This window comes from Tenrec ecaudatus, chromosome 8, assembly GCF_050624435.1.
Source record: "Tenrec ecaudatus isolate mTenEca1 chromosome 8, mTenEca1.hap1, whole genome shotgun sequence".
Lineage (NCBI taxonomy): Eukaryota > Metazoa > Chordata > Mammalia > Afrosoricida > Tenrecidae > Tenrec > Tenrec ecaudatus.
The window spans coordinates 117072214-117144302 of NC_134537.1; the positions used below are offsets into that span (position 1 = coordinate 117072214).

The 72089-nt window shown below is 38.5% G+C and overlaps 2 pseudogenes; both read left to right on the forward strand.

Moving 5' to 3' along the window:
• The window catches only part of LOC142454460 (bifunctional purine biosynthesis protein ATIC pseudogene), a 1699-nt pseudogene extending 1461 nt beyond the window's left edge, over positions 1 to 238 (forward strand).
• Positions 239 to 3151: 2913 nt separating this feature from the next.
• Positions 3152 to 57778, forward strand: LOC142455513 (mRNA turnover protein 4 homolog pseudogene; annotated as a pseudogene).
• The last annotated feature ends 14311 nt before the right edge of the window (positions 57779 to 72089 follow it).

A 72089-nucleotide genomic window follows, 5' to 3' on the forward strand; every position in this document is an offset into this window, starting at 1 on the left:
GAAGTCCCCAAATCATTAACCGAGGCGAGAAGAAGCAGTGGGTGGACACACTTCGTGAAGTTTCTATCAGTTCTGATGCCTTCTTTCCTTTCAGGGACAATGTAGACAGAGCTACTGGGGTGGTGTGGCGTACATTGCTCTTCCTTCCGGTTCTGCCGCTGACCAAGTTATGATTGAGGCCTGCAATGAACTGGGGGTCATTCTGCCTCATACCAGTCTCCGACTCTTTCACCACTGACTCATCTCGTGCTGTTCTTTTGTAGTTTGTTAATATGGCTGTGAAAAAGCATTATAGAAATTTTCAGGTGTTGTGGATTTTACCACTCCCCCACCAAAAAATAAAACACGAAATCTTACTGTTAGGATCCATAAAAGAAAAAAGAAAAAGATCACAACTATGGAATAGGACAGAGAACTTTGTCCTAGCTGGACCAGAGATTATATAATGTTCTGGGGCTTCTGTTCTCTCAACTGTGAAATGAGTTTTTGGAGCTATATTACTGTGGTGACTTCCAACTTTACAAGTGCAAGAGCTTGTGGTAACTTAGAGGACTGACACAGAAAGATCAAGGTCATCAAAGAAGTTAAGCATGATCAGAAAATAATCTAATACATAGTGCTGGGCCTCAAAAATGGGTTGAATTTAAATAGGTTGGTATAAATAATGCCAAAGAAATTATGTGAATAAGGGGTCAGAGCATAAATCAAGTAAGACTTGACCATAAAGAAAAGGAAATGTTGCCAAGGAAAGCATTGGACCATGCTTCAGCTACTCAGGATAGGTATGCATTACTCAATGTTTATTAGGACAACATTGATCCTATGATGATTTTTGTTTTGTTTTTCCAAAAAGATAGATGCTTTCCTTTTACTTATTATTTCACCCTACAGGGTCTGTCTGTCAGTTTTTCATACTGTGATGGCTCATACTTTGCCGTGATGCTGGGGGGGGGGGTGGGGGGGTGGGAGGGAATGTCATTGGTATTTCAAATGCCAGCAGGGTCACTTGAAGTGAACAGCTTTCAACAGAACATCCAGACTAAGAATAGACTACAAAGAAGGAATGGGCGGCCCACTTCAAAGGAAATAGCCACTGAAAACCTTATGCATACCATGGAAACATTGTCCCATACTAAACGCCTAATGAATGGAAGCAGAGAGAGCGTTGTCAGAGATAGGACCGGCGGATGGGTCCCTGCAGCTGCAAGGCACTTGAAACATGACTGGTGGGGCGCTGCCTTCTCAAAGTAGAGTTGACCAGGGTGACTGAACTGGTGGAAAGCCTGTGGGGGCAAAGCCTGCAAGATCTTAATTTGCTGATGAGGCACAATTCAAAATGAGAAGAAACCACTGTAAAACCGTCCTGACAATTGGAACCTGCATTGTACAGAGTCTGAATTTAGGAGAACTGGAAGTTGTCAGAAATGAAATGGAACGCATAGTGGTATTGGCCATTTGGAATCGGAAAAATCAAATGGTTAACCATGCCGGTACTGAAGCCATCAAGAATAGCTGTGCATTCCTTTTTGAAAAAGCCATTTCAAGATCTATCTTGAAGTACAATGCTGTCTGTGATAAAGTTATATATAATCACAATCAAGAAAATGCAATCAACACAACTGTTCTTAAAATTTATGCAGTAACTACTAAAGCAAGTGATGATGGAACTGAAGAATTTTACCAACAGCTTCACTCTGAAACGGATTAGATCGTTATTAAATGCAATTAAGCTACAATTGTAATTATTAGGGATTGGAATGCAAAAGTTAGGAATGCAAAAGTTAGGAATGCAAAAGTTAGTTATTTGAATGCAAAAGTTAGTTATTAAATGCAATTAAGCTACAATCATAATTATTAGGGATTGGAAGCAAAGAGGAAAGAACAGTAATTGGGGAAAAGTGGTCTTGGTGATAGAAAGGAAGCTGGAGACATCATGGTAGAATTTTGCAAGCCCAGTGGCTTGTTCATCCCAAATATCTTTTTTCAACAAAACAAAAGGTGACTATACACATGGACTTCTCCAGATGGAGCACAAATAAACCAAATTGACTACATCTGTGGGGAGATACAGTGGAGAAATTCAACATCAACTAAAACCAGGCCAGGGATTGACCATGGAACAAACCATCAATTGCTCATATGTAAGTCCAGGTTGAGGCTAAAGAGAAAAATTTTAAGTCCACGAGATCCAAAATATACATCCCAAAAATATATCCCACCTGAATTACAAGAACAGATTTGAAGCAACATAATTACAGAATACCTGATGATTATTCCAAGAAAGAAAAGATCAAAGTGGATGTCAGAAGAGACTCTGAAACTTACTATACTCTTAATCATGGAGCAGCTAAGGCAAATGGAATAAACGATGAAGTCAAAGAGCTAAACAGAAAATTTCAAAGGGCAGCTCAAAAAGACAAAGTCAAATATTATAATGAAACATAATACCATGAGTTAGAAAACCAACAAGAAAGAACACTCTCAGCAGATCTTAAACTGAAAGAACTCAAGAAAAAAGTCAAGCCCTCGAGTTGCAATATTGAAAGATTCTATATGCCAAGTATTAAATGATAAAGCATCAAAAAAGATGGAATGAATACACAGTCACTGTACCAAATAAAACTACTAGACATTCCATTATTTCAGGAGGTAGCATGTCAGCAAGAACCAACGGTACTGAAGAAAGTTCAAGCTGCACGGAATGCATTATCCATCCCCACCCCCTAAAAAAGGATCTGTGAATTGATGGAATACCAATTGAAATGCGTCAATAAGCTGATGCAGCAATGAAAACACTGACTTTTCTACTTGGCCAACTGACTGGAAGAGATCCATATTTGTAGCCATTCCCAAGAAAAGTGACCCAAGGGAATGCTCAAATTATAGACCGATATCTTTAATATCACATGCAAGTAAAATTTTGATAAGGATTATCCAACAACAGTTGCAAGAGTACACTGACAGTGAGCTTCCAGAGGTTCAGACCACATTCAGAAGAGGTATGTGGAATAGGGATATCATGATTGGTATCAGATGGATCTTGGCTGAAAGCAGAGACTATAAGAAAGCTGCTTATTGTGTTTTACGGCTTCTGCCAATGCATTCAACTGTGTGGGTCATAAAAGCTATGGATACCTTGAGCAGAACAGGAATGCCGGAGTACTTCAGCGTGCTCCCGTGCAACGCTTACATGGATCTCGAGGCAGTTGTGCCAACAGAACAGCAGAGTGCTGCCTGGTGTAAAATCAGGAAAGGTATGCCTCAGGGTGTGTCCTCTCATCATGCTTGTTCAATCTGTGTGCTATGCAAATAATCAAGAAGCTGGATTATATGAAGAAGAATGCAGCCTCAGCATTGGAGGAAAACGTATGAACAACCTGTGATCTGCAGATGACACAGCCTTGTTTGCTGAATCTAAGAAGGACTTGAAACACCTGCTGAAGATCAAGGATTGCAACCTTCAGAATGGATGACAACTCAGTGTAAAGACCAAAGTCCTTACAACTGGACCAGTAGGCAACATTGTAATCAAATGGAGAAAAAGTTGTCTTGCTTGGATCCACAATCAGTGCTCATGGAAGCAGCAGTCGAGAGATCTAACAATCTTTTGTTGTGCTGGGTACATCTACTGCACAGGCTTCTTTAAGTGTTGACAAGCAAGGGTGGGAAGTAAGGGAACGTCCTTACTTTAAGGACTAAGGCACGTCAAACCCAAGCCATGGCATTTTTATTTTTTATTTTTGTGTATTATTCTTTTTTTTAATCATTTTATTGGGGCTCGTACAATTCTTATCACAATCCACACATACATCCATGTGTCAAGCACATTTGTACATGTTGCCATCCTCATTCTCAAAACATTTGCTTTCTACTTGAGCCCTTGATGTCAGCTCTTCATTTCCCCCCTCCCTCCCTACTCACTCCCTTCATAAACCCTACATAATTCATAAATTATTATTATATTCTCAAATGTTACACTGTCCGACGTCTCCCCTCACCCAGTTCTCTGTTGTCCATCCCCCAGGGAGGAGGATATACATAGATTCTTGCAATCAGTTCCCCTTTCCACCCCACATTCCCTCCACCCTCTGGGTATCGCCACTCTCACCATTGGTCCTGAAGGGGTTATCTTTCCTGGATTCCCTATGTTTCCAGTTGCTATCTGTACCAATGTACATCCACCCGTCTCGCCAGATTTGTAAGGTAGAATTGGGATCATGATAGTGGGCTGGGGGGAGGGGGGCAAGCATTTAAAACTAGAGGAAAGTTATATGTTTCGTTGTTGCTACTGTGCACCCTGACTGGCTCATCTCCTCCCTACAACCCTTCAGTAAGGGGGTGTCCAGTTGCCTACAGATGGGCTTTGAGTCTCCACTCTGCACTCACCCTCATTTACAATGATATGATTTTTTGTTCTTTGATGCTTGATACCTGATCCCTTCAACAGCTCGTGGTCACATAGGCTGGTGCCATGGCATTTAAAATTGTCTCATGAACATGTGAAAGATGGGTATTGAATAAGGAAGACTGAGGAAGAGTCAATGCATTTGAATTGTGGTGCCAGAGAAGAATATGGAATGAACCATAGCTTGCCAAAGAGACAAACAAATCTGTCTTGAAGAAGTATGGCGAGCGTACTCTTTATTGGCAAGAATGGGGAAACTTCATCTTACATACTTGGGACATGTTGTCAGGACAGTCCAGTCACTTGAGAAGGACGTTATCCTTGGTAAATAGGGGGATGGGTAGAGTAAAAGAGGAAGGCTCTTGACAAGACGTATTGATGTAGTAACAGTCACCGTGAGCTCAAACATAGAAACAATTGTGTGTCGGGCAGGACTGGCCAGTGTTTTGTTCTCTTGTGCAGAGGGCTACTGTGGGTCAGAATCAAATCAATGGCACCTAATAACAACAACAACAACCGTGGTTCTAATCTAACCTATAGGATTGCTATGATTCAGAATCAATGTAATAGCAGTGGGTTGGGTTGGGTTGGTTTTGTTCTGTTCTGGTCTGCGTGTGGCAGGGGGTATATTAATGGCTTCAAAGCCTCCAACATCCCCGGCTCCTGCAATACTGGACTACAGATGTTGCAGCGGCCATGGCTCCAGAAGCAGTGTTGGGGATTTACTGGTATATAAGGGAAGAGTGATGGTGACAAGCTGTGGGTCCAGGCTGCTCCTGCTACTCAGATGAGTGGAACAGGCAGGGCTGGGTGCACTTTTTCCCCTCTCCACTTGTGTCTTCTCACTCTCTCTGTCTTTTCCTTCTGAGCCCTGTTGTTACTGCCTGTTACTCTGGCCTCTGCCAGAAGCTCCAGTAGTCACACCAGTAGCAACAGTAGCAACGGCAACTAGGAGTGGGCTCCCGTGTTTTAATATGGTGTTCACACAGCGTCTAAATCACATAACATCCTACTTCATAGCCTGGATCATGAATGCTAAATGACACATCCCCATACTTACTACTCTTGAAAACACTTTCTTTTAAAGCATACTATTATTTTATGAGATTTAAAAAGCATTCAGTATTTAGGACTACCTTTTCTCATGACTCATTTTAGATTCTGAGAGTGTAAAGTATAAAACCTCTTCTACCACACATTATTTAAGTATCGCAGCCCTCAAAAAGGCTCAAAAAATAAGTTTTGACTTCATGACTAATATACCCAGTACAATTACAAGCCACCTTGCCTTTACCTCAAGGAACAACCTATTCATTTGAAAAAAACAATATATCCATACACACAAATTTAAGAATCACTAGATATGGCAAAGAAAGATATGATGAAACGATGAGCTGATTTCTCACTATGGGGTGGCACCATCTGAAGAGTCCTGAGGTTGTTATTAGCTGCTATTGCTCGGTGCCCATGTCAGGGTGACTACATGCCCAACAGAAGGAAATGCTGCCTCGTCCTTGTAATCAGTTGTGGATCAGACCATTGTGATCAATAGAGTTTTCACTGTCTGAGTTTTGGAGTTAGATCACTAGGACTTTCTTCCTACTGTGCCTTAATCAGATTGCTCTAATTTGTCTCTAGGGCCTATTTAATATAATTAGATTTTATGTTAACTTGGGTAGGTCAGGATCTTCCATAGTTTGGTAGTAAGGCATCTCCCATAAAGTGAGGTCACAGTTTGATGATATAAGTAACATATATCAGTAACATGATCCCACATACCTTAGGGATGTAGTCTATTTAATATCTATAAATAGAGAATGAGTTCCCCCTGTTCTTCCTCTTACTGGTCTGGATCCTGAATCAAGTTCCTTGGGTCTTACTCCTGTCAGCCTACCATGCTGTTTGTCAGCCCTAGGAACTGTTGATGAACTACCATATTGCTTACCATGGATCCACACAATTCTGCATCCATCAGCCATCAACCTCTTCCTCCTTTATCCTCTTTCATCCTGGTATATCTTCCAGCTTCTTGGCTTCCTTGTTTCACAACCCCAGAAGCCAGCAAAATCAGGAAAAACCTCTTACTTTAACACCTGAATGAATCTACTGTCTCCTGGAGCATCGTATTAAAGATTGAACTCAATCTCTGAGGGACCAAATGAGCATGTATTTCTTGTTATTATGTTTTTTGCCTTTGGACATTTATTTGGGCTGAGTTGTGTTTGAAATATTACGAAGGGCTCCAGAGAGTTCCCTAGAAGGTTGATTTTGTGGAGTACTGGTCCCCACCTGTAGAGTCTCCTTTCCAATGCCTACAATGTACAGAGTCAGTAGGAATGATATGGCATGGAGAAGTCATTTAAAGAGGTCTCACCGAATATACTAAGACAAATGTCATTATTATAACAGAAATATGTCACTTCTTAAAGTTTCTATCTTAAGTGACAAATTGTTAACGTGCAGTTTTCTAAACTTATCAAGCAAAACATTTTTTTGGTAATTGTACAGAGAGAAAAAAATAGTTTCCTTTTTTTAGATACTATTTGACATTGGATCTTCAAAGGGGACTCCTGGTAGTACTTGCAAAAGCACACTGTGAAGGGGGAGGGGTGTGGTGGATATGTATAAACACACCTCTGTGCTTTTAAATTATACTTGTAAGTTATTATACAGGAAATCCCCTGTGGATGACTCATCCTTAAAACTGAATAACCGTCTCTCACACCAGAGGAACCCTAGGTGCAACACTCCTGAGACAACGAGAGGTGTTCCTTAGTCATTCCCACTGAACATGATGGATGACTGTATGGCTTCTTGATGAGAAAATGAGGAACCAGCACTCCCAGCAAGTCCTCCTTCCTGTACGATACCAGATCCTGTACATGTGACACGAGTTAGGGAACGAGGTTCTGCTGATTTTACTGTATCACCATAGCAGCTAAATTATTAGGTCTCAATATTATCATGGATTGCTACACAAATTGCTTCTTTGTTCACATAGTCACATGTTTTATAAGGGACTAATTAAAGAGTGTAATTATATTGTTACAATTATTTTACTTTGGGGATATGGAAATCCCTGGTGTCTAGGATTTTTAAGGCTGTGATTTTTTAGAAACAGATGATGAGACCTATATTCCAAAGCACTGTAGGTTTGAACTACCAACCTTTTGTCTAGTAGTCAACTGTTTAATTATGTACATCACCCAGGGACCTGTGGGTATGTGTGGAAGCATATTAATGCAGGAGATAGAGCAAGAAATAGCCATTTAAAAACTTGATAATTAGGTATACTCAGAAGTCTAATCAAGGTTATATTTCAGAATTTGATTACATATCCATAAGCCAATAGATGCCAGGCACCATAAAGGAAGGTTGGTTAATAGAACAGAAGCTACATTTGAAATCAAGTACCACAAAGAGATGTCAGTAATGAAAATAAACATAAAACCAGTACAGCTCAAAATTAAATGTGCATACATTTACCCGGAAATCTTAATAAAATCCAAATTCTGATTGAATAGCTCTGGGGCAAGACCAGAAATTTTGCATTTTAACAAGTTCTCCAGTGATGTTAACGCTAGGAGTCCATGACCAACTATGAGGGTCAAGAATTTCAATCCACCCAAAAGCAAAGATGTCCAGAACCTGAGAAATCCATCTAAGATCTGTGGGATTGTAACTCTAGTCACAATAGACTAGGGATGTCTTAGACCTCAATCATAATGTTTTATATCACTACTTCTTACCAACACAGGAATTCATCTCAAGACATTGAGAGCCAAAAGCCCATAGATGAGAAAAGATTGGCCATCCCATAGTAAGGAAATTTATAAACCACACTGGAGAAGTGTTTGCAGGAGAAACAAATATAAGTGAAATACAATGAGGAAGCCAAACAGTTTCATTTCCCTGATGTAAATTCTAATCTTAATGGAGCCATAGAAACTCAATGTATATTTGATAAATGTACAAAAAAAACTTTGGATAACTTTGAACACTTGTTCGCTCTGTCCAGTGAAGAACCTCTCCATAGATACCATAAGGCAGTTAGTGGAGGGGTTAAGACTCTAAAGATTCTGAAACCAGACCAGAAGGATTGTAATTTGAACACTAATATTTATCTGCTATATAACACAAGTCAACTTACATTTTTCACTTGAGAAATATAAGGCTAAACTATTGATCAATGAATGGAGCTCCTACCCCATATAATTGTTGTACTGACCAAGTGAAAGCATAAAATGTTCTCCTTTTTTTCCCTTCAACATTCCCAGAGTAGAGAAACATTCAGTAGGTGTGTGCCATGACAGCTACTTATTGAAAGTATCGTGGGCTTCCAGAAATACAAAGGACTCTGTCTTGGAAGTATAGCCAGAATGATCCTTGGAAGTGAGGACAATAAAACTTTGTCTCTCAGACTTTCAACTTGCTATCAAGAGAGCCCCAACCCTGGAGAAGGATATCGTGCTTGGTAAAGTGGAGAGGAATTGAAAAAGATGAAGCCCCTCAACATGTTGGATTGACATGTTGACTGCAGCAATGGGCTCAAACTTAACTCTGAGGATGACCCACAACCAGCAGTGTTTCACTCTATTGGCATAGGGTCGCTATGAGTTAGAACCTAATGACAACAAAATGAGTTATGTCTTGCCATACTGTTTCTCCAATCTGCTCTAAAGCAATGCAGGATTACTAAATGTTAGAACTAACAGGTTAACCCGTTAAACTATGCTTACCTGTCACAGATGTGCAATAGCTCGTCTCCCACACTTGAAACCCGCACATTTTATTTATCTATATATCCCAAGATTATTTTGCGACAAAAATCAATTCCTCCTCTTCAATCATTCTATTTCCTTTTGCTATTTTTAAGTCAAATTATTTCCCCCCGTCTACAATTATTGATATATGTTCTATAACTTTCTAGCTGTTAGAGCTCTGGATCAAGAGGCATATGTTAGAATAGTTTACTATTTTATCAATGTATCCTTTCAGGAGAAAGATTTAGAAATATGCATTCCAATATGCCTAATTTGTGAACTACTTACACTATCTCTTCATTTAGTCAATTACTTCGCAAATTCAATTATAACATTTCATAGTTCAAGAAGACCTCGCCTTCTCTCTTACATGGTGTCTTTCTTTTGTAATTAGCTGCCTTTCATCCATACATGTCGGAGTGGTACCAGTGGTCAAGCACTACCTTCAACCCTCCGACAGGTGCCTTGGAAGGTAGCCTGGTGATTTACTTCCTAAAAGGCACAGCCTTGAAAACCCTCTGAAGTCGCCATACTCAGCACACATTAATTGAAATGATTTGAAATTAAATTGATAGTAACTAACAAGAAGAACATTTCGTGACTGGTAGGTTAATGCAGCTAAAGTCACCCATCTTCAATCACCCATTATTCCAGACCTTCCTATGGCACATTGCTTCCTTAGATCTTCCTAAAATCTTCTTTCTATAGTTTCTGCTATTTTCAATAATCCTGTCTTCCATATCAAGCTTAAATTATTTTCCTCACAATAATCTCTCCATCTGAACTGTTTCCTATCCCTCTTTCAAGGCAACAAGTTGTGCATCATTCAATTTACCTACCAAGGTTTTCATAGTAGCCATTGTCCTTGGCTTTGTTTGCCACATTTTTATTTAATGCTAATGACCATAAGGCATTTTCAAAGATATGCATGAAGTGCATTTCATGCTTTTGACTGACAGTTGACTGGGCTATGAATATTTAGAGTACAAAAACAGAAAGGACTCAAAAATACATTTGCCTATCTCCTTTCCAAAAATTTATGATTTGAGCTGAAGACTTCCACAAAAGTGACATGTACCAAACTATGGTATAACTTAGAACAAAGTTCCTATATTGAAAATTAGTCTCATGACTGACATATTGTTCTTTGTTTGACCAGAGGTCACCATATCTGAGCTGAACATGATCCCTACAACCTGCCTGAGATCACATTACTAAGCTACACACAGGTACATAAAGCTGTCAGACTGTTATTTTAGAAGGCGTGCAAGGAAGGACATGATGGCACGGGTCAACTGCTGCCAGGAATATAGCTTTATGGTGTGATATAGCAGTTTAATGGTCCATTGATAGTTCCTCAAGACACCCAAGGTGTTTAAAGCTTTAACCACCCGAGGTGTATAAAAGAGAAATAGTCAAGCTAGACAGCTGTAACTACCTACTATTAAAATACCTCTTTTGAAAATATCAAAACTGAATGGAATATAATGATTGTGTCTTTAAAGCTACCTTTAAAGTGCAGAGGAGATGATAAAGATAGGAAAAGGTTCCAAAGTATATTTTTACAATATTAATATTTCTGTATCAATCATTGTAAATTGTTATACTATAATTTACATTAGTTTCCTCTTCAGAAATAATGGACATCATTTCCAATGTTTGTTTTCTATTGAATTGTCATAATAGAAAGTATAAGACAGTTTAAAGAGAGTCACTACTATTACTAATTTTGAATGTTTGATATTACTTCAGAATGCTTGATCAATTTCAGAATGAAGAAATTGGTCAAATATTTCTACTTTTTCATCATTAGTTTTAGTGGTTCGTGCACAAATGTGAAAATAGTTCTACTGGCCAGATTTTCTTGTATGAGAATAAATATTATCCTATCATGGAGAACATTGTACTTCAGGATAGATCTTGAAATGTCCTTTTTGGTAATGAATTCAAGACTATTTCTCTTGGATGTGATGTTCTGGCATCGTAAACCATATGGTTGTCTTTTTCAAAAGCCTAATACAGTTCATTTCAGCTCATGAATGCCTAGCATAACCATTTTTATGCATTCTATTTCATTTTTGAAGATTTCCAATTTTCCTAGCTTCATACTTCAAACAATCCATGTTCTAACTATGAATAGGTATTTGCAACGGCTTCTTCCTCTTTTGAGTGGTACCCAATCAGCAAAGAAAGGCCCAGAAAGCTTCACTCCATCCATGTTATTATGGTTGGCTCCACTTTCGGAAGGCAGATCACCTCAGCCAAGGTGCCTTCTGATCTATCTATGTTGTTCTGTTGCTATTCATGATATCTTCAGTATCTGACAATGTTTTGCTACTATTCATAAGGTTTTCAGTGTTAGTTTCTCAGAAGTAGATGCCTATTCCTTCTATGTAGTGTGTTTATACTCTGAAAGCTCTGTGAAGCCTGTTCATTTTGATGTTCCTAGTGCTATTTGAAATGCCAGTATCTAGCGTTCAGCATCATAGCAACATTCAAGCCACCAGAATAGGACAACCTGACAAACAAGTGATGGCCTATGGGAATTCTGTGTAGCCATTCTACTCTATCCTTTCTAAAACCAAACCACACTCATTCCCATTGAGTTGATGCCAACTCATAGCAACCCTATAGGGTAGGGTAGAACTGCCTCTGTGAGATTCTAAGACTAACTCTCTATAAGAATAGAAAGGCCCATCGTTCTCCGTTGTTGTAGCTGGTGGCTTAGAACTGTTGACCTTGCAGTTATCTGCACAACATGTCCTTTACAGTCACCGTAATTCAGAATTGACTTGATGGCAATAAGTTTGGTTTTGCAGCTTAGCATTAACTACACGTGTATTAAAAAAGGAATCCATACCCATGCACAGGGAATTGGAAAACATACTCCTTCCTTCCTTTAAAATTATTCAACCTGTGTTCCAGGTAACCATCACTGAATGTAAATCAATGCCATGAAAGCTATTAACTTTATTGTTCTTATCTTCCAACTCAGGGATATAGATGGATTATGTCCTGTCAAAACAGCTCTTTGACATGATGATAAGGTTTTACTTTCAGTGTTTCACTTTGTTGATATTATTTTGCTGCTTCACTCCTATCCCAGAATGTGTCTGGCTACAACATCTTTAAACTTCCTCTTCATGGTCACTTGTTAAAGCTTAGTAGTAGGACAGGGTTTTTTACAATGAAGACACTCTCAGTTAACTTACACTGTGCTTAGGTGCGGGTGATTAAACCAGCTATCCCGCATCAAGCTGGGTCCGAAATGAGGCGCGCGGATGAAAGGAAAAGAAAGAAATATATACAAAGCATGGAATTGGGAGGAAGACAGTCTGATGGACTGGAGTATATTCACAGCTTGGTTTTTATGCTCTTCTTACATGGGATTGGTTACACTACAAACTTCAAGGAACTTAAAAAACATTCTTAAACTCCTATCTATGCAAATGCTACTTAACTAGTCTTTCTTAACATTTGAATAATAAAAGCACTATGTTCTAAGACAATCACACGGATATGCAAGATTCAAAAGAACCTTAAAGAGATCTTAAATAACTGAGTTATCTCTCAATGTTTTTAGCAGCAAGGTCACAAATAACTGAGTTATTTTGCAATGCTTTTGTCTGCAAAGATACAGAGGCACAGGGGACTAATTGGTCACCCCTCAATAAACGCCTTGATCAGCGATGCCTCCTACATTTAGGTCCCTTCTTCAAAATCCCTTGAATGATTTTCCCAAGAATTTTATGAAAATCTTGAAAGATATGCCTTTATCCTTAAGAACGGTTCTGTGGTATCCTCACATCTGGTTTGCCTTCATATTTTCTTCTGCAGTTCATAGGATCCCTATTTTTATGGAAATCTCTCAGTTCTTAAAACCAAAGAATCAAAGCTAGTGCCACTCAGTTCAGCCCCATGTGTCGCAGAGAAGTGCTCCAGAGGAGTTCCAAGAACTATGACCTTATGGAAGTCAATCACCTGATCATTTGTTACGCAATCAAGCTCAATTCCTTTGTGCCATCCTGGACACTTTGCAAATCCTAAAGTCTCCTGGAATCTCCGGTTTTCTTATAAAGTCTTCTAATAAGATTCAGATTTACCTAGCCAACTCTTCTTTGCATCAATCCCCTGCTGACTTTCTCAGGCCCGATCTTCTCTGTTTCATTCTGTTGTGCACAGGGTTGCTGAGAGCTGGAACTGACTAGACAGCACCCGACTCTGTGCTCTAGTGTCGGAAGCTTTCACTGGCTTCCCCGACTCCCGTCATCCAACATAATCTTTACTTCATTTGTTACAGGGATAGATCATTCTCTTCCATTAGAGTTCAGTTAAAATGTCATCTTCTCAAAAAGGTATTTCCTAAGGACCTTCTCTTAAAGAGCAAGTTATGCTCCCCACCTCAGTTATCCTCCGTTGTTCATTTGCTTCTAGAAATTCTCATGATCCATCATTATTTTATCCATTTCCTTAGTTGTTTGTATACTAGCTCCTCCGTTCAATATAAGTTCCATACGGGTATGGACTACATCTGTGTTGTCTTAAAGTGCTGTGTGACATGTCAGGTGCTTCATATATGAATTCAAACTAACTGATTCAAAGAACACCACTCTCTGTGCCCAGAATACACTTCCCCTGCCACTTTAACCAAGTTGATATCAAGTAAATATTGTCCTATAAGGCAGTTCCGATGGGAAAACATCCTTGCTTTTGCTAATCTATTTCTCTCTACCCTGTGTCCCCAAAGGAGTCCTGGTGGCACCCTGGGTCACACCTTAGTCTGCTAACTGCAATGTGAGCAGTTGACGCTCTACAGCTGCTCTGTAGATGAGAAAGACAAGGCTTTAGCTCCAGTAAAGATTTAAAGCCTCAGAACCCAAGGGGAAATTCTATTCTGTCCTATAGAAACATTCTGAGTCAGAAATTCCTCTAGAGCAATGAGATTGGTTTAGGTTCTCCATTCTATGATATCCTATGGGTCATCTGTTACAGTAGTATCAATTCCTCATTCGGATGTGTGCTTCTTTTATTTCTTCTGTGCTAGCACAAGCCTGAGTGCCTGATATGGGGTGCTGTTTGGTACTGTGGAGTCAGTTCCGACCCATAGCAACTTGATGTACAACAGAAGCAACGGTAACCGGTCCTGTGCCTTCCTCACCGATGTTCCTCTCCGTGAGCCAATTGTTGTAACTGTGATGTCAGACCATCTTCTTGAGAGCATTTCTCTTATCTGCTTCCCCTCTGCCAAACAGGGATGGCTCTCTACTGACAACGTGCCCAAATTATGTAAGACAAAGTCTTACTGTCCTTGCCTCCAGGGATCATTCTGGCAGGACTTCTTCCAAAACAGATTGATTTGTTCTTTTAGCAGTCCATCGTATTTTCAATATTTTTCTCCAGCACCAAAATTCAAATGCATCCATTCTTCTTATGTCTTCTTTATTCAATGTCCAACTTTCACATGCATATGAGGCCATTAACAATGCCATGCTTGCATCAGGTGAACCTTAATCCTCAAAGTAAGTCCTTGCTTTTCAATACTCTAAAGGGGTCTTATGCTGCAGATTTTACCCAATGGATCCTCTTGATCTCTTCACTGCTGCTTCCATGAACATTGATTATTTATCATAGTAAGGCAAAACCGTTGACAACATCAATCTTTTCTTTGTTTGTCATGATGTTACCTATCGGTCCATTCTGAGAATTTTGGTCTTCTTTGCATTAAGTTGGAATCACTACTGAAAGCTGTAGTCTTTGATCTTCATCAGCAAATGCTTCAAGTCTCCTCCATTTCAGCAAAGCAAGGTTGTATCATCAGCTTATTAATAAGCCTTCCTTCTGATTCCACATTCTTCTTCATTGAAGCTGCATCGCTGATGAGTTGCTCAGCATACAGATTGAACAAGTATGGTGAGAGGGTACAACCCTGTCACACATGTATCCTGGCGTTAAAACATATAATGTTACCTTATTCCATTTGCACAACTGCCTCTTGCTCTAGGACAATCTCCACGTGAGCACAATTAAGTGTTCTGGAATTCTCATTCTTCTCAACACTAGCCATAGTTTGTAATGATGCACACGGTCAAATTGACTTGGCATGGTCAATAAACACAAGTAAAATCCTACTGGTATTCGCTTCTTTGATCCGACATCCACCTGACATCAACAATGATATCCCTTGTTCCAAGTGCCTCTTCTAAATCTGACCTGAACGTCTGTCAATGTACTGCTGCAATATATGTAGTACACATAGTAGCTTTAAAAACATTTCATTCCAAAAATGAGTAAATAATCTCTAAATCATTTTGAATTTTCCTTAGGATTTAGATTTTATTTACTTTCATCCAATAAGATACTAAAAGGTACAGATCAATCTAAAACTTCATATATATAGTTTAACTTTTTGAAAAGGACTTTCTCTTTCAGCCCAAATGGAATAACAGGAACTCAGTTTACCTTATCACCTAAAACAACCAAAAACCAAAACAAACTAAAACCCCTATAATTATGGTTTTTGAGACATAGGACACGAAACAACAAATGGTGGTGATCTCTGGAAAATAGGAAATGAGGCAAACTCTATTATCAACCCAGATCACTGCCTAAGAGAGTATTTGGAGTATTTAAAGAACTCTCAAACTTCAATAATAAATTAAAATTTTAAGGTAGGAAAAAATCCTGGAAATCTGCTGCCATACAGATAACATAGCTTAGGGAGGCCTACAGGGTAATTCTAATCTGTCAAGATTGTGATAGGCGTTGTACGAGCCTCCAATAAAATGATTTTTTTAATTTTCAAAACAAAAAAATGTAGGTTGTTTTTACTTCAAACTATTCATAACTCTGTTTCAAAAAGACATGACCCAAGGACTCTGACTTTTAATTTGTTTTTAAAGAATAAACATGTACTTGATATCTTCTAAGGAGACCTGGTGGTTGAGTGGGTTATAAATTAGGCTGCTAACTGCAAGGTCAGCATTTCAAAGCCACTAGCAACTCAAGGCACAAAGAAAAGGCTTTCTGTTCCCGGAAAGATTTAGGGCCTCAAACATCCACAGGGGCAGCTCTATTTTGTCCACAGGGTACCCGTGAGTCAGAGTTGATTTGCTGCCAGTGAATTGAATGAGTTTGATACCTTGCTCTCCATTTGGGTCTATATGGTCATTGAACTGAAAAGAACCCCCCCCAAAATATTTGTGGTTTAAGTTATGCCAAATTACAGCAAAGACTACCAGCCAGAAATATACAATTAAAGATTAACCTCTAGAGTTAAGTAACAATAATGCAAACTGGCCCTTCAAGTGGTAAAGATTAATGTTCCAGACAAGAGATTATAGTGGAATTTAAAACTTTAAAAATTAGACTAACATGTAAGATTAACAGGGACTTTTCTTTGAGTTTCAAGGACTGGGCAGGGGTTCAGAATCAGAGTCTTCTTAGAGAGACACTATTTCCTTTTGAAGTGCAGCAACATCTCTTAGCGCACAGATCTCCTGCCGGGCTATGGCCCCTCTGATCCTCGCAGATGCTGAGAAATAGAAAAGCCCTAAAACAGGAAGTTGACATAAATTAAAATACTGGGAAGGTTACTTAAAGGGATCTAATGTTGTCAAAAATAATGAGCATAAACTTGTTTATCGAAAACTCATATGTTTCTTATTGTAGGGAAGCTACAGATTTGGATTCAAATGGATTTTATCTAAGCAAATCTATTTAACTATTTTTTCTTTTCTATAATGTTGGAATCTTTTATTTGCTCATTCAGTAAGTATTAACTACGTTAGATCTCTGTATCAGATATCATGGTATCGTAGAGGATAGAAAGGAAGGGAAATTGCAATATTACCCTAGCGCCTCAAGAGTTCATAAACCACTGGGAAAGAAAATATTTACTTAGATAAAATAGGAAAGATCATATCATTACAAACAGTGTCCGACAAAGCTTTACAGAGAGTTGATGCCGAATCTGAGCCTTGAAAAGGGATTGCCAATTAAAATCAAGTGATGAAACAGGACCCCAAGAAAAATAATAGTGTACGGAAGCGCTCAGATGGTGCGATGTCAGTGGTTGGAGGCGGGGGTGCTAATTGTATGTGTCAACCTCGCTAGGCTATGTTTTCAGCTTGTTTGGCTAAACACTACTCTACTTGCTCTCCTGGATTAGTTACTTGTGACTAAATCAATCGGTCTTGGGTATAGCAGATTACCTTCCATCCCGTAAAGTTATTGTTTTCCATAATGCAATATAATGTAATGTGATCGATTATCAAATGGAGGGCATGTCAGTGTGGATTATATCCTAAGCATTTTTACTTCTGAGTTATAAAAAGATCAGAATAGACACATTTACACAGGGGAGGTCAGATGCTGTGTGAAAATCACCTACAAATTAAGTAATATCAAGGAACATTAACAGACACCAGAAACGAGGAGAGCAGTTCAGAGGGGAAATTGACACAGATTTGGCCTTTTAGCTACCAGAACAAATTTCAATTTTCTTTAAAGTCATCTCGTGATATTTTTGTTACAGTAAAAAAACAGACTGCCGTCGAGTTGATGCTAATGACCAGGGAAAGTTTCTCGGCATGGTTTGAGTATTTAGGGTCTGACAGTGGGAAGCTGGAAATACAGGTTATGACTGTAAAGTCCGATAGGGTTCAGAACTTAGAAGGCCTTGAAGGCAGTTTAAGATGTTTGGATGTTTAATTATTTGCATGGAAGATATTAAAGTCATTTATCAAGGGAATTGAATGATCATCTTTGACCTTTATAACTTGAACTTAAGTTCACATGATTTTCATTTCTCGTTCATGGGTCGTACCAAAGGGTAGTACTTTCAAGACACCCTGGTGTCAAACAGATCTCAGTGGGAACGGAAGAGCAAGACAGAGTAGGGATCCTCCCAACCCACGTACAGCAGAGAGATCCTCATTTATCAATTTTAGTTATTTATAGCATCTATTTTAGTTTGGTTTGATTTTTTAAAATTTGATCAGAACAATGAAGATATCTTCTAAAATGATGGATATCTAATCTCTACCTCCAGCATCCCACAGAAAATGTTTTTAAAACCAAGCAGAAAATGACAGGACTAGTCTTGTTAGCCCGCCGTGGAGCAACGGGAGGGTCACAGCAGTCCCCGGAGCTTGAAGGTCGGAAGACTGTATGGCTTTCTGAGACTACACTGACTTGAATGGAACCCCCAGCCTCACTTAGTCACTGGCTATAAGCAGCAGCTGTGCTCCAGTTCAGGATTATTAGCCTTGGTTTCTAGAGTAAGCAGAGAGTACTTTAATAACCGAGTATAGTGTTGGTTTGTTTGAATTAATCAACGGACTTCCTAAAAACTGAAGCAAAATGCTTATATGTCACTCTGAGGACAAGGGGGGAGGTCCTGCCTGAGGCATTTCAAGCAAACTGAGCGGTCATGGACACCCAAGTTATGGGAAGAAATTGCTAGGGGATATTTTCCTTAAGAAAATGGTGCATTTAAAGGAAGGATACGTGTATACAGCAAGTACTTTTGGTAATGCTGTCGGGAAGGTGCTACACTGCTGAATGAACAGTCATTGGTTCAAATCCACCAACTCTGTCCATGGAAGAATGAGAAGGCCATGCACTACTGTAAAGGTCTACAGCTTCAGAAACACTAGAGAGGGTCACTATGAGTTGGAATCACTTGATGCAGTGGGTGGGGTGTACAGGAGCCCTGGTGGCACAGTTAAGGAAGTGTTTGCCTGTTTAAGGTTAGGGTTGGACCCACTACATCTTCCATACGAGAAAGATGTGGCAGCTTGCATCCATAAAGGATGTCGCCTCGAAAACACTGTGGGGCAGTTCAACTCTACCCTGTGTGGCTGCCATGTTTCATATCTCTGTAACTGGGCTTGGGCAGCTTGGGCAAAGTTTACACTCTTGCTCTGGATCCTACAGCTAGCTGTCTTGCCTTTTCTTGACCTCCAGTTTTTGCAGCAGCAGCCTATCTCATGGCCTAGTCAACAGTTTCTGTGGTCTTGTGAGCCAACGGCCCCACTTCAGTACAAATAAGAAAGATACTTTAGACGGGGATTTAAATCTCAGATTTGGGATTTGTGGCCTCTACAACCAGGTGACGCATTTTCTGAATGCTCCATTAACGCTGGGCAACTTGGAAGTGTATAGAGGAACACCGATACATGCGAGAAGACTAAAGACTAAGACTGAAAGGGGGAGTGGCTGGCATCGGGGATAATAGAGCAAGAGAGACTTTTTGAAATTGCGGCATTGAAGACATTGTTCATCTCCACCACATTTGTACCATTCATGTATGAATCTTCCTAAAGGAAATTGTTTTGCAATTCTCAACCTTGACAAGTGAAGCAAGTGTAGCTGAAGCCCAGAAGTTTATAGAACAGAACTATAGAATTGATGATGATTTAATATCTACTGAAGTGGGGATCTCACATTTTCAATTTTAAGTCAATTTCTTGACCTCAACAAGCATCCAGCTCTAGTAGTGAGAAAAGCTTTGAGCAAAATTTCAGGATCTTAAAATTTGACCCTTGCTTCAATCTTTTCAGCAAGATCCAAGTTAATGATGATTTTATGGGTCAAATCATAATGGGGGAACAATCTTGAATTTATCAATACAATCCAGAAAACATGTTCCAATCAAAACAGTGGTGTCCAACGGGGATCTGCTAAACCACTTAAATTCAAGAAAAGGAGATGAGGGCAACTTTTAGGAGGATCCCAAAGGGTTTTCCTTGACAGAGGTTTTCAAAGGACACAGGAAGGTCATAGGTATTTATTAGGAAGTTTTTAGAAAATTGAAAACTCCATAGGTGAGGAAAAGGCCAGGGATATCATGTCAAGGAATTGTTCTACCTTGGCTTATAGCAGCGATTCTTAACCTTCCTCATGCTGCGACCCTTTCATACAGCTCCTCATGTTGTGGTGACCCTTCAACCATGAAATTATTTTCATTGCTACTTCATAACTGTAATTTTGCTACTGTTATGAATTGGGTGACCCCTGTGAAAGGGTCATTCAATCCCCAAAGGGGTCACGACCCACATCTTGAGAACCACTGCCCTATAGGGTCACAAGGAGTGGGCCACTATGACATGGAACCAACTCCAAGGCAGTGAGTAAAAGGAACAAACAGATCTGTCTTGGAAAAGGTACAGCCAGATGCTCCTTAGAAGGGAGGAAGGTGAAACTTCATCTCATGTACTTTGAACATGTTATCAAGGGATATAAAACCCCGGAAAAAGAAATCATACGTGGGAAGCAAAAGGGCAGTGAACAAGAAGGAGACCATTAAGGAGATGGATTGACACAGTGGTTGCAACAATGGGCTTAACCGTAACAATAACCTTGCAGTTAGCAGTCTGGTTACCAACTGGTTACCAGCTAGTTGCCTGTAAAAAATTTTTAAACAGGAAAATAATTTTAATTTCATTGTGCAATGTTTAGTGGAAGCTGAGGAAAAATTGAGAGTCATTAACTATATCACTATAGTTAAGAGAAATGATCTACTTATGGAAGTATACGTCAACTGAATACTAAGTCAATGGAAAAGAATTGGAAGGTTCTGATGTGAGAGAGTGTGATTAATTTGTCTAAGATTAATCCCTTATAGGCCATCATCACAGGAAAGGACCTGGCGTTCAACAAGTTTACAGAGAATCTAATTTAACCCTATATTTAGGACATTCGGCAGGTATACATGCTACTTGGTGATTTACACTTCATTATGATGGTTTCTTGGGACAAATCAGGAGTAGGCCAAGGGAATCATTTAGTTGGTCATGTAAACATATTTCACCAATAATTTCTAAAAACCAATAAACAAGCTAGATATTATCAGAATGCATTGGTTTTCAATTTATATCACTTGGTTAGTAGTATGAGTTTTTAATTTGTTTGGAGAAAATAGTAGTTGATTTTAAAGTTTTTATATGTGTCATTATGTCATATAACATATGATTTGTATGTCATAATTTCTCTTTATGTCAATTTTTCTACTTTTATATTTTTAATGTCACTCCAAACCTACCCATAAAGTAAAATAAAGAACTTATAGAGCTCAGTGATGTTTATTTTTCCCCATTGTCATTTAGTTAGGGATAATCATCACAATAAAATTATCCAAATATTAAGGTATCAGAATGGTATACTTAATTATTTTCTATATAAAAGATGATCTTTAGGTGATGTAATTCAATAAGAAGTTTACAGATAGGGGATAGGGGATCTTATATAAGCCCAAGTGGAGACATTTTTAAAAACCTAAGAAATATCCCAGATAATATATTAGTAGTATAGAGAATATTAGAGAATTATCCATACTTAAAATCAAATTTATTACAATATACAACAATTTCTATTTTTGGGGGGTGGGACTCAGGTAATTCTTTTTTTTTAACATTTTATTAGGGGCTCATACAACTCTTATCACAATCCATACATATACATACATCAATTGTATAAAGCACATCCGCACATTCTTTGCCCTAATCATTTTCAAAGCATTTGCTCTCCACTTAAGTCTTTTGCATCAGGTCCTCTTTTTTTTCCCCGTCCCTCCCTGCTCCCCCCTCCCTTATGAGCCCTTGATAATTTATAGATTAATATTTTGTCATATCTTGCCCTATCCAGAGTATCCCTTCACCCCCTTCTCTGTTGTCTGTCTCCATTTTTAAGAGGCAATATGTGAATGAAGGGGCTTCAATAAGTTCATGGAAATTTTTCACTATATTTTCACTTCATTGTCTTTCAGTCTATTATCTTTTAATATGTTTATTTCATTTTCCACAGATATTTTGAAATCCCCTTGTATGTTAAATAAAAAAGATTAACAAAGTATAAGTGAGATTAGGAAGAGTGTCTTGGTTACACTTTTGCTTTCAGTCCCATTAAATCATTGTGTCTATCAATAAGTAACTGTAGATTTGAGCTGTATCAATGCTTAGAATTTAAACAATTTTCCTATCTTAGGAAGGAAAAAAAGAAAGCCAAACCTAGTCAATGTTTAATCAACTCTGACTCATGAACATCTCATGTGCTACATAGGAGAGTTGTGTTCCATATTATTTTTAATAGCTCATTTTTTGTAAGTAGATCGCCAGGCTAAATACACCACAGTCTGAACATATTCTTTGTCAGACATACAAGTTGTGAGTTTTCTAATTAATTGTTGGATGCTAGATACAACATCAACCACATGTCTCTCATGCTATCATACTGTAGTGGTTCCTATGTTGATGTACGTCTGGAAGCTATGTCACTGATATTTCAAGTTCTATCAGGGTGATGTAGAATGAACAGGTTTTAGCAGAGCTTCTAGGCTAAGAGCAGATGATGAAGAGGGAATTGACTGTCCACCTCAGAATAATTAGCCATTGGAAACCATTATAGATAGCATCAAAACATTGTCAGATAGTGAAAATATCATGAGTAGAAGCAGGACATTTTCAGATATAGTGCCAGAAGATGAGTCCCTCAGGTCAGACAGCACTCAAAATATGACTGAGGAAGAAATGCCTTACAAAAGTAATGTTAAATGTACTGACACGAAAGGAGCAGAGCCTGATGGAATAGAGTCGTCAGTCTTCAGTTGCTGATGGGACACAACACAAACTGGGAAGAGATAGCTACAAGCATCAGTTAATAAGTAGAAATATACAAACTATGAGTTATGTATATTAGAAGTTGTCAAAATTGAAATGAGATACAAGTGAACCAGAAAATCATATGGTTCACTATGCTGAGAATGACACAATCAAAAGAATGGAATTGCATTCATCTTCAAAAAGGATATTTCAAGATCTATCTTGCAGAACAATGTTGTCTGTGATTGGGTTTTATCTATCCCCATTCAAAGAAATACAATAAATAGAACTATTATTCAAATTTATGCACTAACCAAATAAATTAGTGAAGAAGAAATTGAAGCGTTCTACCCACAGCTTCAGTGGGAAATTGATCAGATATGCAATCAAGATATATCAATCATTATTGGAATGCAAAAGTTGGAAACAAGGAGCAAAGAACATTGTGAGAAAACACGGTTTGGGCGATGGAACCAAAGATAGAGATTGCGTGCTAGAAATTTGCGATGAAGACTGGGTTCTTCATAGAAAATAACTTTTTGTACAACAAAAAAGGAGACTATACACATGGACTTCTGCAAATGGAATAAACAAATCAAATTGACTGTGAGAAGACGTGATGGAGAAACAAATCAAATTGACTGTGAGAAGACGTGATGGAGAAGCACAATATAAGGAGGTAAAACTAGACAAGGGAGTGCTTGTGGAAAAGACCATCAATTGCTCTTACATACAAAGTTCAACACCTCGTGATCACACAGGCTGGTCTGCTTCTTCCTTGTGGGCTTTGTTACTTCTCAGCTAGATGGCCGCTTGTTTACCTTCAAGCCTTTAAGACCTCGGATGCTATATATTTTGATAATCTGGCACCACCAGCTTTCTTCACCACATTTGCTTATGCACACACTTTGTCTTCAGTGATCATGTCAGAAGGAAAGCATCTCAGAGTGCCAGATTATTAGACCAAAGGGTTCTTGTGTTGAGGGAGTTCTTGAGTAGAGATCCAATATCCATCTGCTACCTTAATACTAAACCTATAAATATATGTACATAGATCTATTTCCACATCGTCATATATAAATATATTTACATATGTACATGCCTGTATTCAGACCTCTATAAATGCCCTTTGCCTCCTAGTTCTTTCCTCTATTTCCTTATACTTTCCTTTTGTCCCACTATCATATTCAGCCTGCATTAGGGTTTCAGTAATTCCTCTTGGTTACATTGCCCTTGATCAAGCCCTTTCAGACCTCCTACACCCACCTTGCCATCAATTTTCAGTCACTGGCTGTTCCCTTGGGCCTGAGTTTGTTAACACCCACTTCCTTTCCCCTGCCCCCCCTCCCATGTCCACCATACTGTCTTCCCATTGTTCTCACTTCCAGCTTGTTTATCCTGCCTATCCCATCCAGGTAGACATGCAACAACAACAATATGCACAAACACAAGACTGAGCACAACAAAGCAACAACAGAAAATAAAACAATAGCTACAACAATAACAAGAAAAAGGCAATGACACAAAAAGCGAAAAGCCTATAAACAGTTCCAGGTCTATTTGTTGTCCTTTACGAGTGTTTTCCAGTGGAGTCTGATGGGCGCCATGCACTGGGCCCCCGCAGTCTATTTTTGGTGTTCCCTGGGGACTTCATTGCTCCGCTCCCCTTGCTGCTCTGTTGCGCACTCTCAGCATCTGACTTGGGCATGGTGGGGTCAGGGCGGGCACAGTGTTGTCCCTGGTGGTCCTATGCTTCAGTGAGGAACATCGAGTCTCCTGGCGGGGCCGGCCCTGTGGTCCTCTCTATGCATTGGCTGCTCTACGCAGAAATATTGTCTTCAGGGCTTGGTCAGCCAGGATGTACTTCACTCTTTTTCCTCCCCCTTCATTGTCTCCTGTGTTCTCTGATCAGACATGTCCCTCTCCTTGAGCTGTAACTTCAGTGCTGTCCTCTGAAGTGAATTCTTCTGTGTGGGGGGTGTGGGGGGAGGGGGGACTGTCCACATAGTTGGGATTGGGGCCAGCCCCTCAGGTCTCTCTATTGGTTCCTGCTTCATGCCAGTGTGTTGCATTCACATCTTGGAGTACTAGGTTGAAGTCTGGTCCCTCTTTCCCTGTGGAGATATAAACAACACCCTCCCCTTGGGTGGGTTAGTGCCCTGTTCCCCCAGCTACCCATGTCTGTTTATTTTTCCTCTAAAGCTCTTTCTTATACACACATGAGTGTCTATGAATTTGTTTCTCTAGTCTACCAGACTAATCCCTCTCCATTTTCCCCCAACCTGCCCCACCATACCCACCAGGACCCATTAATCTTGTTACTATCTGTATAGATTGATCTATCCTATCTGTACAGAAAAAACGTTTTTGAAAACGAACAATAAAAAAGTAAAACATAAAAGCCTCAATAAAAAGAAGGTAAAAACTATGCAAAACTAGAACATATTTAAATGGATCATAAGGAAGATCAAATGAGAAGGTGCTAAGTTTTAACCTCATTGCGTCTGCAGTAATCCACCCTCTAATGCATTCTGGGCGATAACAAGGCTCCTCATATACCTCTCCATGGTCAGCCGGGATTCACCAAAGGCTTAATCCATATATATTTCCTATCGGCTTATTTTTTTTCTTTTTAAAGGTAAGCAATTTCATAATGGGTCAAAGGGGAGATCAAATATTTATTTTATTTTATTTTATTTTATTTTGTTCCCTAGCCTGTACTATAAAATACACAATTGTCGAATCTAAACACTGTTTCTTTAAGTGAAAATCAATTATACGTCTAAACAGAATTTTAAAGAGAAAAGGCTGTGGCAATCACAGGTAGCATACTTTTGGTATATCTAACAAAAACTTAGTTGAAAAATATTTTTATGGTAACATACCAGTATTTCTACCAAAGGTAAAATGGGGAAATCATTTTGTTTTACTATTTAACTAATAAAATCATAACTCTTCCAATAGCAGTAAATGATTACAAGAGGGAAGATTTTCATCGATATGTCAGTGATGGAAATTGTACAACTAAAATGATGAAACAAGAGTAATTTTCCAGGCTTTGCTTCTCACTAGAGTGTCGGGCATTTTTGACAGGTCATTTTAGACAGATTTTATTTAACCATCTAAATTTGTAACAGAAATAAAGGGGTTGATTGAGAGTTTTAGGATGTTCCTTACCTTACTTCATGAACCTAGCAGCTGGAATCGTCTTTTCAAAACCTTTAGGATGATTTTCTAGGCCACTTAGCACTTCCTTGTAGATTGCTCCGTTGAGACTAATAGTGATTACACTAATCAGCAGAATCTTAATATTAAATGTACCAAGGCAACTTTTCCCTTCTGGGTAGTCCTGTTAAACTGATCTTTGAAAATAAAATCAAAGCCATTCTTCTTTCACTTTCTCATAACCTAATTGGTTTTGGTGTTTTTCTTTTTTTTTTAAAACATTTTATTAGGGGCTCATATAACTCTTATCACAATCCATACATATACACACATCAATTGTATAAAGCACATCTGTACACTCTTTGCCCTAATCATTTTCTTTTTTTTTCCTTTTCTTTTTTTACATTTTATTAGGGGCCCATACAACTCTTATCACAATGCATTCATATACACACATCAATTGTATAAAGCACATGCAGTTTTGGTGTTTTTCTTGGTATAGTTTCAGCATTTACATTAATATCTTGCAAAAAATATGCTCCGTGGAAAAGTACAATGGAAACAATCTTATATACTGTAAAAGTATGCTTTTCATACTAATTTTATTATGTAGTAGATGTTAATATCTGGTTAATTGTTACACAGGGGTTTTACATAAAAGCAGATATGGTGTACGTTTTTAGGATCTGTACTTTTTAGGAGATTTGTGAAATATTCAAGTAAAATTTAATGTGCCGTTAAATTGGTTATATGAGGGGCTTCCAAAAGTTTTGGTGAAAGAGTTTGGGAACTCTTCCACAAATTGTTGAAGGTCCCACTCTAGTTTGCAGAAATCACCTCCTCTCTGCAATGCAGGATCCCTGACTCAAAATGCCAAGACGGTGAGCAGCTTTTTTATCATAAAAATTTACCTTTTGAAGAAGATAAAAATTTCTATTAAAAATATCTATATTTGCTATTAATTGTTGCATAACTCAAATGAAATGATATGCAAACATGTACCCAATTTACACTGCTCACCTGCTCTGTCCATTCAGTATGGAAGAACCCGATATCATGTACCCAAAACATGATAAGCAAACTGTTCCTTTCAAAACTTCAATGCAGAAAACGGATTAAAACTAACTGTGCCACTAGATTCTTCTCTTCCTATTTCTCTTCTTTTTCGGTGCCAATGTGACTGAGAGACAGACAGTGTTCAGCATTTTTAACCTTTCAGGGCCCTCTGAAAGCACCCCACAGCCTCCTGAGCATCACAGGGCGAGGTGAGACACCGCACCGCCAGAGCGCATTTGATTTCCAGCCTGCAACCTCTTATTTTTAAGCTTGAACCGTCTCCGAAACTGCAAAGAAAACAGTATAAAAGCACCTCGTAGATTAACAGACCATTACTAGTCCTTAACACTCAAGCAGATGAAACCTCCTTGATCCCAGACTATAAAAACGCCTTCTGAAGGCGATTGAGCTGCTCTTTGATTCCTGGCCCAAGTCTTAACTTTCGCAAAGTGCTGGAGGTCTGTATTTCATTACGGGTATCATCTTAAACTGTTATGTCTTTACTTGCTTTAAGGGGTTTCTCTTCAAGTCTACAGGTTCTTTTGTATCTACTTTGATGGGGAACTAATACATACAAAAATACATTCTAAAAATCTATTGATAACAAATATTTCTTGGGGTTTTGTTGTTTTTGTTTTTAATCCAATCTTATGAAGTCACTCCTTATATTGAGTCCTTAGGTTAAAACCATACCTGTGAGATGTAGGTTCAGATTTTATTTCACAACCAACTAACAATCTCATGTTCTTCTGCCTCAAATAAATGTATATAATTTCAAATGGTGAATATCAAAACCTCACAAGAATCTTTTCACTTCACATAGCATAAATAATGATGAGAATAAAATTGGAGTCTGTAATCCCCATATAAAGGCTAAGTTGTTATAAGTTCAGCTAAGTTGTTGTAAGTTCAGCCCCTGGTGTACCCCATGTTATTTATTCCGTGTCCATGCTGTTCTTTGGTAACTGTGGTCCAAACAGTACACCAAAAGCAACAAATCAACAGCTTTCATCCCAGTGATCATCTTATCTTCAACTTGATCCTCCAAAAAATGACCTGTAGGTCCTCTGGTACATTTTTAGTGTTTAAAATGGTAATAGGTCCCTTTTTGTCCCTTTGTTGATATCAATAAGACATGAATCCTGTAATAAATGCTCGCACTGGAAAACATAAAAAGGAGAAAATAAATGTCAACTGAAATTATTTTTCTCGTATTATTTTTTAAACAATGTAGTCAGAACGGTAGTAATTTACGATGACTTTAAAGGAGGCACTAGAAAAATTTATTGGCCAGCAAAATTCCCAGTTTTCAGTAAAGAGCTATATCCGTTCATTGCACAGTTTAAAGAAAATCTAATTGCTCTAAAAGTATATGAGTATGATATAAGTTTTTAAGATAATTAGATAGGACTACTTGTTTAGCAATAAGACGTGATTGATAAAAGTCACTTCAATGGAATCATCTTTCATAAATGTGTAAAGATATATAGATAGAGTCTTGTATGTTCAAACTTAGAGTTAAGTATTAATTACTTCAGAGTATTAATAAGTCACATTTATATATATGGAGGCTTGTATATTCAAACAGAGTTAAGTATTACTTTCTTCAGAGTATTAATAAGTGACATGTCCTGGGGGAAAGGTTAAGAGCATAGTATGGGGCTATTAAAGCAGAAGAGATTATACTGATTTCTATTCTCACCTAAAAAGGAATATGTCTCTAATTCAAAATTGATAGCCAAATCAGAGGCACTTGGAATTCTATTAAGCTTCTTTATAAGGAAGGTAGCAATCTTCTAAATTGTCCTAATGTATTCCAGATGTAATAATCCTTTTGTATGAGTTCTATTAAAGCAACCCTGTTTAAGTGCTTCTAAACAACTTAAATATTTGGACCCTCGTGTTTATATGACAGCAAAAATAGCTTAAGTGTGGCTGAATGGGGACGAGAAGCTTTGGAGAGTAAGGAAATCTTGGCTGGATTGGCAATCTGTCATAAAAATAGTCTCAATGGAGACCTGTGCATAATTTCTTTTATTTGGTTTATTCTCTCAAGTATAGTGTTAATATTTTTAATTTGTTGTTCATATTAAAAATGTTTCACTAAAAATAGAAAGTTCAAGGATCTCCATTTAAAAAAATTAGTGCTATTCTTAGATAGCAATGATTCGCTGAAGTTACATGACCTCTTCAACAAAGTCATGTGCTTTCTAAACTGACACAGTCCGCAGCACTTCCCATGATGAAGTCGGTGAGTTACCTGTAATCACTGTGATGCTGCACTATTTGTTTTATTTAATAGAGTTGAGAAGACATCTAATATCTCTAATATCTAAGTCTCCCGATTCAAAAGTAGGAAGGTGACTGATGAAAGAAAACAGAGATTTATTTCGAGAAAAAAAATTGAGATAAATTTTATTTCTTGGTGAAAATAAATAAGATCACTAGAAGACAGTAGAAGCAGCCCTGGTGGCACAGTGGTTAAGCACTTCGCTACTAACTGAAAGGTCAGTGCTTCAGCCCTACCAGCCACTCCACAGGCAAGCATAAGTCCTCCTGCTACCATGCAGATTTATAGTGCCCGAAACCCTGTGAGGTCATTCTACATGCCCTGTAGGATGGTTATAAATTGGAATCAACTCAGAAGGTTATAAGTTGGAATCAACTCAGAAGTGATGGATTAGGTTTGAGTTTACAGTGATAGCTTATAAAATAAGAAATTTTCATTCACATGCTTCAAGCCTATTCCAACTCATAGTGACCATATAGAACTATCCTATGGAGTTCTCCAAGGTTACACCCCTTCATCGGAGTCCATTGCCTCCGCTCTCTCCTGAGGAGCAGCTGGTGAGTTTAAACCACTGACACACACTTAGCATCCTGATGCTTAATCTAATACACTGTGACCAGGGATCCTAAGAAACACAGAAACGTGGTGTGGTGATGTGAAATGGCAAACAGGGTGTTTGGAACACTAATAAAGATTGGTCCGTTTTCCCATTTCTCTGTGTTTATGAGACCCATCAGCAGCAGGAAGAGAAAAGATAGAGCCAGTGGAGCCAGTGCGGGATTTCTCACTAAAGTTGTAGAGCCATCGGAGACCATGACCTCAAACCCATGAGACAGAGAGTAGTCTTGCAGTCAACTGAGACCATGAGGCAGAGAGGCCAACCCGCAGGCAAGCTTTCTGGCCCACAGAGGCAGAAGCCAGGGGATGATGTGACTGAGCAGTGGAGGACACTCAGAGACTTGACTGCTGACTGAAGAGGTGCTGCTTTGAACCAAAGACTATACCCTTAAGAGTTTATGATCCTGACCTGGTGTAACCTGGACACTTCCCTAATAATCCCCCATAATCCTAAATATTGTCTGTGAGTTCTGTGTGGTCATCATAATGGATTATTGAACCCTGTGGTGAGTGGTTGGTGGGAGAATACGGTTAAGAAAAGAATGGCGGGTAGAGACACATTTGACCTCTGCCTTGGGGCTTGTGTGGAAATGGTTCTTCTTCTTCCTGTTGAAGCCAGAGGAGGTCAGAAGTGGCTTCCGGGCCAATTTGTCACTTGGTAAATTGTTCCAAGTGGTGTCCAGCCACAACAACAACAACAAAATTCAAAGTGGGAAATAGGTTCTTCACAAGTGACCTGGGTTTAGAAGTTAAACCTGGTCTTGATTGTTCTTCTTCTTTTGGGTAATAATTGTGGCAATGAATTAGCTTATTCTAATAAATAAAATTGATAAATCATACTATTAAGAATATAAAAATAAAAGTGGAAAAATTACCCAGGATATAAACCAAGCTTCCATTAGGGGAAAATGCTATATTTACTTAAAAGTCAAAAACAAACACTCCTCGAGGGCCTGCAGTGGTTACTCATTCGGCTGCTAAACTTAAGATCAACAGTTCAAAACCACTAGCCAATCCATGGGGGGGGTGGAAATAGAGGCTTTCTTCTCCCATAAAGAGCTACAGTCTCGAACCCCCCCAGGGGTAATTCTCCCCTGTCCTATAGAGCATCTATAAGTTGGAATAGACTCAATGGCAGTGTTTGTTTGTCTGTTCATTTGTTTGGGGTACTATATGCAACACAGTGCTTATCATTTTATATATGTTAATACAGTTTTTCTCATTAATTCATTAGGTTTCTTTTTCCATAATCTTAAGTAAAAGGGCAAAAAGGCTTAGATGAATGATTGTCTTAGTTAGCTCATGCTGCTGTCACTGAAGCACAAGTGATGTCTTTAACAATGGAAATTTATTTTCTCGATTTGGGAGGCAAGAAGTCCAGCTCTGGTTACCAGCTCTGAGGGAATCCTCTCTCTGTTGACTCTGAAGGAAGATCCTTGTCTCCTTTTACTATCTTGGGCTCAGCATCGCTGTGTCTCTCCATGTTTGTTAGCATCATCTACCCCGGCGTCTAGAAAGTCATCAATGCAGAGACCCTCGGTCCAAAGGATGTGCTCGCCTTTTCTTGGTGGTGCTGAGGTATCTTTTTAGACTCTGTCATTTGCTTAATCTCTTTCATATATCAAAAGAGATTGAATCAAGTTATAACCTAACCCAGTAGCCTGTATCCTATTTTACTAACATAATTGCCTCTAATTCTGCCTCATTAACATTGTAGTGGTTAGGGTCTACAACGTATAGGATACTTATATCAGATCACAGAGTGAAAGGTAATTGTATAATACCGAGGATCATGGCCTATATAAATTGCCACCTATCTGAGTGAGTGGGAAGGAAATGCAATTCAATTCATAACAATGATGAAAGCAAAATAACCCCCCAAATAGATTTTTATGCTTTTAAATAGGAAAACTGAATTGAAGTTATATTGAGCTCTTCCTATGTATTTCATATGGGTTGATGCATGCAATTACAACAATCCTCTAGAATAGTAGCAGTTTTAGTTCCTCTTAATCAGAAAGACGTGCTTTTCTCCAAAAGAGTCACCGTCTCAGAAACCCACAGGGGCAGTTCTAGTCTCTCCTTATAGGGTTGGTTGTTATGAGTCAGCATTGACTTGATGGTAGTGAGAGAAAGCAAGTGTGTGCGTGCATTTAAGAAATGTCTTGGTATTCGGCACATTGGGAATCAAATGCAGCTTTTATTAATGAATATACTTACCTGAAAATGAATTGAATTGCAACACTATATTTCAGGAGGCTGAACGGCAGGGGATATCTTTGCTGTTGTTCTTTGTGTTCTTCTGTTCCTGTTTCTTTTCCATTTAGCACTAAAAAGCATGCGCTGGATGATGGAAAGAGCTTGATGTGGGTTGAATTTCAGTCGTCACTTACAACCTGAGTGAGCGCAGCTTGGTTAAGTTTTCCTGGTCTCAGTTTTCTCATGCTTTGCATAACCCTTGTTAGCAAGATTGAAGAAGCTACTTGACATAGGCAAATAAATAATAGCTTCCATCATTATTGTTAATGTGTGTTGTTTATCAGTCTTCCAGTGAAAAACATTATGGATGCAGTCAATATTTCATTTGTATCACAAGTAATGTTTAAAAATAATGTATCACTGACTTTTTTTTAACTTAACCAAATTCCTGACATTTTTGAGTCATGTGACCATATTTCTTGGGTGATATAAACCAAAAATTTAACACTATAGAGCTCTGGGAGGCTTCCTGCTACTTTTCCATGAGATGCAAATGTAAGCTGTATTCTTCCACTCTAGTCATTCTCAGACATGAAGGTAACGCAAAACTTAATAGGCTTTTCCATAGGAATTTCAGAGTGAAATAACCTATCTAAGTGTAACAAATATAAAATCATTGTTATATCATCGTGGCTATTACGGAGAGAATCAAGAAAGTCTACAATGTGCGCCAGCAGCAACAGATGTTTAGATCAACAGCTGGTTAACATTATTGAGATGAATCATGGAGCAGTTGTGACAGCTGGATGGGAGCCCGGGCAGCCAAGAGATACCAGAGATCATTTCTGTGTTTTAAAGGGAGGTACTTTTCAGCACCTCTGACCTGATACAAGATTCATCTTAATTGAAGGTGACAGGTAGTGTTATAAAAAACAAAGTGCAATTATACTTGAAACGCCAGGGATCTAAAAAAATGGATGTGTCATAGATGGTATATTTTCCAACCAGGGTAAGTCATCCACTCTGCCCACAAACTGTTTAAATCAATGTTGCAAATGTCTAATGTTCCATTTAGAACTACTTAATATTTATTTTTTTAATCAGGAAAAAACTGTATCTGTTTTTATGATCAAGTTAAAACAAGATTTCTACATAGAAGTTTGACAGGTAAAGCCACACCAATCTTTCAGCTTTAAAACCAGTCAAAAAACTGTTTTATGCTTCTCAGCCTAGACAACAAAGTTATGAGAGATTTTTCCCCCTTCAGATTTAGTGTAAATGTCCCCGCCTGACACAGACAAAAGGCTAGATATCAAACAGAACGATGCTGATGTTCAACACCTGCACGCTCGTAGCCGCCAACAAAGGAAGACGGAGACCTACACACCTGTTGGATGGATGTACGCCTTTAACCCCTTCTCTTGATGGGTCCCCACAAGACCCAGACGGGAAAGCGCATCTGTCAAAGGATGGCGCTTAAGAAGAACCAGCAAACAAAACACGTCTATGATACGAGGTTTCAATGCTTAGTTATGGAATAGATCGGGCAACCTGCTAGGGAGGGAAATTTATATTCATGGTGGGGTTGGGGGGAGATTCACAATTGCCCCCAACAAATTTTTTTTAAAGTAGAATTCTAAAACCACTAGTAGAATTTAAATTAGTATCTAAAGCAAGCTAAATAGAATACCTCTCATCACATGTATGATGGCTAATTTTTCATTACTAGGAAATGTAGCAAGTATAATAGAGCATGTATGTATTCCTGCAAAAATATAATTTTGAAAGACAATAGGGAATTGAGTCGCAATGACCATAAATGCCCTTGACAGGGCGCTAACATTCGCATGCTTCACCCAGTTAGTGCTCTATATATTTATATTATTTACAACAATATTTGTGATTGTTCTTTAAACTTTGACTTGGTAGATAGATGAATCGTTAAGAAATGAACAAATCTAAAATTAACCCTACAACTTCCTTTAAATTAAAAGTAATGTTTTCAGCTCTAATAATTGTGTAACTTGAAGCATCTCATTACAGAAATTCATTATGATTTCGTTTACCTCACCATGTAAAATAGCAGTGGCCAAAAAAACAATAAGCAATGGTGAGTTTGTATATAATAAAGCAACTGGGACTTAATTACATTTAAAGTATCTTCAGACCTGGGATGAAATACCTCTGTCATCAAGCAACAAGCTGTCATTTACCCATCTTAATTAATAAAATCATTATTTTACATTGCCATATGAGTATATACTTAGTTGGCCTTTACAAGTAAGCCTTTTCCCAGCTTTTGTGGTTTCAAGAGTGGATGCCCAGCAATAATTTCTATGCAGTAAGAAAACACAAGGATATTCAAATACACCACCCTCACATGTAAACGGCAATTTATTCAGAGCTTGAGGGGAAACTCAAAGGCTGAATTTATTTTGAGTGTTAGATGTGGGCAGGAACTGAATCCTTCGGGAGTTTCTGGAAGATAAAAGAACAAACAATTCTCTTTCATGATCATTTCTCATCAGAAAGAAAGCATTTCTGTACATATTTTTGATGCTACCACCTAGCCAAACACTATTCCCAGCGCTGGAATTCTTCCCAAAAGTTGTGAGTGGATAACTCTTTTATGCCCCCCCCCCAAAAAGTGATTTAGTCATTTGTGTGATATGGCCATTCCAGAATGCAAGTCCACATTCCAACCCAGAGCAGCATTATAACAGTCCGTATTTCAGTGGCCACCCCTCTCACCCATGCTTGAACTTTGGCAGTAGTTAAAATTCAAATTGGATTTCCCACCACCTATCAATGAAGATAAAAAGTGCTGACAGTCTGAGGATAAGGCTTGAGCAAACTAATAGGTTTTAGTGCCTGAAACTTTTGATAATCTGGCGTTAAGTGGCGTGGCTCTTTCAAGGCAGATTCCATCTGTCCTATAAAGTTATGTATTGAAACATAATGCATCTCTTTGATCTCCTTTGTACAAAACCTTATGGAGTCAACAAAATGCCCCTATTCACTCAACAGCCACATCCCAAACCTGTTGACATGAAAGATTTTAACACTTGTAAGTGTTAGTAAACAGTGAATGAGCCATGTGTTGAAAGCCCCTTAGTTAAAAGCCTCAGAGCTGGGCTGAGAGTCTGGTCACAGGGCCAGGTTATCCTGCTGATGTTTTGAACCAAAATAAAGCACATAAGAACAGCACAAGCCACAAGTAGGCTCCTTAACATCAGGAAGTATGTTTTCACTTCAATTTTGCATAAATTTCCAAATATAATCTCAAGTAAAGCATTTAGAATAAAACATGTATTATATTGTATTTTCAGATCCATTATGTGTGTGTGTAAAAATATTCCCACATCATAGCGGCATGCCACGGTAAATAATACAAACAAGATACACACATATGCTGAGTTCGCTATACATTATTTGTATATGCACAAATACACAGTATTGCAAGCATTAGAGGCACCATTTGGCAGTGAAATGATATTGGCTTTTGCAGTCGGAAAGGTCCACTTACAAATACAGACCGTGTCTGCTGAGTGGCCCTCTGCATTGCTCTTATCTTTCACATGCGTAGACACCAAGCCAACTGAAGTCGGTTTTTTTGATGGATTGAAATCACTCGGCAAATCGTGGTATTTAAAACATAAAAAATGTTTTTTCTTCTTTGTAACCGCATCCTACTCAGACTGAGGTCTACGTTTTCATTTGGTTCTAGAGTTAGTTAATCTCTTGCTTCAGCATGACCGCATGTTCTCATGTTCTGAACATGTGACTGAGCGCAGCCTCAACATGCTCGAAGTTGTGGTGTGCCTGCAGTACTGTGCGAACGTACCTTCTAACGAGGCAAAAGCTCATCTGTCCTTCAGGTCAGACACCCTCAAGTCAGGTGTCACCTTCTCTGTGACAACTCCCACAATCCTACTGGGCAGCAACTGATAACTGAACTCGGTTCTCTCCAAATACTTGATTAACACCATCATCGTGGTGCTTGTTAAACTGAATTACACTGAGCTCTTGCCTAGTTCCTGTTAGAGAAATTAAGTTCCATAAGGTTAGGATCTGTATCTTAATAATTCATGACATCTTTGCACAAAGCCCAAGGCCTAGCACAGAGTACACCCTCAACAAACAGCGGACAGGGAAGGAGGAACGGAAACCAGAGTAGTATTTGCCTACTTTTCTTACCTTGGGTCTTGGATCATGTACTCAGGAATGAGTAAGGTTTAAAATAAATAAACAGTGGTCTTTCACTGCTAATTTTCTAACACCATCCAGCCAAGGTGATGACAGAAGGATCTGAAATCCACACTGCATTTTGGTGCACGAACCAACAATGTTTTTCACCCAGTGACATAAGTGTGTGTATGTTAGCCGTGCTAGATGCTTCAAGCTTGCAAACAAAGCACCGACAGAGGAAATATACACATGCCCTGCAAACTGACATAGATGTATAAGCCTTTTTGCTTCATTCAAAATTAGTGGGACACACATGTAGGGATGCCCTCCCACAGATTTATTCTTTTTCCCCCTATTTGTCCAGTCTTATGCTGCATCCCTTCAGGCTGTGGTTTGCTTTTAGTTATTCCTGTTTGCACACACTCACACACACACACACACTCACACACACACACCTATCCATATATGTTTAAGGGCCACGTTCTCACATTTTCCAAAGTGATCGCTCACTCACACTGACACTACCAATGATAAAGTCTAGACTTATCCAGATTGTCACTTGCCAAAAAGCCCCCTTATGTCTCTATTTCTCTGGGAAAACTTTCTCACATCCTCACTTATTTTCAATGTGAATTCTATTAAAAATGATATCCTTGCCTCTTGGTTTCAGGTACATTTTTAACTTTCTCAGAATTTTTTTTTTCCCATGACAACCCTTTCTTCTCTTTCCCTGGGAAGAGCTGGGTGCGAAGCACTCCCACCCTAGGACTCTGTGCCGATGCACATTCCAGGACACATAACACACAATTTTGACATATAGCTTTTTCTTTCTGGGTTATATGTTACTTAAAAATAGCAAGTGAATCTTGTTCATTAGTTATATTACGATACCACACACACACACACACACACACACATGCGCGCATGCTCTGTTAAGTACTTTGAAGAAAATGCCCAGAGTACAATGAGTTAGATTAGGGATAAGTTATATTTAACTGAAGCACCAAGGAGAAAGAGGTATTTTCCTCTCAAACAAGAGCATTTGGCCTAGTGTGCTAAGGACGTTTTTGTTTGGCATAAAGTTTTCCTACTGCCATGCTATTATTCTATATTAGTGAGTTTTTTCTGCCCAAATTAATACTAGTTAAAAAAATCACTATTTAGTCAATGCCAACTCATAACAAACCTACCAGGTTATGTAGAACTGCCCCTGTGGGTTCTTTCTGGGAATAGAAAGCCCCATCTTTCTCTCATTGAGTTTCAAACTGCTGTCCTCATGGTTAGCAGCCCAACATGTAACCAGTAGGCCATCAGGGCTCCTGAAAACCAATTCAAGATATTGTTTATCTATTTAATTAGATTGCCTTTATGAAATCAATTATGTCTCATAGATGAGTATTTTACCAACTTTGATATCTACAAAGATGAGCAAATTATTCTTCCGTGCCCTGGTTCACAAATAGTTCACATAGTCAAATCTCTTTAACTATTTGTTGAAAAGAAGGAAGAGTTCAATTATCTCCTTACTTAGCCCTGCTTTGGAATTTATGACAGATGATACCTTCAGCTCATACCCTTGACAAAAGATGGTTCTTGTCTACCTGTGAAGGATGAACACTGACAATTATTCGGGTTGAATCCATGAGAGAAGTGAGCAAAGCAAGGTATACCTGACAGTCTTTATAGTTGGCATGAGCTTTTCAGAGTTATAAAGAAATACATCCCAGTGGTGAAGCATTTAAAAAGGAGAAATAAACTATCTCAACATGAATTTCACATGATTTGAAAAGCTTCTGTAATTTAGAGTGCTAAAAATAATACATATTGATAACAATGTGAGTTTTTTCATATTAACTTGCATGTCAATTATATCACAGACACCATGTCGTACATGATAAATACTGTTTCAAACATTTAGAGCATCCAGAAGTTTGTAGTACTTTGCTATCACTCTGAATAGTGTGTGCATGCGTTTGTATGATAGTTTAAATAAGTTTGAAATTTATTCCAAGGTCAAAGCCATGCTTAACAACATGATAAGATAAAACTGTTTCTACAAGAATAGCCAAGCTTTTAAAATCATCTCGTGCAGTATTTCTCTACTCAGAAGATACTGCAACTTAGGACAATTCTCCAACTCAAGACTCCATGCATGAGACAGAAAAAGAGAGAAGAGGAAAAATAACTGAGCTTCAACCACCTTAGTAGGAAAAAATAATTTCAGATGAAGAATGAACAAGAGAGTAAGCATTTAGCCTCATAACTCTGTAGTTAGGTTACTAACTAGGAGAGTCCTTAAGGAAATAACACACTATGAGAGCTCCCAGTCAAATCTCAAACAATTTGGGATCATATAAAGCTCTTTTTTCCTTAGAAAATCTCTTTTATAGATATTTAATTTATAGATAACATGAGAGTAGATTTTTAAATATACAATTAAGTAGTCAATTCAATATGTTGGATTCAATTCAGATTGAATTTTACCTAGGGTGCCAATTTTCCACTTTGTGGAATTTGATGCCATAGAGATTGTCAATCCCTAAAGGTTATTTGTGTTGCGGTAATTTTGAGGAATAACCTAGCCAAGATATTTAACATGGATATTTTAGATTACTATCATAAAAAAATAGCAGCATGATCATGTGGCCTCTACAATGAATGTGACATTTTAAAATCTTAATTTAAGGGAGAAATCAAGATTATATATATGTTTATAAATATGTAATATAGACCTAAAATAAACTAAAACAAATAGAAGAAGCTCTTATCTGTATAGTCATAAAGAAGCAGGGAGGTAAACAAATGCCTGAATGAAGAACAATAAGTGAACTGGATTTAAACGTGGCCTAGGTGGCCAGCCTCTTGGAGCCAGGATTGCAGCCTTTACGAAGCTCTGACATACCAGTCGATTCTGACTCATGGCAACCCTCTGGGACATAGTAGCACTGCTCCGCAGGCTTCTGAGACCGTAATAGAGTGGATGCCGACTCAAGCCGACAAATGACTAACATTAACCCATATTTACTTTTGTCAGAGTGTTGCTTCAGAGCAATGAAAATCATCAAATAGACTTCTAGGACTCAGTATATCTAATTTTATAGAGATCTTCAAGTTGTACCATGTCTAAGATGTTGCTTTCCACTCCCATAAAGAGCCACGGTCTTGGAAACTCAAAGGGGAGGGTCGTTCTAGCCTGCTCTATAGGTCACTGTGAGTCGGTATCGACTCGATAGGAGCGAGTTTGTTTTTCTTGTTCGGTCTGGTTTAGTTTGGTTTCGGATGTTCTAAATGTTGCTCCATGCAGAAGTGGCTTATGAATAAAATCGAGTGTGATCTACTGGCTCATTTCCTATCCCAGGTTAGTGGGCTAGAGAACAAAACACAGCTTCCGACTTTCACAGCTTCAAGTCTCTCGCAAATGGTTCCTTTTAGGTTTCATTTTATAGTAAAGAAATTCCCTGGGTTTCAGGTCAGTCCAAGGTCAATTCACAGGTTTATTTCGTAAATAAATGTGTGGCCCATATAATGCTTAGTTTCATTTTCTAGTGCAAATGTTATTTGAAGTAAAGATGTATTTGTAACAGATAGAATCTGCAGCAGCTTTGTTCCCTGGCGCTTTCAGACTTCAAGGGAGCTGTCCGCATGCTTGTACTTGCATGAATGCAAGGCCCTGGATCACAGTCTCCCTGCTAACACTCCCCGCCCCTCGAGTCTTTGAAAACCATGCAGGCTGAAAGACATGCTGGAAGCAGAAGCTGTAGCAACAGCAGAGAAAGAGGACATGTATGTAATTTATATTTGGTTCATTAGATGGCAGCACAGCATCCAACATTGATCTAACATCTTAGTGAAGAATATACATCTTTGAGAAATTACAAAAGTGAGTTCAATGTGTGGAGAAGTACACACATATTTGTGTATATGAATTTTCTCTATTGTTTAATAGAACCTTCTACACTCAGCTAGTTGCATATTACAGGTTATCGTGGGTCTTTCTTCATCCCTGGATTTTGTTGTTGCTCCGGGAGTTCAGCTCTTTGGATTATTTGCTCAGCATACAGAGGGAATAAAACTCAAACTCATTGCCATCTAGTCACGTCTGATTCATAGCGACCCTATAGGGCAGGATAGAATTGCCACTGTGAGTTTCCCAGACTGTAACTCTTATGGAAATAGAAAGACCCATCTTTCTCCTGAGGTGCGCCTGCCGGTTTCAAATCACTGACCTTGTGGTTAATAGCGCAGCCCACAACCACTACGCCACCAGGTTGAAAAGTGTGGTGAGAGGATACAACCCGGACTCACATCTTCCTTGCTTTTAAGTCAACCAGTGTTCCCATTTGAGTGCCTGCCTCTTAATCTATGTATAGGTTCTTCATAGGCATAACTTCATTGTTTTTCAGAAGTCACTGCCATAGAGTCCTTTCTGACGATAGCAACCCTATAGGACAGGGTAGAACTGTCCCTGTAGGCTTCATAAACTCTCTTCACAGGAGTGGAAAGCTAGAGTTAAGTGTTCTGGAATTCCCATTATTCACAATGTTGCCCACAGTCTGTTATGAGGCACACAGTCAGATGCCCTTGCAAGTCAGTAAAACGTACCTTTCTGATATTTCCTACATTCAGCCAATATCCACCTGACATCAGCACTGATATCCCATCAGTTCAAGAGACCTTTGTGTGAATTTCTGGCAACCTTTTCTCAATGTACTCAGCAACCATTTTTAACCATCTTCAGCAATAATTTAGTTGCATGTGATATTAAAAACTATGGCTCAATAATTCCCACATTCCATTAGATCACTTTGTTCTTTGGACTGAGTACAAATATAAATCTCTTCCAGTTAGCTTACCAGATTATATATTTCTTGGCATAGACTTCCAGCACTGGATCAGTTAATTGAGATATAATATTCTGTCAGCTTCTGCAGCCTTATTTTTCACCAATGGCCTCAATGCATTTGGGGAATTATTTATTTAATGCCATCATTCTTAATCAGTTGATTAAGAATGCTTGCACATTGGCCATCCCTTTTGGGTACAGTTACTCAGTGTGTTCCTTCATTCTTCCTTTGGGGCTTCCCACAGCATTCAATATTTTGCCCGTAGAATCCCTCAACATTCAAACTCAAGGTTTTTCATTACTTTCAGCATGAAAGATGCTAAGCATCACCTTCCCGACACAATAACTGAAGACAAAGCAGGTGCATAAGCAAATGTGGTGAAGAAAGCTAATGGGGCCTGGCTATCAATGTCCTTTTCGGCCCTTGTAATTCATCATTTCTTCCAGTCCCTTTAGCTTCTGTACAAAGAGGAACAAGTATCAAAGTCTCTGCTGCCATCCAGTTGAGTCCTTTCAATAATCCTTCCCTTTCTTTGTGTATGCTGTGCTCTTGAGAAGCTCCCACAATTCCTCCGGTCCTCATTCATTAGTGTCCTATGTATCAAATCTTTTCTTGAGATGGCCTTTCAAATCAAATGGAATATACTCAAGAGTGTACTTGGGTTCTTATGACTTGTTTTACTTTCCTTCAGCATCAACTTGATCTTACATATGAACAATTGATGGTATATTCCATCCTCCCATCCGCCCCCATCCTTGTTTTTGTTGATAATATTGAGCTTCTCCATCATATCATACCACAGATACAGTCTTATTACACAGAAACAGTCCGTCTGATTGCTGCTTACTCTATCTGATGAGGTCCACAGTTATAGTTGCCATTTATGTTGTTAAAGCAGCGATTAGCAATAAATAAGTTACTAGTCATATCATTTTTTGTGTTATTTCTATCACTAAGGCCATAAATTCCAACTACAGATCCCTCTTCTGTATGTCCAACCTCTGCATTCCAACCTCCAGGAATTATCAATGCATCTTGATTGCATATTTGATCAGTTTTAGATTGTAAAAATTAGTAAAGGCTGCCAGTTTCTTCATCATTGGCATTAGTAGTTGGTGTGTAGATTTGAATAACAGTCACATTAACTAATATTCCAAAGAAGAATATGGATATTGTATTATCACTGGAAGAATGGCACTTCAGGACAGAACTGGATATGGTCTTTTGGTAATCAATACACCCGAAGAACAAAGAAATCTCTCTTGGAGGAGAAACAGACAGAACACTCCTTAGAAGTGAAGATATAACCAAGAGGAATTGCTGAAACCTGGTGGGGACTGAGCATGATAGTGGGACAGGAGGAAAGTCAAGGGAAATAGAGGAAAGAGCTGGGAGGCAAAAGGCATTTATGAAGGTCTAGATAAAGACATGTATATATATGCAAATATATTTATATATGAGGATAAGGAAATAGATCTATGTGCATATATTTATAGGTTTAGTATGAAGGTAGCAGAAGGACATTGGGCCTCCACTCAGGTACCCCCTCAATGCAAGGATACTTTCTTTTATTAAATTGGCATTCTATGATGCTCACCTTCCCAATACAACCGCTGAAGACAAAGCGGGTGAATAAGTAAATGTGGTGAAGAAAACTGATGGAGCCCAGCTATCAAAAGATATAGCGTCTGGAGTCTTAATGGCTTGAAGGTAAACAACCGGCCATCCAGCTTAAGGTGACCAGATGTCCCTCTTTTGGCAGGACAGTCCCAATTTTTAACAATTTGTCCCACGTCCCATGGCGATTTTTAAAAGTCCCAATTTTTGGAAAGAATACACGGCAAGATAGGGAACAGTGGAAGAACAGGAAGGGAATATACATAATACATAACGCCATTCAAACAGCTGCTGATTTGTTGCTCCTAGATGTGGGAAATATTGTTATTAAAATGTATTCTTATTTCTATACATACTCTGTGTGCGTTAAAATGCTTAAAGAATTTTGTGAAACTGCAGAAGTTGGATATCAGAAAATACTTGGATACAGTAAAACACGCTGGTTAGCTCTTTTGCCAGCTATCAAAAGAATTTTGAAAATATATGATCCTTTGAAATCCTATTTTCTATCACAGGATAAATGTCCTAGAATTTTAGAAGAGTTTTTGAAAAAGAATCTTCAAAAATTTGTCTAGAGTTTATACACAATCAAGCAGCTCTTTTTCAAAGTGCTATAAAACTTATATTGAAGGTGACAAATTTTCAGTAATCGAAGCAGCAAATGTAGTTAATAATTTAAAATTTCAGTATCAAGAGCGGTTAGAAAATAATTTTCTTCCGTTAACTATCTGTAATAGTATAAGCCAGCTAGAAGAACAAGGTGCAATAAATCCTGCAGATATCATGAATCACGTTAAAAAGTTCTGTAGTAACTGCATAGATTATTTAGAAGGGTGGACGGTGCATTACAATGATATTGAACATTTTCATTGGATTACATTAAAACAAGAACTTAATTGGAATGATGTGCAAAAATCATTCGATCACATTACTCAAAATATCCCACATAGTAACATTTCCGAAAATGATCTTTTTAATGAGGGATCATTATTAAAATATATATATATATATTGATAAGGAAAAGGTTAAATCTTGGGCACAGCAAAAATTACAAAAGAGAACAAATGGTTAGAAATAATTCATCAGTTTGAAACAAACCATGTTCCACATAGTAATGAGCTAAAAATTGTGGAATATGCGCTGTCCTTATCAGGAACAAATGCTGCAACTGAACGCATTTTTTTCTATGGTAAATAAAGTGTGGGCATCAGAAAAATCACAATTAAGTGTTGGGACTTTGAAAGCCATTTTATTTGCGAGATATAATTTAGCAAATTCTTGTGAAAAATTTCATGACCTTTTAAACAACAGTAGTCTACTAAAAATAATTCACTCAAATAAGAAATATGCCAAAGAATAAAATAATACTGTACATAATTTTAATGTATTATATTTGTAAATTGTACTTACCATATATACTCGAATATAAGCCAACCTGAGTATAAGCCGAGGTATCTAATTATTACCTGGGAAACCAGAAAAACTGATTGACTCAAGTATAAGCCGAGGGTGGGAAATGCAGGATGTGAATTAACACAGAGACCAGAGGGGAGAGATGGAGCGCAGCCATAGACACATCCTTACCAGTTCAGCTGCCGGCATAAGTTAATCACTACAGGTGCTTCTGCAAATTGGAGCCATCCACGTCATAAGGCGGCTCTGATTGGTTAGATGTCAGTAAAGAAACATTCAACGCCCTGCAGTGTCAGCGGGGTTTGAATAACAGCAGAGGAGCGGCAATCACGGGAAAAATGTTACACCTCACTGGGGTAGCACTGACCCATGTATAAGCCGAATCCCAGTTTTTCAACACATTTTTTGTGCTGAAAAACTCGACTTATACATGAATATATACGGTATGTTGAAATTTAAAATAATATATTACAATATTATTTTTTGCGTTCTATGAAAAATTTTGTTGCTTCACATAAACCAAATTTTTAATCAAGAACACACACCCCTCTGCCCCTGTCAATGGTATCCTGCTTTACCAATGTTAAAATCTGGTAATCTGGCCACCTTAATCTAGCTCAGAAGCAACAAAGCCCACATGGAAGAAGTACACCAGCCTGAAGTCCCAAAGGGATTAGTTATCAGGCATCAAAGAACAAAAAATCATATCATTGTGTGCTCACCTCCATGATATGATCGCTGAAGACAAATGGATGCATAAGCAAATGTGGCAAAGAAAGCTGATGGTGCCCGGCTATCAAAAGATATTGCGTCTGGGATCTTAAAGAACAAAAGCCCACATGGAAGAAGCAACAAAGCCCACATGGAAGAAGCACACCAGCCTGTGCTATCATGAGGTGTTGAAAGGATCCGGTATCAAGGTGTCATGAGGGAAGGGGAAGTGGGGAGGGAGGGGGAAAAAAGAGGACCTGATGCCAGGGGCTTAAGTGGAGAGCAAATGTTTTGAGAATGATCAGGGCAATGAATGAACAACTGTCCTTTACACAATTGATGTATGTATGGATTGTGATAAGAGTTGTATGAGCCCCTAATAAAATGATTTAAAAAAAAGAAGTGAAGATAGTGAGACTTGGTCTCACATGCTTCAGATACTTTGTCAGGGGAGGCCAGTTCCTACAGAATGATATCGTGTTTGGTACAGTAGAGGGTCATCAAAAAGAGGAAGATCCCCAACAAGATAGATTGACTCATGACCGCAACAATGGGCTCCAACAGAGTGATTGTGAGGAGAGTGTACAATTAGGCAGTGTTTCTTTGTTCCTTTCTGGTTCAGGGCTGCTGTGAGTTCAGACTCAGGGTCTTCCAGTACCAACACTGGCAGCTTTGTTTTCGTCTAGAAGCTCTGCTGAAGCCTGTGCATCATGAGCAAACCTTCTGGTATCTGTAATGTCAGTGTCCCAACATCACAGTAGCATGCAAGCCGCCAGACAAGTGACAACTGCAGGGTGTATGGCACGGGAGCAAAAATTTAAATCCTCACAAATGAACTAATAAGCAGCATTCTGACAAATGTAGAAACATTTAAGTTGGCAAGGATTTCATTTTACTTGGATTCTGTAGCAGATAGATTTTATGTCAATTTAACCATGCATGTGATAGTGTCGGGATGAGCCTATTAATCAGATCACAGTCTAATGTCTCTTTGGGATGTAACCTTTTATATAAAAAAGAGAGTAAGAAATTTTCTTCCTGCCTCTGGCCGTTGGCCTTCCTGTTTGCTGGGACTCTGTGTCTGTCTCCAGGGATGCCCCTTGTGGGCTGCCAACCTGGAGAGCTGTCAGGGCCCTGATGTATTTTCAGTGACCTTAGTTCATGTGACTCTGCCACCACTGGCCTGTGACTTCCATGCTGATGCTTTATCTGTGTGCTTCATTGGCCTGCAGCTGTGTGAGTCTGAAGAGGGTCCCAGCTGGCATTGGACCATGGACTTGAGCTGGACTGGGCTGCAATGCATTCTTGACATAAAAATACTTCTGGATAAAAAGTTCTTTCTTGTACATCTATGAGTATCACTGGTTTTGTTTCTCTAAATAACACAGCCTAACACAGATCCACAACCAACCTACATGGAAACAGCAATCATGAAATCAAACTATGCATTGCATTGGGCAAATCTGTTGCAAAAACTTTCTTTAGTGTAATGCAGACAAAAATGTCACTGGGAGGACTTACATGCGCCTGATCCAACCTTTGTTCTTTTCAAACACCTCATATGCCTGTAAAAATTTTAAAATGAACTTTAGAAACTAAAGAATTAATGCCTCAGAATCATAGGCTGCCGGAATATTTACCAGAACGCTCCTCAGAAAAGAAACTATGAGACTTCAACCAACATACGTTGGTCATGTTGTAAGGAGAGAACAGCGCCTGCAGAAGGACATCATGCTTGGTGAAACCGAGGGTCACCAAAAAAAGAAAAGAAACATCTCAAAGAGATGGTTTGACATAGTGGCGGCAGCAATGTTCACACGGAACAACAATTGTGGGGCGGACTCAGGACCAGGCAATGTTTCTTTTTGTGCACAGGGTTACAATGGGTCAGAACCACTCTAGAGCACCTATCAACACCATAATGATCTTCAAAGTCGTAAGACTGAACAAGACCATCCAGAGTGGAACTGTACAAAAAGAGGCGTGTAGAGCATCTTAAAGTTAGGGAAGAACTAGGAACAAGGGGACTATGAAGAAAAGATAGTGAGAATATAAAACACAAGGAATAAAGTATATGAATGTAGAATTAAGAACAGAAACAGACGAGTAGCTGCTGGAAGAGGAGCAATCAAGGGACAGTTGAGTGGTTGGTTTTTGGTTTTTTTTATTTTAAAGATGGTGAATATTAGCATGTCTCTGTGCTAGTAGGAATGGTCTACTTGGAAGAGAGAGAGCAAACAGAGTGGAGGGTCAACAAAAAGGCCAAATCTCTCAGTGTGTTGCATTGGCTTAGGAGGCACCACAATGCACTCAAATACATCAAAAGTCATGAAGCCGGCTCACAGCAGGCAGAGGAACACCATGAGTGACAGGGCATGTAACTGACAGGACAACCAACACTTACTAATCATATTCGTTTCCATAATAGGTGACTGAGGGGAAAAGTAGCTGAAAGAAGTTTTCATCATTGGTCTGCATCATTCCACAAACAGTTTCTTCATAATTTGAAACTTTGGGTTAGTACAAACAGTTAAGTGCTCAACTACTAGCCAAACAGTTGGCAGGTCTAATGCACCCAGAGGTGATTGGCAGACTAGCCTGGTGGGCTGCTTTCAAACGTGGTCAGAATACAAACCTTATCGCGCAGTCTTATTCTTCATCCATGTCAACCTTAACAAAGCCTCTTTCTACTTCATTCTAGTAGCATTAGTCCTGGTAGTATATGACGGCAAATTGAGATGAACTCAGTTTCTAATTCTGAGCTAGCTCTCTTATAGGCAAAGGAATGGCAACCAAAACTGACCAATCTTCTCTGTTAGTGTTTCTACACCCGATTTGCATAGTCCCAACCCAATCATTTTAAAAGTCCTGGTGGAGGAGTGGATTACACGTTGGGTTGCTAACCTCAAGGGCAACAGTCTGAATCCACCACTTGGGAGAAAGATGAGGCTTTCTGCTCTCATAAAGATTTATAACCCTGGAAACCCACTGGCAACAGACCCTCTCCTGTAGGGTGTCTATGAGTCAGAATTGATTGGCTGGCAATTAAGTCTGAGTACCCCATTATTTAGTGTTCAGCTATATCTAACAGTTTAGCTGTGCTCCAAAATCTATACCCAACAGTTTAGCTGTGTGGCTCCACTCACACTACGTGCTTCTTTCTAACTTTCATTGGTCAAAGCCCATCAACTCATCATTGTGTGCACCACATATAGTTATTTGACTTTAATCACAGCTAATATTGCTTCCTATCATGTTCTATATTATTAGTAATGGGTACTACTACATTCTTAAAGTTAACTTCTGTGCATTCTTTGTTCTAGAAAAATACCGTCATTTCTGAAAATCCAAACACAGTTTCATTGTTGGCTTTCCTATAGATGTCAGAACACAGAGTTTCTTTAAATGTTTTTTTACCAACCTAAAACACTGAAAGGCCTCCCTTATTTTGTTAAATCATATAAAAAGTATCCACAGTGGTGAAATGGAATATATTAATATGGCTCTTCTATCCATGTCTATGTAACTCCCACCAAATAATTTGGAATAATATTAATACTGGAAAACATCCCAAAAAGAAAGCAAAAATTTTAAATTGTTAAATAAATAAAACAATAACAAAATTAACTAGGGAAATAACCTCAATCCAAAAAAAGGAGAAAATATTAAAAACTGGAACAATTTAAAATTGATCAAAAGGAAGATCAATGGACCAGGCATTTTATTGAGACGTAAGTATGCCTGCCATAATCCATTTCCAACGCTGTCTGGTATCAGGGCTTTCACACCCCTCAGCTGTGGTTGAGCCATCAGCAGCTGAGTCCAAGCAGGGACTCTGCAGATGCATTGGGGCTCCCACTGCTAGCTTTAGCCTTCTGCAAACCACGTACTTACATTGAGGCTCCGATATTATTCCCTACTTCAAATTTGTATTTTATCATTTATCATTCTTGGATCACACAGGCTGGCATGAATTATATACCAATAAAACGGTTGGTTTTCAAAGTTTAGCTTACTTGGCAAAGAAAGAAAAGGAAAAAATTACAGGCTGAGGGAAAAACAAAGATACGAAAAAATGTTAAGGACAATGCCTTTTCTTTATATAATTATATATTTCATTTTTAAGTACATATCTTTTACATGCCTTCAGTCTCAGGTATACATAAAAGACAGACAAGGAGAGATAGGTAAGAAATAAAATCCGAACAATAGGTCTTCAAAGAAATTGGCTTTAAAAAACCTTGTGCATACATACTTCCACATACATTTATCGGGCTCTGCTGTAGTGATGCACTGTGATAGGTGTTAATAAGAGAAATTATGATGGTAACAATAGCTATTCAGTGCTGCATGGCACAGACAGGCTAGTCGTGTGAATGAACACCCAGACCTTGAAGCTGGACTTTCAGTGTTTGAACTCCCACGTGCATGACTTATTTATTATGTGACCTCACTGAATTTGGTTATCTTGCCTACGCCTCGGTTCCTCAATCTACAAAATGAGGTAACATTATACCTACCTCGCAGAGGTTTATTTCACAGACTTAGTGAGATAATCAAGGTAAGCGTTTATCTCTATGCCCAACAAATTATAAATTCTTAATAACGCTAGCGGTCATTGTTCGTGCCACCACTATGCTCAGTGCTTCTGCATCAGAATTGTCTCATTTTATCGAAGCAACACCCCTGTGAAGTGGGTGTTTTATCTTTCCCATTTCATACCCAGGTTCAGAATGGAAAAGTTGCCTGGTCATATATTCATATATTTATAATCAATAGAACTGTTAGAAAGCACTGTCAATACAGTGAAAGAAGCAAAGGAGAGCTCCATATACAATCCAAACTAAATCCTCTGCCTTAAGATGATGCCAGCCCATAACAACCTTAAAGACGGAGTAGAACTACTCTCTGGAGTTCCCGAGGCTGGAATGTTTGCAGAAGCACACAGATCTCCTGAGGTGCAGCGGGTGGTTTTGAATCCATGAGCTTTCAGTTAGCAGACTGATGCGCAATCCACGGTGTCACCCGGGCTCCTAACTGAATACACCATAGGTAAGCGTAGGTCTCTGGAGAAGCAAAAAGATGGACTCTAATCCAGGATGGCAGGTTTGAAGGATGATTTCCTGGAAAAGATCATACTGGAGCTAAATTTCAGATGATGAGTCTATTGAAAATGTGAGGCACGACATTCCTGGCTAAAAAGTTATCTGAATATCAACAAGTCTGCATCTTATGAATGCTGGCATAAATAAATTTGTTCTCTGAAAAGAAACGCTGGTAACAATGTGGCAATTAAACAGTTTTCCATGATAGAAACACTGATGAATTTTGCATGAATGAGACATGCAATGGCAAAATAAGTCCTATAAGAGCAAAATTGACAGTAACCCAGGGCAGAAACTAGAACCAAGAATCCTTTTCCTGTTGGAACTACCTTTGTGTACACAGAACACCAAATTCCCACTCTATCTTCAGTGTCTGGAATATCTTCCAGCTATTCCATTTTTTGAGCTTGTAGAAAACAGAAAAGAACTAGGAAGTGAAACAAGAGTGGAGACGGGGTTGTGGGGCGGGGGCTGTTCACACAAACTTCACCTACTGCAACTACTCCCCCTCAGTGGACAAGACATTGGCCTGGACCCTCAGGTGAGGTTGCCTACTGAACTTGCATCATGATTTCAAAAGTAATACTTTCTCTCTCTTCTGACGTGCCCTTTGGTTCAAAACCACAGCCCTAAGGTTTCTATTCAAACAAACCTCTCATAATTAACTAGGCGGCTATGCACCTTGATATTGCACTGAAAGAGTCTATATGTAAAAAGAGAAAACAGCAACATTTCACTTAATTTTACACCTCTTATCATTTGTGGTAATCTTGGACACCGGTTTCATAAACAAATAATGCAATACGTACCAGTAATGTCTTCATAAATGTACCATGTCCTATAGATCAACAGTGTATCTCACCTTATTACAAAATAACATATGAGAGTTGGACATTGATAGATCTTGTAAAACAAGTGCAATGAAGAACTGGTTATTTATGGTGCAGATGGAAAATATTGGAAGTACCACAGACCATGAAGAGAATTAAGAAATCTGCCTTGGGAGAAGTACAGCCAGAATACTGTCAGGTTGTCCGGACAGGCCAGTCCATCGGGAAAGACTTCATGCTTGGTGGGCGGACGCCGTGGCTGCCAGTGGGCTCAGCCATAAAAACAAGTGTGAGGAGGGCGCTGGACCAGGCAGCAGTTCGTTCCGTTCTGCTTCGGGAAGCTATGAGTTGGAACCGACCCGATAGCACCTAACAACTATTTTTTAGGGGCCTTTTAATTTTAGTAAAGATCTTCCCACTTTGGGCTATATCTGAACCATATTTAGGCCTGTTGTTTTATGTGTTTCTGATCGGAAACTCTGGTGGTGTGATGGGTTATGCATTGTTCTACCAGCCTCAGACCCACTGGTGCCTCAGTGGGGGAAAGATGCGGCTGTCTATTCCCGTGAAGATTTGCAAACTTGGTAATCCTATACTTCTCTGTCCTATATGGTCCCTAAAAGTAAAGTTGGCCTGATGGCAGTGGGTTTAGTGTGTTTTTTCTCTCTGGTAATTTAAAGTCTTTTTCTATTTTTGCAATAAAGATCAAAAATAGAGGTTTTTCCTCTTTATTCCTCCTTAGTCCCATCTGAGAGGTTTTTACTTAATCATTTTCACTGATTAGTGACACAAGGTTACTAATAATCAATACGTAATTTTATAGCATGAATAAAATTTGAAATTCAAAATTGCTTTAAAAAAATAAGTACTCTCACGGATGTGAATCACTTGCTAACCATCCTCACTTTAGTATAAAATTGATCAGACCATAAATTACGTGGAACACCCGTGAGAATAAGAATGTGTCTTTGTTGGGAATAGAACCCTTTGCACCCAGCTGCCTCCTCCTCTGGACCATCTTCATGTTACTCCCAGGAAGAAAACCATCCACGTGATTGCATCATTGCAACGGGAGATGTGAAGTAATCTATTAGTGTTGACAAATGGCTGATCCAGTATTTTAGTTATTTATATGTTACTAAGTCATTATAGATTGCCCCATGGGATTCGGTATCCTAAAGAAGACTTGGATTTCCTTGACCCTGTGAGTCGGTGACTGGTTGGGTCTGAATTTATAACCTTCTGGGGTTAGAACAATAGAGGTTTTCTGGAAGGTTAACACTCCTCCCCTTTTTATGACCTCCTTTTGCCCTATTTTCTATTTCTCATCTTTCAATTTTGTTTTTTCTCTGTGCTCTCTGGCCTCTCTACAAGAATGCTTTGGGGTTGGTTTTTTTTTTCCTCCTGTGAGAAAGATGTGTTTGAACAAAGCGAAGGTGGCCTACCCAGCAATTTGTTAGTCTAGCTTTGAGCTCTGTTAGATATGATGGAAGATGTTACTCTGTACAGCCCTGCACTTTGATGGTTTCCTAATTTACCAGGCAATAATTCAACCTGTAATCACCTGATTCATCACTACCTAAACATCCCAGGAAAGCAGTACTCAGGTGAATTTCCTTTTCAAATGACTTTGTAAAAGAATAAAGCATCTTGTGGGGTCTGCAAAGCAGATATCCTTACTTACAGTTGCCGTGGACCTCAAAATGAATTCCTTTGTTTGAGGATTTTCTGAATAAAAATATATAAAGAAGTTGGCATTAGATACCAAATTACATTTCAACAATTTTTGTGATTTAAACAACATGGATATGTCTATATCAGTTCAACTAAATCAGTATTTGAGAACCAGAATGCATGAAGAACATCACTGATGTTTCTTTGAAAATTGGTACATGGAAAAAAAAATTGGTACATGTGGATAATGGTAATACCAATTTAGACATACCTAAATATATAAAAATAATCAGAAATGTACTAGTTCTTCTGAAATATATTTTATTCAGAGCTTTAAATTTTCTATTTTCATTCAATATTTAAATAATTATAGTAATAACAGTTCTAAAGGGAAATATGGAAAACAGAATAAATTAATATGAATGTTAAGGAGGACAATATCACCAATTTATTTTTTAAACCATAAATTCTTTGTTTGTAGATATTTTAGTGCTCTTCCTTCTAAATTAGCTTTTATATTGCATATACAATACTACAGTATTTCATAATATAAAAATGATGTTAGATATATTATATAAATTATATATTTGATCATATATTTATCGCAATTATATTATATATGCCATATAATATAATATACATCTATCATAATATTACATATGTAATACATGGTGTGTTATATTATATATAGCATATATATTATATCACATATTATATGGTATATAATATATGTTTATATATTAGATCCTAATTTTATGATATATAACTTATAAAGTATATATCATCTAATTGGGATATAGCTACAATTGCATATTCTAATACTATGCTATATATTTAGTATATATTTGTATTTGTAATTATATATTATATCCCACTTATATATAATATAATCTGAATATCATATGTTACATATATAATTGAGATATAATATATAGTTGCATATATTTAATATACAAATAACTAGGATATAATTTTATATTATGTATGAACTACAATAATATTATAGAACAGGAAAGGAGTTTAGAAGGAAGCGCTTTCATACATGCAAGCGCACACACACACAGTTTTCTTACTTGGTAGGTACTGTCAAGATGTTAAATGCTTCAACTCTTCTCAAGGACTCCTTAATCATTTTCCAGTTTTAACAAGCATATGTGGTTATTGAAAATGCCAGACGAGGGTCAGGTGCACCTTAGTCCTTATATTGACACTGTTGTTCTTTAACAATGTATTGAGCTCTTCTGCAGTGAATCTGACTTCTTAATTGCTGCCATCATGAGTTTTCACTGTGTGTTGAAGTAACATGAAATCCTTGATGACTTCCATTTTTTTTCCACTTACCATGATGCTTATTGGAGCGGTTGTGAGGATTTGTTTTTATTATGAGGTATAATCCACAGTGAAGCCCGTAGCCTTTGGTGTTCATCAGTAAGTGCTTCAAGTCTTCTTCACTTCAAACAAGCAGGGTTGTGTTCTCTGAATATGAGCACTCATTGTTGAACTTTCCCCTAGTCCTGATGCTTTCTTCTTTACCGAGTCAAGCTGCTCAGGTTACTCGCTCAACATCTAGATGAACTAGTATGCGGGAAGGACAGAATCTTGATGCAAGCATTCCCTGATTTTAAACCGCTCAGCATCCCTTCATTTGTGGTGCATAGACAGCTTCTAAGCACAATTAAGTGTTCTGGAGCTCCCAGATACCATTTGCAATGGTTTCTATAGTCTGTTATTATCCTCACAGTTTAATTCATTTGCGTAGTCAATGAACTACAGGTAAACATCTTTTGAATATTCTCTGGTTTCAGTGAAAATTTATCTGACCTCAGCAATGTCCCTCAAGCCTCATCCTCTTCTGATTCAGCTGGAATTTCTTGCAGCTCCAAGTTGAGATACTGCTGCATCTGATATGAAATTATCTTCAGCAAAATTTACTTGCCTCTGATATTGCTTGATAATTGCCACATTTTCCGGATCATTTTTCTTTGGAATGGGCACAAATACGAATCTCTTCCATTCGGTGGGCAAGGTAGCTACCTTCCAAATGTCTTGGCAAAAATGGAGTATTTTCAGTGCTAAATCATTTTGTTGAAAATTTCCATTGATATGTTATCATTTCCTGGGGCCTGAATTTTCACCAATGCCTTCAGTGTGGCTTAGAGTGCTTCCTTTACTATTATTGATTTGAGGTCATGTTCTACCTTCTGAAATTGTTGACTATCAACTACTTATTTGGGATACAATAACTGTGCATTTCTTCTATCTTCTTTAATATATATATATGTAGTTAATTAGGTAGGGATTCAAATATCAGCTGAAATATTTTTAAATAATTTTATTGGGAGCTCTTATACAACGCTTATCACGATCTATACATCCATCCATTGTGTCAAGCACATTTCTACATATATTGCCATCATCATTCTCAAAAATTTTCTTTCTACTTGAGCCCTTGGTATCCACTCCTCATTTTTCCTCTCCCTTCCAAACCTTCTCCCTCCGTCATGAACCCTTTATAATTTATCTTTTTGTTTCCATGTCTTATACTGACCAATGTTTCCCTTTGCCCATTTTTCCATTGTCCATCCTCCAGGGAGGGGGTTATATGTAGATCATTGTAATCGGTTCCCCCCTTCAACCCCACCATCCCCTTACCCTCCTGGTATCACTACTATCATTATTGGTCCTGAGGGGTTTGTCTGTCTGGATTCCTGTGCTTCCAGTTCTTATCTGTATCAGTGTACATCCTCTGGTCTAGCCAGATTGTAAGGTAAAATTGGGATCATGATAGTGGGTGGAAGGAAGCATTAAAGAACTAGAGAAAAGTTGCATGTTTCATCGTTGCTTTACTGCACCCTGACTGGCTCCTCCCCACTACCCTTCTGTAAAGGGATGTCCAGTTGCCTACAGATGGGCTTTGAGTCTGTACTCCATTCTCCCCCTCATTCGCAATGATATGATTTTTTTTATGCCTGATACCTGATCCCATTGACACCTCATGATCACACAGGCTGGTGTTCTTCCATGTGGAGTTTGTTACTTCTCCACTACATGGCCGCTTATTTATCTTTAAGCCTTTAAAACCCCAGATGCTTTATTTTTTGATAGCCGGAAACCATCAGGTCTCTTAACATGTGCTTATGCACCCAATTTGTATTCAATGATCGTGTCGGGAAGATGAGCATCATGGAATGGCAGTTTAATAGAACAAAGTGTTCTTGCATTGAAGGAGTACTTCAATAGAGACCCAGTGTCCATCTGCTACCTTAATACTATACATACATGCACATATATCTATTTCCTATACATATATGCACATGTATCTATTTCCAAAATGGCATATATAGAGGTCTAAATACAGTATATATGTAAATATACTTATATATGATAATGGGAAAAGAAATCTCTTATTTCTATGCAACAGTCTAAACAATTTATCAAGCTTCTAAAGGGTTTGCTTTCCATCTTTTTTCTATCTCCTTCTTATAGTATATTCCTCCTTCTCTCAAATTGATACCTATCTACCCTCTAGCCCAAAGATTCCTAAATTTATTTGGTCTACCATTCCCTTTTCAAAAAAAAATGTATTTAGCAACCAACATCACCTACACCCAGCAATTAAAAACTTTTGTACTATAGCCCATTGTTCAGGTTAGACCTAAGCTTTCCAAAATCAAAGATAAGGAAAGAATACGGAGAGCAGCTCAGGAAAAATGAAATGTCACCTGTCCTTAATAAATGTTTTGTGTAACTTTGAGTCTTGCCTAATCCGCAAATGAAAGGCCTGAAGGTCCCACTCCCGCATGCTTTACTCCATTGCCATCATTACACTCTTCCTGCAGCGTGGTTTGAACGCTCTCTGACCTGAAGCCCTCGTCTTCTGGCACGATCTCTGACAGTGTTCTGTTCATATTGATTAGGTTCCCAGTATCGGACAATATTTGTATGTTATCCCTATGGTTCTCAATGGCTAATTCCTCGGCAGTGGCCAGCCTAATCCTTCTCTGTGGTCGGTCCTTACTCTGGAAGTTCTACATGTGTCCTTTAGGTGACCCTGTTGGTATTTTAAGTGCCAGTGACATAGCTCCTAGCAACACACCAGCCACGACAGCTCAACACACTGACAGACAAGTGGTGGTCAACTTCAGTCTTTTCTTGTCCTGAAAGCTTTTCTTTTCTTTTTTATTTTTTTGCCTTAGCATTTAAAGGCCCACTTATCATTAGTGCTGCCTGGTACCCACAGAGACTTTAGTAGTTAAGAATATAGGCTATAATCCCTGTTCACTTAAATTTGAATCTTAGCCTCACCATTTTAGGGCTATAACTGTAGTCATTGTACTTCTCATCTTGACCTCAATTTTCTTATCGATGAACTAAACTACCAAACGGGTGCATCACTTTAGATATCATAGAAGTTCAGGAACTTCACTTATTTCCTGGCATGTAGTAAGTATTATCGATGTATGTTACCACTTACTTTTACTGTTAGCACTCAAATATTTGTTGATTGAATTCGCTATATAAAAAGAGGTAAACCTAATGTAAAACTCATGACTAAAAACTTACAAGTGGGGCGCCAGCGAGAATGCCAAGTCCAAGCGTGACAAAAAAGTCTCCTTAACCAAAACTGCCAAGAAAGGTTTGGAACTGAAACAGAACCTGATAGAAGAGCTTTGGAAATGTGTGGACACATACAAGTACCTCTTCATCTTCTCCGTGGCCAACATGAGGAACAGCAAGCTGAAGGACATCCGGAACGCCTGGAAGCACAGCCGGATGTTCTTTGGAAAAAACAAAGTGACGATGGTGGCCTTGGGTGGAAGCCCCTCTGATGAGTACAAAAACAACCTGCACCAGGTCAGCAGGAAGCTGAAGGGTGAAGTTGGTCTCCTTTTCACCAATCGAACTAAGGAGGAAGTGAACGAGTGGTTCACCAAGTTCACGGAGATGGACTACGCCCCAGCCTGTAACAAGGCATCCTTCTCGGTGAGCCTGGATCCTGGGCCCCTGGAGCAGTTCCCGCACTCTGTGGAGCCACAGCTGAGGCAGCTGGGCCTGCCCACCGCTGTCAAGAAAGGTGTCGTCACCCTGCTGTCTGACTTCGAGGTGTGCAAGGAGGGCGACGTGCTGACACCGGAGCAGGCCCGTGTCCTGAAGCTTTTTGGCTATGAGATGGCTGAGTTCAGTGACCATCAGGTACATGTGGGACGCACAGTCTGGAAGGTTTGCGCAGATGGGCGACGACCTGCCAGAGAGTGCAGAAGAGTCAGCGGAAGAGTCAGCGGAAGACAGGGACAACGACTGACCGGGTTGCCCACATGCACACCGGGCAGCCCCAGGTCTCCCCTCGCCCCAGCAGCAGGACGCGCCTGCCTCCACCCCACCCCCACCCCGTGAGGGAGCAGCTATTTATTGTGCAACGGGAACGGACTGTTTTTATATAAGAATAAAACTTCATCCACAGGGTTCCTCCTGTGGGCAGTAAAAGGAACTCTTCTTAGAAAAAGGGGGAAAAAACTTACAAGTGTGAGTGGAACTGAAAGTATTTTAAATCTTACAGAATGAAGGCAATTGTAAAACATTAGGCTCTCTATGATTTCTTATGTGGGTTATTAATTAAAGCTACACATCTAAAACTTTTTCCATAAAGTGAGCTGAATCACTTACCAGCACTTACAAAGTACATGCATTCTCTTTCCCTAAATAAGCTTCTATTTTTGTTTTTTTCACTCTTGCAAGTCAGTCCTACATTGCCTGGGATTCCCTTTGCTAACTAGAAACCCTAAATTAAAGTTTTGAATCTTCTACTTTTGAACATATATCCTTGGGAAAGTTCATTAATAAGAGAAGAGGGTAGTAGAACTGATATCAACGAGTTGTTATAAGGATTGGTGACAATATATTTTAAATGCAGGCCACAGCAATTGATGCATTGAAGCTTGAATCATATTTCCTCTTCCTCTTCTAGTGTTCAAAACCAGAAGAGGAAATGTTTCCCCTAGATGGTATGTATTCATAAACTAAGATACGTAAGAAATCTGTACCTCCTCGCCTTCAAGTCCTCCTCACTGTCAGCGAGCAAGGTTGTCATCTGCATATTGCAGGTTGTTAATAAGCCTTCCTCCAATCCTGAAGCTAAATTCTTTTTATAAGTCAGCTTCTCAGATGATTGCTGTTCTTCAATCTCTTCGATACAGATTGAATAGGTATAACGAGAGGATACAGTCCTGTCACACACGTTCTGATTTTAAACCAGGCAGTATTCCATTGTTCTGTTCCCACAGTGCCTCCTGATCCATGTACAAATTCCACATAACCACAAGGAAGTGTTCTAGCATCCCTAGTCTTCTCGTGATTGTCCACCGTTTGTTATGATCCACCCAGTGAACGCCTCTGCATAGTCAATGAGACACAAGTAAACATCTTTCTGATATTCTCTGCTTCGAGTCAAGATCCAACTGGCTTCAGCAATGAAATGCCTTATTCCACATTTTCTCCAGAATCCGACCTGACTCTCTGGCAGCTCCCTGTGGAGGGGCTGCTGCAACAGCTGTTGTTAGATGATCTTCAGCAATCTTTACTCCCTGTGATATCAGTAATACTCTTTGATATTTGGAGCATTCTGTTGAGTCACCTTTCTTTGGAATGGGTAGAAATATGGATCTCTTCCAGTCAGTTGCTAAGAAGCCATATTCCACAGTTCCTGGCATAGATGAGTGAGTGTTCCCAGTGCTTCATCGCTTATTGAAACATTGTCATTGATATTCCACCAATTCCTGGAGCCCTGTTTTTGACTAAAATTGCCGTGCAAGCTGAAGTGCTTCCTTCAGCACCATTGATCTCTGCACATATGCTACCTCCGGAGGTGGTGGAATGACTAGTTCTTTTGGGCACAAGGACTCTGTACATTCTCTCTGTCTCCTTTGGATACTTTCTGCGTCATTGAATATCTTGCTCATAGAATATTTCAATGTTGCAATTCAAAGCTTGAATTTTTTTCTTGTGTTCTTTCCATTTAGATATGCTGAGCATGTTCTTCCATTTTGATTTTCTAATTCTAAATCTTTGTGATATTTGTCCTTGTCTTCTGTAGCTGCCCTTTGACATTTTCTGTTCAGCTCTTTGACTTCATCATTTCTTCCAGTGTCTTTAGCTACTCTGTGATTAAGAGCAAGTTTCAGAGTCTCCTCCAACATCCACTTTCACATTTTCCCTCGCCTTTTTGATGAACCTTTGCTTTCTTCATGCATGATGCTCTTGGTGTCCTTGTTCAGCTCATCATGTGCTCTATCATCAGTGTTCACTGCCTCAAATCTACCCTTGAGATGTTCTGAAAATTCAGATGGGATAGACTCAGGGTTGTATGTTGGTTTTTATGAACTTGTTTTAACCTTCTTAAGCCTTATCCTGAACTTAGAGATGAGAAATTGATGGCCTGTTCCACAGTCATCCCTTGGCCTGATTTTAACTGCTGATATTGAACTCCATTATGTCTTCCCACAGATTTAGTTTATTTGATTTCTGTGTATTCCATCTGTAGAAGTCCTGGGAATAGTTGGGTTATTTTGTGTTGTTGAAAAAGCTATTTGCTATTGACAATGTTGTGGGTCTTGCAACATCCTGTCATGTGATCTCTAGCTTAATGTCCATCACCACGTCCATATTTCCCAACAACTGTTCCTTCTTCTTTGTTTCCAATTTTGCATTCACATTATCAATAATTATTGATGCATCTTGATTGCATGTTTGATCAATTTCAGAATGAAGTTGTTGTTAGAATTCTTCAATGTTTCATCACTAGCTTTGGTGGTTGGTGCATAAATTTGAATAATAGTTGTATTAACTGGATTTCCTTGAAGGTGGATACATAAAATCCTATCACAGATAGTACTGTACTTCCAAATGGATTTTGAAATGTCCTTTTGACAATGAATGTCATGCCTTCACCTAGATTGTGTTGTCCAGGCATAGTAAATCATGATTTTCTGATGCAAAATGACTAATACCAGAAAGTTTCAACTCACTAGTGCCTAGGATGTTGATCTTTATATGCTCTACTTATTTTGACCACTCCCACTTTTCCTAGATTTATACTTCCCATATTCCAAATTCAAATCATTAGCAGATTTTTACAGCTCTTTCTCCTTTCCTTGAGTTGTACCCCATTTGAAATTGAAGATCCTAAAGGCCCCATTCCCACAGACTTACCTGACTCAAGTCCCCCGTGTCGACTCCACTCTGATATGTCAGCTCCTACTCAGTCACATTTTCAGTGCCCTGGAACCCAGGGGATCCATCTTCTGGCACTACATCTGACAAGGTCCTGCTTCCATCCATTAGACCTTCCGAATCCAACAATGTCTTGAAGCTATGCACAGATTTTCGGCAGCTCCTTCCTCTGAAGTGGGGAGCCGAGTCCTTCTTGGTTGTCTGTTCTTAGTCTGGACGCTCCTTGAAAATGTGTTCACTGTGGGTGACCCTGCTGGCACTTGAAATACCAGTGACACAGCTTCCCGCATCACAGCAACACACCAGCCACCACAGTATGACAAACTGACAGACGGGGGGGCCACCAGCCATAAACATATAAACACCTGATAACTGAAATAAAAAATTCATGAAGCAAAAGTTGACAGAAATAGACTATTCGAAAATAATAGTAGGAGATGTAAGCCAATAGCCCAGACTCCATAAAGCCTTGCTCACGTGTTGCTATTGTGTGCCATCGTGCCAACCTAGACCCTACTAGGTCAAATACAATTGGCCCAAAGGATATATTTGGCTCTAATCTTTAGAGAAGCATATTGCCCATCATGCTCTTGTGAAGTGGCTGATGGGTTCAAAGCATTGAGCTTTGGATTTGCAGCTGAATTGTTTACTTCTGCAACCCCAGCACTCCTTTTTCTCATATGACCAACTTATGAATCATGAAACTAGCAGTTTATATACAACTTTGAATTAGCTTTCTGCACCTTTTGTGCCAGAGTTATGTCTATGCTTAAGTTTTCCAAGTATCTATTGTGGGGTAATATATGAAGAGTTGAATTACCACATTCACATCATTACCATGTTCTTATCCAAAGTCAAAATGTCACAGATTAATCATTTGAAGGACAAGATTTTCAAAACTTTTTTTTTAATTTAAGCAACTCTTTCTCCTCACGCTATTCAGTAACATCCATTGCCCTTTTGAATTTCGTAGGAACATTGCTCAGTCATATTCAGAAACAGTTTTGTGCTGTGGCTATATGCAGTAAATGGTGGTGAAATGAAATCTTCCCAGGTTGATTATTATTAGTTTACAAAATACATTTACTAGTATCTCAATCACATTCAGTTTTCTATTTCAGAATGAAATACTCGCTTGTGAAAATTTTGTTCTTTTTGTTTGTAATTTAAATATAATATTGGAAGTTATCAAGCTGTCAGGACATAGCAAATCAACAAAGCAGCTGGATCTAGAAGAGCAAGAAGAAAATATGAAAAACCAAATCCACTGCTATCTCATCCATTTCAATGCACAGCAACCCTGTAGGAAAATCACTTTGAAAAGATGGGAAAAGATCCTTGAAAAACAGAGTTCTAAACTCAAAAACAAGTTCAGTAGGGGGAAAATTCAACTATTATATAAATCATTAGCATGATTATTGGTTTAAATGAAATTCAAAATAAAATCCATTATACCATAAACAGGAGCCCAGGTTCTTTAATAGATTACACTTTGGACTGCTAACCACAAGTCAGTAACTCAAAGCCATAAGCCAGGCTATGGAAGAATGGTGAGGCTTTCAACTGCAGTAAAGAATGACAGTCTTGGAAACCACAAGGATGGTTCTGCCTTGTCCTACAGGGTTGCTCTGAGTTAGAATCAACTCTAAGGTGATAAATGGTAGTGTATTGAGGTTATGTATTGGGCTCCTAACCTTACGTTCAGAAGTTTTAACTTACCAGCTTGTTCACAAGAGAAAGATAAGATGTTTCTGTTCCCATGAAGTTTTACGGCCTTGGAAATTCAGAGGGTCCATTCAGCTCCGTCCTATAAGGTCACTATGAGTTGGAATCTATTCAATGGCAGGGAATTGTGTTGTTTTTTTTGTTTTTTAATAGCATAAACATGTTGTATAAAGAAATGACTTTTAGCCATCTTATTATATAAGATATTAAGATAATAAACTATTGTAATGTGTATGCCCTTTTCATTTTTCTTTCCTACATTTACCTATATACTATCTGTCAGTTTCTTATACTGTTTTGGCATGGGTGTTGCTGTGATGCTGGAAGTTAAACCACTAGTATTTCAAACACCAAGAGATTTCTCTTAATGGGCAGAGCTTCCAGACCAAGACAGACTAGGAAGAGGAAGCATGTGAACTGAAAGCCTTATGAATAGCAGTGAAACATTGTCCGAAAGTGTCAGAAGATGTCATCCCACAAGTCCCCTGATAAGGGCTTAACATGTCAAGTCTATTCTTGCGATGTTCTCTAACTTCAGGTGGAATAAACTCAAAGTTGTAATTTGGCTTTCATGGACTTGCTTAATTTTCTTCAGTGTCAACTTGAACTTGCATAGGATCAATTGATCATCTGTTTTTGAGTTGTCCCCAGCCTTGCTCTAATGAGTGCTATTGAGCTTCTGTACTATCTTTCTCCAAAGATGTAGTAAATTTGATTCCTGTGTGTTTCATTCTGCAAAGCCCCTGTGTATAGCCACCATTTTCATGGATGGAAAAGCTATTTGAAGTGAATGTTGTTTATCTTGAAATTTTCCATTATGCCATCTCTGGCCTCGTTCTGTCAACAAGGTCATATTTTCCAACTGCTGATCCTTCTTTGTTTCTAGCACTCACATTTCAACCACCAATAATGATCAATGTGTTATCAATTTTAGATTGTAGAAGTTAGTTAAAAACATCAACATTTTTCACTTGGCCTTGGTGTTTGGTGCAAAAATTTGAATATTCATAATGAGTGGTCTGCTTTGTAGGCATATTAATATGAACCTATTGCTGACAGCACTGTACTTTAGACAGATTTAGAAAAGTTCTTTTTGAAAATAAATGCAAATTCATTCATCCTCAATTTGTTATTCTGGACACAGTATACATTCAATTGTCTGATTCAATATTGCATACAAATGGTCAATACCATTTCATTATAGCTGTTCAATGCCTAGAATTTACTTAGGCATCCCATTTAGTTTTTGATGACTTCCAAATTCCTAGATTCATATTTTGTACATTCCATATTCTCATTCGTTGGGAAGTTTGCAGCTCTTTCTTTTCATTTCAAATCCTGTCATATCAGCAATGGATAGCTTAGCTTCCATTCACCTCATTAAAGATGACCCTACTTTGAGGAGTCAGCTCTTCCCTAATTGTATTTTGAGTTCCTTCCAATTGTAGCAACAATGAAACATACAACATTCCTCTAGTTCCTAAATGCTTCCCTCCTCCCCCAATCATGATCCGCATCCTACTTTGCAAGTATGGCTAGACCAAAGGATGTACACTGGTACAGATAGGAACTGGAAACACAAGGAATCCAGGGCAGATGATTCCTTCAGAACCAGTGCTGAGAGTGGCGACACCAGGAAGGTGGAGGGAAGGTGGGGGTATAAAGGGGAAACCGATTACAAGGATCTGCATGTGGCCTCCTCCCTGGGGGAATGGTCAACAGAAAAGTGGGTGAAGGGAGATGTCAGACAGTGTAAGACATGACAAAATAATAATAATTTATAAATTATCAAAGGTTTGTGAAGGAGGGAAGTCGGGAGGGAGTGGGAAAATGAGGATCTGATACCAAGGGCTCAAATAGAAAATATTTGAGAATGATAATGGCAACATATGTATAAATGTACTTGACACGATGGATGTACACATGGATTATGATAAGAGTTGTACAAACCCCCAATAAAATGATTAAAAAGAAAAGATTTGTGTTAAGGTTGTATTCTTTCACTCTACTTTTTCATTCTGCATGCTGATCAAGTAGTCCGAAAGTCTGGACTGTACAAAGAAGGCTTGTAGAAAATAGTAATAGTCAGCAACATACAAATGGCACAATAATGCTTGTTGAAATGGAGGAGGACATAAAAGCTCTTCCTGAGGTAGCTCAAGAACTGTAGTCTTAGTAGATAATAGCTCCCTGTAAAGAAAAAGGAAATCCTCGCAACTGGACCAATAGATAATATGATAAATGAAGAAAAGTTGGGGTTTGTCAAGATTTCATCTTAATTGAATCCACAATCAACAGTAATGAAAGCAGCAATCAAGAAATCAAAGGACACATTGCATTGAGGAAACCTGTCGCAGAAGACCTCTTCAGTATTAAAATGCAAAGATATTACTTTGAGGACTACTATGTGCCTGCCTCAGGCCATGAGATCATCAATTGCCTCAGCCATGTGAAAAAGTTGGATATGGAAAATTGAAAGCTGCAGAAGAATTGATGTATTTGATTTATGAAGCTGGCAGTAGATACTGAAAGTATTATGGGGTGTATTATGGAGTGCCAGCACCATCTTTCAACCGCATTGAATAGTTCAGTGTAGCCAGAATGCTCCTTGGAAATGGAGATTGCAAGTCCAGCATCTTTGATAAGAGGCTATGGGGATCAGATGAGAGATGGCTTAGCAACAAGGGCCAACTATGTGAGAGTGTCCATCTTGAACCATAAAACCTTTCCACGCCACTAGTGTAAGCCCAAGTAAGGCCAACAGCAGAACTACCCAAGAAACACAGATGAATGAGATATGAATAGTTCTTGATATAAGCGGTTGAAAAGCAGTCCCCATCCCCACCCCATCCTGTTTCTTGTTCTATTGACCACCCTAGTTGAGGCTAAGTCTCCTCTGAGTTTCAGAGAAGTAAGAAGGTGACTAATGTCCCTACCTTCCATAGTCCCCCTTCCAATTTATCTCCAAAGTACCATCTTTAATTACATCCGGTTATAATCATGTCATTCCTATACTTATAAATTTTCAATAAGCACTTTGCTGTGGACAATAGCCAATCCCTTTAGGCTATTTTTAATGCCCTCTATACTTTGTACCCAATTTACCACTCCAGTCTCATTTCCCACCACTTCTTATACTTTGAAAATAGCTATATGACAGCAATTATCTACATTTACATTATACTTATATGTCTATGCATTTGTTCTATTACCTTTGCCAAACTGTGAATGTCCAGACAACCTAAAACAACCCCTCCCTGTTGCATGCATGCCTACCATCAGAAAACTTGGCTTTTTCCTCTGTTGCATTTGAATTTCTATCTTGAAAAGAAGATACTATGTTGTCCATTTCACAATAGAAGTTGGATAAAAAGAGTTATGTGCCCTGCTCAGATCTCAGGGTTCCAGACTCTTAAATAATTAACTTTATGATTCCTAACAGAGTACACTTGGCCCTAATTAACTACCCTAATTAGTTAGATGCCTGAATCTTCAAATCACTCTGAATTTCTATACTTTAAAAATAATATATTTAAATATGCTACTAAAAGCAAGTATTCTGACAGGGTTGTGTAATTCTATTTATTATTTCATTTTCTATATAATAAGCATCTAGTCAACTTCCTTCCTTTAGTCTAAATCTAAGGTTACACAATAATAAAATAAAATCTTTATTTACTATGCCTTAATATGGTCAGTCAGATAGTTTAAACTGCCCCCTCCCCCAACCAATATCTTTAGGAAAACCTTATCATCCCAGTATGGTCTGCCTGGTAAAATCAACATTTTAGCTTTATGTGTAACTGTTGGCAGAGAGCCAATAGAATCAAAAGGGCAGGTCTGAGCAACAGAGAAAGCAGGCAAGTATAGACCAGCACGGGATGTAAACCTCCTTCAGGAAAGGCAATGGAAGGTGCGTTCAATAGGAAATGAACCATTCTGATGGATTGTGTCTCCCAGTCACCTGATTGTAGCCTTGGGCATTTGAATTAATTTCTCTAATTCTTTATTAGCCATGGTAGCACAGTGTTTAAAGTGTTAGGCTGATTAAACTAAGGTTGTCTGTTCATACCCACCAGCTGCTTGCTCCAATTGAGAAGCATTTGATAATCTCTTCCCTAAAGTTTTACAGCCTCAGAAACTCTATAGAACAATTGTTCACTTTCACTATGAACTGAAAAAATAATAGTTACTATATCTCCCAAATTACTGGGGATTTAGTTTAAATATAATATATAGAACACATTGCTCAATGTCTAGCATAGAGCAAGCAAGCAAACAATAAATTGCAGCTCTGGTAGTAATTACTGGTGTTACACTAGATAGTAAAATGTTTTTCAAATTAAATAGAGTAATTGCTTAGTATTGGTGTTGAAATAATGCCTACAAATGAAGTTATTTTCTTAGTTGCAAAAGTATTTTCTTTAGGGTGCTAATGTTATTCTAAGTGTAGGCTGGTAGGAAGATAATTGGTCAGATTGGGGTAAACTGTTCACGTCGACACCACCCACATAGCCCGAAGAATGAGGCCACAAAGTTTGGTTTGAATAATATCAATTCACTCCCTAGGATTGGGAGAAGTAAAGCATGTCAAAATATTGCGCTCTCAAACACTTATTTTTAAATAGGAAAAAAATATGTTTTGTTAGCATTGGGAAAACAGCTGGAGGACTGTGAACCAAAGCTGACTACCACGGTTAGCTGTCCTTAATTCATTCCTTCATCTCCCTTTCAGGCTTAAACCCGCCCCAGCGTGGTCTCTTCCTCTCCCATCCCGAGAAACTGCTCTTCCTCATGTCTATGTTTGTTCTTTTAATACGGAAACTAATCACCACTATTCACTTCTCATCTCATTTGTCCTCTCAACAGCACTTAACACAGATGACTACACGCTCCTTCTACAAATGCTGTCTTCTTGGAGTATCTAATACAATGTTCTACTGATTTTCTTTTTATCTACTAACTTCCTCCCTCTCCTTGGACGACCATTAACCTTCTACTTGACTTGGTTTAACTCAAGGCTTTCTTTCCATTTTTCTCCCTAATATCGATGAAGGATTGTCATAAATTTGTGAAAAATACATTTTTTTAAAAAACTATGGGTGGATTTCATTGTGTGCACCTGTGTATGCTTCAAAATGCATTTTTACTAACTTGTGATAATATGTTTGAAGGAGATCTATAGCACTAAGAAAGATTAATATTGATTTAAAAATGAACCCTTTCAGAATAATATGAATTCTGCCAAAATTGAAGAGCACACCTCAAATTTTTGGTGCAGCATGGGCATAGAAATGAAGTCGTTGATGCTTTATGAAAGTTTATGGCGATGATGCCACAAAGAAATTCACAGTTTACAAATGGGCAAGTTGTTTTAAACATGGATGTTTTAAAGATACAACCCCTGCAATGGGCCATCATCCATTTGTGCAGGCCATAGTTAAAGAGGTCCCAGTGCTAACAGCAGAAGCAACAGCTAATGCTGTAGACATCTCAACTGGTTCCACTTACAGCTTATGCAATTCTGACTGAAAAACTTAAGTCGAGCAAACTTTCAACTTGATGAGTGCCTAAACTGCTACATCCAGGTCAGCTCCACACAAGAACAGAGATTTCAATGGCAACTTTAAACAAATGGGATCAAGACCCTGAAGCATTTCTTGGAAATATTGCAGCAGGGCATGAAATATGGCTTTACCAGTATAAACCTGAAGACGAAACACAATCAAAGCAATGGTTCCCATGGGATGAATAATATAGTCCAGTCAAAGCAAAACTAGTCAAAAACAAAAGTCATGGCAACAGTTAGGGGAATGTTTGAGGCATTTTGCTTGCTGACTTTCTGAAGGATCAAAGACCACTAGCATCTGCTTACTATGAAACTGAGAAAGTTAATCAAAGCTTAACAGAAAAACAAGAATGTGCACCAGAGAGTCCTTTACCATAACAATGCTCTGTATTCTATCATCAAACAAGGCAATTTGGGGGGTAGTTTGATGAAAAGTCAAGGAATCTTGATCTGGTTCCTTCTGGCTATTTTTTTTCTTCCTAATCTTAAAATAAATCTTCAATGAGAATCCATTTTTATTCAGCTGAATTTGCATAAAAGACTACATTTGCAAGGTTAAATTCCCAGTATCACTACTTACAAAAGTGTCTTGACCTTGATGGAGCTTATATTGAGCTGTAAAGTTTATACTTATTAATTTTGTTTTCCACAAATTTTTAAGGTCTCCTCATATATACTTATGACTCAAACATTATACCCCTAGTGTATACTCTGAGATCTATATTTTAATTACTTAATATATTCACTTCACCCCATTGGCATCTCAAAATTAGAATATGTAAAACAACTCATATTTTTCCAAAACTATTTCTCCTCCAATTTCTAATTCTTCAATAAAATATACTAGTACCCTCTGTCCACTTGCTTTAGCCAAAAATTAGGCACATCTTATCATATCTTTCTGTCATTTCCACTTTCATGTATTACTAAGACCAACTGATTATGTCCTCAGAATACTCTAAATCCATCTACTACTCTCTGTTCGCTGCAGCCATCCCAATTCAAGCCACCATTCTCTCTTACCTCTACTAATGCAATAGTCCCCTAGCCATGTCGTGCCTTCTTCCACTCCTCATAGCCAACCCAATGTCCACATTGTACCCAATGTGGTCTTTTAGACAAATTGATAAGGCTGCAGCACTTTCCTTACTGAAATCCTTCTGTGAGCTCTCATTGCATTAAAATAAGACTCAAACAATTCCATCTGCCTAGATGTAGTTCATACACATCCTGCCTCCTGTACATAAACTGCATAAATTCTCTGACTAATGCCTAGTTGTCTGTCAGATAGTCTGTGTTGGTCATCACAGTACAGAAGATGCTCCTGTGGTCTTTCTTCACAGCATTTGCCATAATCTCTCATTTTAAAATGTGTTTTAACTTTAAACCTAAATTACCAATTTATAATTAGTAAATTTGTTTCCCAGTGTCCCAGCTAGCTAAAATTAGGCGTGATTTAGAGTATTCTTGATTTATTTACCTACAACTAGATTTTATCTTTAACTAGATTTTTGAAATCTAATTCCCTTTGGAGCTACTATAAGAAAACACACAAGAAGATGTGGAAATTGCTCTACAACTTGAGAAACTCTTACTAAATCCTAAAATTGGTTCACATAACTGTGTGATTACAACTGCTATTTTCAACTGCAATAAAATTCAGTCCTTGATAAAAGTTATTCCATTCTTACAAAACATTGGATGCGATAAAAGGAACTATAAGTTCGATTTTATCCAATTTAAAGCTTCATTGTCAATATCGAATGAAAATTCTCTAATCCCACTAAATCTTTTTTATTTCACTAGGCAGATGTCAATAGATACTATGTATATTGATGGACTTCTGTTTTATGCTTGATTGTAATTCATTGAAATGTATCGATTGATCTATATTAACAAGTTTACAGGAAATAATATTAGTAACATTTTGCCCTTAACTTCTCAAATAGGAAATTCCCATTAGTGCAATAAATAATATATCTGTGGCAGGGAATTGGCAAGCCATCTTAATCAGAAAACTTCCTGGCTGACAATCACACAAAATTGAGACCACAAAGCATATCTTACATGTTTCAGCCCTTGGATTTTCCTAAATACTGTCTTTTAAGTTCTTTCTGAACAACTTGCACAAAGATCAAAACGTGCTAATTTCATCATTCCTAGCCAACATCATAAAAGAATCTTATGAAAGCATATGGATAAATTTACTAACTTATAAATAACAAAAAGTTTCATGGACTTATTGAAGAGTCAATAAAATATTCTCTTTTGTAAAATTAAGAGAGTGAACTAAATAGTATCTTAAAGCCCTACAAACCAGAGGGTTTTTCTTTTAAAATAATTACCTATTTTTCTCATAATGAATGGTCAAAAACACAACTCATCGCCATCAAATCCATTCTTACTCAGTGAACCTGTACGTCAGGGAAGAACTGCCCCCAATGGGTTTCCAAGACTGTCACTCTTCATGGGAGTAGAAAGCCTTGTCTTTCTCCAGCAGAGAAGCTGGTGGTTTCACACTGGTGGTCTTGTGATATTGTTTACATGCTTTTCCATATTTATCTTTTTACCATATATTTATATTCCACAGGTACACTATGAAGTGTGTGCTCAGTCTTACTTCTCTCAACTACTGATCTAAAGGTTGGTGGATTTAACCGTCAAGCTGTGTGATGGCCTAGTGATCTGCTTCTGTATTGATTACAGCCAAGAAATTTGATTCTTTAATACAGCAGTTCTCAACCTGTGGGTCACGACCCCTTTCACAGGGGTCATCCGATTCATAACAGTAGCAAAATGACAGTTATAAAGTCGAAAGGAAAGTAATTTTGTGGTTTGGGGGGGGGGGCACCACCACATGAGGAACTGTATTAAAGGGTCACGGCATTAGGAAGTTTGAGAACCACTGATAGTAATACAAGGGATTGGCATGGGTAGGAATCAACTTTAGAACATGGGATCTAGTTTTGCTCTCGGTTGCTTTTGTTTGTTGGTGTGTTTTAATCTATAGAGGACAGCACAAAACATCTTCTAGGAGTCACAGAATAGAGACAACCTTACAAATCCATTTTGGATGTCTCCTTGACAGCACAGCTAGAGCTTTTGCCCTGTGACTTCACTTTGTTCAGACGTTGCTCCCATGGCTAAAGTAACAGAGTTAAAACAGAATAAAATAAAAAGTGATTGCCCAGGGCTGTCACACCCAAGCTATGCCTCTGCCACATAAGCCAGCGGTTATCAGTAGTGGCAAAAGATGCCATATGAAATTCACAGCAAATCTTAATAGTGAAATCACAACACAGGTGCCTGAGATACTGGAGCAAGGTCATGCTATTTGCAATGTCTAGAAAAAAATACAATGTTTTTGAAATGAAACTCTTAGTAGGTTTCTGAGTTTGATCCAGGACATCTGTGGGGTTGCTATAATTTTCCATCACAGTGTAGATCCCGTCAGACTGTGAACTCATAAGGAAAGGCAGGTCCAACCATAGTCCATCATAGGATAGAAATGATGTCTATATAATTGAAACAAGTCGTTGTCCCAAAGGTTGCAGGAAGCTATATGTGTGCCGAGCTTGACTCCCTATGTCATTTACTACTATGACCCAGCACCTCTCCCTGGGTTCATTCCCATGGCCAGTGAGGACTACATCTGAGGATCGGCTAATGGAAGAGAAAACAGCCCTAGATTCATTTGCAGGTGGGCAGCCCAGCATGTGGATACAAGCCACAGCAGCCTATCTCGGAGAAAACCCTCCCAGTAGGCAGACTTTTGTACAGGTCATCCACTTCGTGTGATTTTTTTTTTAAACCGTGGCCTGAGATTCACATATTTAAGTACCTATGAGTAGGGTCAACTATCCTTGACTGCCTGATCAAAGTCCTCGAATCAAAAGGGCTGAAGGTTAGAGATAAAGAAGTCTGACAGAAAGGAGTATATACAGATAAATTAGAATTGGCGTAAAGTATAAAGATCTTTGTGTCGAAAGTTAATACCAATCAGAGAGGATCCACCATGAAAGAGGCCCTAAACAACCAAATTGACAGAACAGCACTGCAGACTCACGTCAGCAAGGCACTGACACAGACAATT